Below are 72,089 nucleotides of genomic sequence, written 5' to 3'. Positions count from 1 at the left end.
AGCCCCAGCTGAGAAAGTGGGTCCTATGTGTAGTAATATGTACTATGAATAAGTACTTTTCTGAGAGCAGCAGGATGCTACATGTGCTAAACAAGAATGTTAGCAGATTTCTATAACTATTGAGTTGGTATGGTTATGTTTTTATTTCCTACTTAGACTTAGGCATATTAGAGAGAAATAAGGGCTAAATAATTCTTCTTGGATCTATTATGTTCCCTACAAATCCATAGGGAGATATGTCTAAGGCTAATGCCACACCGAGGGTTTTTTCCACTGAAGGAGAAAACGTCAATGTCCAAACAAACAACATTTGGCCTGATTTGGCAATGGGTTATGACATTAGTTTAATGGGCAAATGTAATAAAAGTTGTGTAAAGGAATTACCCTATGCCCTGTGGGAGGGGTGTGCTCTAATTGGCTTGGTTTTTTCCTAGTCTATTACAACAGAGGGATTCCAAGGTTCAGCATTTTTGGACTTGACTCTATGAAGGTGTGAATTCGGGCTAATACTAGTCCTGTTAAAGGACCACTGGTTGTTTTGAGAAAAACATTTTTTCCACCAAAAAAAAAAAAAACTTTAAAAATGAAAGGCTTTAAAAATGGCTCTAAGCAAAATTATAATTTAAAAAATGGATATCTCTTTAAAATAAATTACCCGTGAAATGCAATTTTTTGTTCTTATTTAAGCAGTTTTGTTTATGGCTTGTATCACATTTCTTTATATGATAAACAGTATTTATTTAGTTATACACAGAACCAAATTATTATTTCTCCATAAAGGGAGTAAAATGTGTATTTTTAAAAGGTTGAAAAGATATTAATCCTCTATTATTACTGAGATTTGAGTTAATCCACACCCTAGAGGTGCTTCTCATAAACTCATGTCCCCTTTGTAGGAAGGATTATCTTGCATGTCTGTACTGAATATCTTGGCACGAAATGGCTCGTTATATACAATGATATAATTAGGTAGTTTCAATAACCAGAGCCACTATAGCCTAAGGGCAGATCATACTATAGCTATCAAATGCAGCTCTCATTTTTTCCATGAGCAAGTGAACTCAATCGACAAAACTCAGCTGACATTTCAAGGCTGGGGTTGTTTTCTATGAAAGTGGACATGATTACTTTGTACAAGTACATTAGAGGGGATATAGGCAGATAGGGGGTGTACTTTTTTCCCATAAAAACGATCAGTGCACCAAGGGCCCCCCCTTTAGATTAGAGGAACGGAGCTTCCATTTGAAGCAGCGTAGGGGGTTTTTCACGGTGAGGGCAGTGAGGTTGGGGAATGCCCTTCCTAGTGATGTTGTGATGGCAAATTCTGTTAATGCCTATAAGAAGGGATGAGTTCTTGAACAACCACAGTATCCAAGGCTATTGTGATACTAATATCTACAGTTAGTATTGATGTTGGTATATATAGTTAATGTATGTGAGTGTATAGATAGGTCAGTATGGGTCTGTATGTGAGTATATAGATAGTGTATAGATAGGTCAGTATGGGTCTGTATGTGAGTGTATAGATAGGTCAGTATGGGTCTGTATGTGAGTGTATAGATAGGTCAGTGTGGGTCTGTATGTGAGTGTATAGATAGGTCAGTATGGGTCTGTATGTGAGTGTATAGATAGGTCAGTGTGGGTCTGTATGTGAGTGTATAGATAGGTCAGTATGGGTCTGTATGTGAGTGTATAGATAGGTCAGTATGGGTCTGTATGTGAGTGTATAGATAGGTCAGTGTGGGTCTGTATGTGAGTGGATAGATAGGTCAGTGTGGGTCTGTATGTGAGTGTATAGATAGGTCAGTGTGGGTCTGTATGTGAGTGTATAGATAGGTCAGTATGGGTCTGTATGTGAGTGTATAGATAGGTCAGTGTGGGTCTGTATGTGAGTGGATAGATAGGTCAGTGTGGGTCTGTATGTGAGTGGATAGATAGGTCAGTGTGGGTCTGTATGTGAGTGTATAGATAGGTCAGTATGGGTCTGTATGTGAGTGTATAGATAGGTCAGTATGGGTCTGTATGTGAGTGTATAGATAGGTCAGTATGGGTCTGTATGTGAGTGTATAGATAGGTCAGTATGGGTCTGTATGTGAGTGGATAGATAGGTTAGTATGGGTCTGTATGTGAGTGGATAGATAGGTTAGTATGGGTCTGTATGTGAGTGGATAGATAGGTCAGTATGGGTCTGTATGTGAGTGGATAGATAGGTCAGTATGGGTCTGTATGTGAGTGTATAGATAGGTCAGTATGGGTCTGTATGTGAGTGGATAGATAGGTCAGTATGGGTCTGTATGTGAGTGGATAGATAGGTTAGTATGGGTCTGTATGTGAGTGGATAGATAGGTCAGTATGGGTCTGTATGTGAGTATATAGATAGTGTATAGATAGGTCAGTATGGGTCTGTATGTGAGTGGATAGATAGGTCAGTATGGGTCTGTATGTGAGTGGATAGATAGGTCAGTGTGGGTCTGTATGTGAGTGGATAGATAGGTCAGTGTGGGTCTGTATGTGAGTGTATAGATAGGTCAGTATGGGTCTGTATGTGAGTGTATAGATAGGTCAGTATGGGTCTGTATGTGAGTGTATAGATAGGTCAGTATGGGTCTGTATGTGAGTGTATAGATAGGTCAGTATGGGTCTGTATGTGAGTGGATAGATAGGTCAGTATGGGTCTGTATGTGAGTGTATAGATAGGTCAGTATGGGTCTGTATGTGAGTGGATAGATAGGTCAGTATGGGTCTGTATGTGAGTGTATAGATAGGTCAGTATGGGTCTGTATGTGAGTGGATAGATAGGTCAGTATGGGTCTGTATGTGAGTGTATACATAGGTCAGTGTGGGTCTGTATGTAAGTGGATAGATAGGTCAGTATGGGTCTGTATGTGAGTGTATAGATAGGTCAGTATGGGTCTGTATGTGAGTGGATAGATAGGTCAGTATGGGTCTGTATGTGAGTGTATAGATAGGTCAGTATGGGTCTGTATGTGAGTGGATAGATAGGTCAGTATGGGTCTGTATGTGAGTGTATACATAGGTCAGTGTGGGTCTGTATGTAAGTGGATAGATAGGTCAGTATGGGTCTGTATGTGAGTGTATAGATAGGTCAGTATGGGTCTGTATGTGAGTGGATAGGTAGGTCAGTATGGGTCTGTATGTGAGTGGATAGATAGGTCAGTATGGGTCTGTATGTGAGTGGATAGATAGGTCAGTATGGGTCTGTATGTGAGTGGATAGATAGGTCAGTATGGGTCTGTATGTGAGTGTATACATAGGTCAGTGTGGGTCTGTATGTAAGTGGATAGATAGGTCAGTATGGGTCTGTATGTGAGTGTATAGATAGGTCAGTATGGGTCTGTATGTGAGTGGATAGATAGGTCAGTATGGGTCTGTATGTGAGTGTATAGATAGGTCAGTATGGGTCTGTATGTGAGTGGATAGATAGGTCAGTATGGGTCTGTATGTGAGTGTATACATAGGTCAGTGTGGGTCTGTATGTAAGTGGATAGATAGGTCAGTATGGGTCTGTATGTGAGTGTATAGATAGGTCAGTATGGGTCTGTATGTGAGTGTATAGATAGGTCAGTATGGGTCTGTATGTGAGTGGATAGGTAGGTCAGTATGGGTCTGTATGTGAGTGGATAGATAGGTCAGTATGGGTCTGTATGTGAGTGGATAGATAGGTCAGTATGGGTCTGTATGTGAGTGGATAGATAGGTCAGTATGGGTCTGTATGTGAGTGGATAGGTAGGTCAGTATGGGTCTGTATGTGAGTGGATAGATAGGTCAGTATGGGTCTGTATGTGAGTGGATAGATAGGTCAGTATGGGTCTGTATGTGAGTGGATAGATAGGTCAGTATGGGTCTGTATGTGAGTGGATAGATAGGTCAGTATGGGTCTGTATGTGAGTGGATAGATAGGTCAGTATGGGTCTGTATGTGAGTGGATAGGTAGGTCAGTATGGGTCTGTATGTGAGTGGATAGATAGGTCAGTATGGGTCTGTATGTGAGTGTATAGATAGGTCAGTATGGGTCTGTATGTGAGTGGATAGATAGGTCAGTATGGGTCTGTATGTGAGTGGATAGATAGCTCAGTATGCAGGGCTGCCATCAGAAATCACGGGGCCCCGTACAACAAAATTATCAGGGCCCCCCAGAGGCCTAATGGTTAAAAACCAGAACACATATTGGTGACCATGGGTACCGTGTAACCAACAAGAGGGAGACGTGACAACAGCAGTGCTAATAATTATGGCACGAGGGGAGACTGGGGGAACTGTTGGCTACGTGGGCGACAACACAAAAAACTCAAACTGCAGATAATAAAAAATGTACACTTATAGTGCTGCGCCACTGCTGCCTTGCTATGTACCCCTATACTGCTGCGCCACTGCTGCCTTGCTATGTACCCCTATACTGCTGCGCCACTGCTGCCTTGCTATGTACCCCTATACTGCTGCGCCACTGCTGCCTTGCTATGTACACAAGCAACATAAGGCTTGGATATATAGAAAATGTGCAAGTGCAAAATTCTGCTTACTTTCTCTTTTTGATTTTGCTGTTCTCTGATTTCTGCTTTGTTTTTCTCTCCTGTTTTCTTACATTTTCCCATGTTTTTTCTTCTTTCAGCATTTCAGCTCTTATACTACTTTTCATCTCTTTTAAACTTTTTGTCCATATTTCACACTGTCATCTCTGCTAGTGGATCACCCACCTTTCCTAACTTCTTTGTTTTTCTCTACATACTCTCCCTTTCTGTTTCTCCCAATCTCTTCACTCTCCCATTCACCATATTTTTCTGCCAAACACTTTTTCTTACCCATTCCTTGTTTTTCCCATACTTTTCTCTATGGGGGAGGGCTGGGCCAATCCAGGCTGCAGAGTTCTGGGCAATCCAGGCTGGGGGTGAACTGGGCCAATCCGGGCTGCTGCTGGCTGGGCCAATCGGGTTGGGGGCGGACTGGGCCAATCGGGTTGGCTGGGCCAATCCGGGCTGGGGCTGTCTGGGCCAATCGGGTTGGGGGCGGACTGGGCCAATCGGGTTGGGGGGGGCTGGGCCAATTCGGGCTGCTGCTGGCTGGGCCAATCGGGTTGGGGGCGGACTGGGCCAATCGGGTTGGGGGGGGCTGGGCCAATTCGGGCTGCTGCTGGCTGGGCCAATTGGGTTGGGGGCGGGCTGGGCCAATTGGGTTGGGGGCGGGCTGGGCCAATCCGGGCTGGGGCGGGCCGGGCAAGCAGTTCTGGGGGCAGGCAGTGCAACGATCTTGGGTAAAGGAAGATCCTAGGTTTAGCTGCTGACAGCAGGGGGCCCGGCTAATAAAGAGTGCAGTAGAGCCGGCCCCCCCCTTAAGAGCCAAAACTCACGGGGCCCGGGACGATTGTCCCCCCTGTACCCCCCTGATGGCGGCCCTGTCAGTATGGGTCTGTATGTGAGTGGATAGATAGGTCAGTATGGGTCTGTATGTGAGTGGATAGATAGGTCAGTATGGGTCTGTATGTGAGTGGATAGATAGGTCAGTATGGGTCTGTATGTGAGTGGATAGATAGGTCAGTATGGGTCTGTATGGGAGTGGATAGGTAGGTCAGTATGGGTCTGTATGGGAGTGGATAGATAGGTCAGTGTGGGTCTGTATGTGAGTGGATAGATAGGTCAGTGGGGGTCTGTATGTGAGTGGATAGATAGGTCAGTATGGGTCTGTATGTGAGTGTATAGATAGGTCAGTATGGGTCTGTATGTGAGTGTATAGATAGGTCAGTATGGGTCTGTATGTGAGTGGATAGATAGGTCAGTATGGGTCTGTATGTGAGTGGATAGATAGGTCAGTATGGGTCTGTATGGGAGTGGATAGGTAGGTCAGTATGGGTCTGTATGGGAGTGGATAGGTAGGTCAGTATGGGTCTGTATGGGAGTGGATAGATAGGTCAGTGTGGGTCTGTATGTGAGTGGATAGATAGGTCAGTATGGGTCTGTATGGGAGTGGATAGATAGGTCAGTATGGGTCTGTATGTGAGTGGATAGATAGGTCAGTATGGGTCTGTATGGGAGTGGATAGGTAGGTCAGTATGGGTCTGTATGGGAGTGGATAGGTAGGTCAGTATGGGTCTGTATGGGAGTGGATAGATAGGTCAGTGTGGGTCTGTATGGGAGTGGATAGATAGGTCAGTATGGGTCTGTATGGGAGTGGATAGGTAGGTCAGTATGGGTCTGTATGGGAGTGGATAGATAGGTCAGTGTGGGTCTGTATGTGAGTGGATAGATAGGTCAGTGGGGGTCTGTATGTGAGTGGATAGATAGGTCAGTATGGGTCTGTATGTGAGTGTATAGATAGGTCAGTATGGGTCTGTGTGTGAGTATATAGATAGGTCAGTATGGGTCTGTATGTGAGTGGATAGATAGGTCAGTATGGGTCTGTATGTGAGTGGATAGATAGGTCAGTATGGGTCTGTATGTGAGTATATAGATAGGTCAGTATGGGTCTGTATGTGAGTGGATAGATAGGTCAGTATGGGTCTGTATGTGAGTGGATAGATAATTGAGTATGGGTCTGTATGTGAGTGGATAGATAGGTCAGTATGGGTCTGTATGTGAGTGGATAGATAGGTCAGTATGGGTCTGTATGTGAGTGGATAGATAGGTCAGTATGGGTCTGTATGTGAGTGGATAGATAGGTCAGTATGGGTCTGTATGTGAGTGGATAGATAGGTCAGTATGGGTCTGTATGGGAGTGGATAGGTAGGTCAGTATGGGTCTGTATGGGAGTGGATAGATAGGTCAGTGTGGGTCTGTATGTGAGTGGATAGATAGGTCAGTGTGGGTCTGTATGTGAGTGGATAGATAGGTCAGTGTGGGTCTGTATGTGAGTGGATAGATAGGTCAGTGTGGGTCTGTATGTGAGTGTATAGATAGGTCAGTATGGGTCTGTATGTGAGTGGATAGATAGGTCAGTATGGGTCTGTATGTGAGTGGATAGATAGGTCAGTATGGGTCTGTATGTGAGTGGATAGATAGGTCAGTGTGGGTCTGTATGTGAGTGTATAGATAGGTCAGTATGGGTCTGTATGTGAGTGGATAGATAGGTCAGTATGGGTCTGTATGTGAGTGGATAGATAGGTCAGTGTGGGTCTGTATGTGAGTGTATAGATAGGTCAGTATGGGTCTGTATGTGAGTGGATAGATAGGTCAGTATGGGTCTGTATGTGAGTGGATAGATAATTGAGTATTGGTCTGTATGTGAGTGTATAGATAGGTCGGAATGGGTCTATGTGTGTGCATATGGGTTCGCTTGGAAGGGTTAAACTTGATGAACTTTGTTTTATTTAACTGAACGTAACTGTGTAACTATGCTGAAATGATCCTGTAAGACCAAAAGGGCATAGTGCTGGTTAGGTATTCAGTATTAGTTTCTTTAAGAATATAACTCTGATTCTCTCTGGACTTCAGTTCCCAGCATATTTTATTATATAATGATATGTTTGGTGGGGTTTGTAGCCTGACAACATTTGGAAAAGCTTTTTGTCGAGCAGCAATATTTACATTCTTTCTAAAGGGAAAGTACATCTGCCATAAAAGTGACTCTTTCCCCTTAAGAATCGTTCTCTGCAGTTACCGCTATGCTGGAGAAGGGTTGAAGTTGGAAGGAGTAATACTGGAGGTATATGCCTTCAAAAGGGGAAATTGGGAAATTACACGTAGGACCCACGCTGAGCCCTTTAAACACTATTGTCACACCCCTGCAAAGTCTCATTCCTGGAAAATACATTTCAAAACTGAAGAAGAGGAAGCAAACGCAGACAAATACAATGTTTCAAATGAACTTATTCTGTTTTCCTTTGAAATATTGTGGGCGGTAATTCAGTTTGTGGAAACAAGGGAATTTCTTCAGGACTTAAAGGGCAGAAGTTTTGTGGTTTCTACAAATGGGGCCCTTGGAATAATCACATTTCCCTTACTCTGCGCAGTTTTAACCCTTTATATAGACTATAGATCCTTCCAGTCGAGTATTTGTGCAATTCTTGCCACTCCATGTTTCTTTCCAGCTCCTTCAAGATTTCAGCCTAGAGTAGTAATTCCACTTATTCTATTTTCAAATTCCTCTGTGGAGGCAACATAAAAAAGTATCTAAAAATAAAGTATTTAGGCATTAGAATCAGTAAATACACCTTTGGGAGTTATGTTTATATACTGTAGGTGAGGCCTGGATGTTGACTATTAAAAGTAAATGAGGCCTTGCTGAATACTTTACAGCAATCGGTCCCTAAAGAAATAAACAATATATAGGGGGGTACAGAGAACATGTCCCTATTTGTTGTTTTCTATCTGAACTAAACTTTTCCAGTCTGAGAACGTCAAACAAAAATAATCTAGACTGGGTGGTACAAACCCAACTTCAGTAAATTCCAATTGTTTGGGAAGCTTTGAGATTCTCCTTGCTTTACCATATTCATGTATCAATGCTTATTATTGGCTCCCTTGAGCAGAAGCCCTCTGGAACTCACAGTGTCAGACTGGCTCACTGGGATACCAGAAAAATTCCCGGTGGGCTCAGATGCAGCATAGGGCAGGCAGAGTATGGCACACACAGGCAGCATAGGGCAGGCAGAGTATGGCACACACAGGCAGGGTAGGGCAGGCAGAGTATGGCACACACAGGCAGGGTAGGGCAGGCAGAGTATGGCACACACAGGCAGCATAGGGCAGGCAGAGTATGGTACACACAGGCAGGGTAGGGCAGGCAGAGTATGGTACTCACAGGCAGCATAGAGCAGGCAGAGTATGGCACATACAGGCAGGGTAAGGCAGGCAGAGTATAGCACACACAGGCAGGCTAAGGCAGGCAGAGTATGGCACACACAGGCAGGGTAAGGCAGGCAGAGAATGGCACACACAGGCAGCATAGGGCAGGCAGAGTATGGTGCACACAGGCAGGGTAGGGCAGGCAGAGTATGGCACACACAAGCAGGGTAAGGCAGGCAGAGTATGGCACACACAAGCAGGGTAAGGCAGGCAGAGAATGGCACACCCAGGCAACAAGGTAGGGCAGGCAGAGCATGGCACACACAGGCAGAATGGGGCAGGCAGAGTATGGCACACACAGACAGGGTAGGGCAGGCAGAGTATGGCACACACCGGCAGGGTAAGGCAGGCAGAGAATGGTACACACAGGCAGGGTAGAGCAGGCAGAGTATGGCACACACAGGCAGGGTAGGGCTGGCAGAGAATGGCACACACAGGCAACAGGGTAGGCAGAGTATGGCACACACAGGCAGGGTAGGGCAGGCAGAGTAAGGCACACACAGGCAGGGTAAGGCTGGCAGAAAATGGCACACACAGGCAACAGGGTAGGCAGAGTATGGCACACACAGGCAGGGTAGGGCAGGCAGAGTATGGCACGCACAGGCAGGATAGGGCTAGCAGAGCATGGCACACGCAGGCAGGGTAGGGCAGGTAGAGTATGGCACACACAGGCAGCATAGGGCAGGCAGAGTATGGCACACACAGGCAGCATAGGGCAGGCAGTACATACAGTGACACAATGCTGGCACTGATCTTACAGTCTGTCTGAAGCCATTCCTTTGTTCTGCCAATTCACATGACCTCTTCCTTCACAGACTGGTCAGGTATTAGCATAGTAAGTTACAGAGATATAGGAGCTGAAGAGGTATTTGAAGAATTACAAGTGAAGGGAATCAGGTGACAAATGCTGTATATACCTGTCAGTGGTACAAATGTGCACTGCATCTGAAAATGACACCAATAAACCACAGAGAACACACACAGCCCTGTCAAACACTGCATAACAACATGGTTATTCAAAGTATTCAGGGTTGTAAAGTTCAAAACCATAACTTCTATAATTAACCTAAGGTGTGAGGTGTGAACAGGTCAACAATGTGGGTGCTTACAGTCTGAGTTGTGAACAATGCAGGGACTTCAAGGTGGGAACAACACAGTTGTGATAAATACAGGGGTTTACAGCCCGAATCTGAGGTGTAAACAATGCAGGGGGCCAGTTAATCTCAGTACTAATACCATTTAAATCTTACACAAAGGTAAGCAGTCACATCAACCTGACTGGTGGGGGGGGGGGGGCAGATGGGTGGGGGGGCTACATGGGTGTGGTCATGAACCACCAGTTGGACAGCACTGGTTTGGCCCATTTTATGGTCATTCCCTTTGTTTGCATTGAAACAAAGAAGTTTAATAGATGGAAGCACAGTGTATATTATGTAGGATATAGTATGTAGAGAATAGGGAATAATAGTTTACAGAGTGGGCCCATGGTTCAAGCTTTTCTTGTGAGCCCTGACATCTCAATCTGATGCTGGTAACTCAGGTTTCTTTTTCTATAGTTAAGTTCAGGGCAGATTCACAGTCTTTAAATGCTCTCATGGTTGTCTTGCTGTATTGTTTGCCTTGGTTTATAGGCTTTTTTACATTTGTCTACAGTGATAACCAACTTCTTGTGCTGCTCCATTGCGAATAAAAGAATGTTGTGGCGCAGACACATTTTGGCCTTCGATTTAAGTGTAAAGACATTGGTTGTTAAGGCAATGTATCTTTAATCCAATTTTAACAGGAAAGGTATAGGGTTTCCACTATGTAACAGTGCCCTATCTTGTTAACAATAGTAACAGCTAAAGCTCAAGTTACTAATTACATAGTTCTTAATAAGAAAACTGAAATCATCCTTGGGGCTTGTGACATGGACAATGGTTGCAGAGAATCAGAAGTCAAGGTTCCCAGTGAAGGTTTCTGATCCCAAATAACAGGGCCCAGCTCCATCATGGAAAACACTACACAGAAGCCCTGTAAGGTTGTGAGTTACACTGCTGGGAAAGAATACTAGGATCACTTTTCTGATAAATGCTCATGTTCTAACATGTGAAAGACATGGGATCAGCACAGCCACAAGTAAGGGGCAGATTTAAGCTGTCAAATTGAATCTTTCAGACCAATTCGGCAGCTTATCTGCCCATGTATAGATGTCCCATGGCAGGCCTACCCTGACTAAAAATTGCCAAGGTGGCAATCAGGCAGGTTTAATTTTTCTGTTGGATCAAGCACTTTGTCGGCTCATTGATGTAGTCCTCATATAGGTGGAAAGATCTGATTTGTCAACCTCGCCAAACGAGTGAATCTTACCATTTCTGGGCAGCTTAAGATACCAGTTCCTTAAAGAGACTGTGTTTCTGGCATCTGCAATGCTGATTAGTCTAGAATTACAGTCAATACTTTGTCCAAGTGCTGCCCATCTGAGGGGGTATCAAGAACTGAATCCAGAATGAAGTAGTGACATCTCTTCCTAGAAATACAAAACCAAAAGGCCAGCATCTGCCATTCATTTTTTGGTTAGAAGAAATTAAGCTGTGATGACCTTGGATGAATATTTAGACAATAATCATTTGTTAAAGATTCATGTTTGTTGTAAATGATTACACTTCATAACTTGCTGGTGCTGTATAAATAATTGTCACATCTAGTAACTGACAGAAAACTATCAGCAAGTAGCATTTTATGGTAGCTGGTTTTGATCTGTTACTATGGGTTACTAGACCTGGTGCAAACTATGCATCTTTTATAACATTACCTAATGTATGTTGCACAGGATTAGCAGCTTCTATTGGTAGCTAGATACTTATTGGCTTCATTGTATTTTGTAGGACAAGAGGTCCATAATGCCCTCAGAAAATAACTACACCTGCTTCTACCTACCTATGTATAAAACATATTGTTATTAGCCCTATTGTTAAGTAAAACAATATTATTAACCAATCATGGATAGGCAAACAGCTCCAGAGTGAGTTATTATAACTATGAAGCTGTTTGCCTATCCACATGTATTGGAAATTTGAGATCACTTATATATCACTCTCTTTTTAAAATAATTGTGATCAACTATAGTTGTGATGTCATGTGACACAATTGACATCATTAAGCACCATTTATCAGGGATAATAAGGGATATATTATAAACTTATAGCTTGTTACTCTTGACCAGGTCCAGACTGAGATACAAAATAGTTCCTGGCATTACAAGTACATAGAGGTCCAAACAGCCCTCCTCCTCCTCACCAGGCCAATAAATAAAGACTATTGCTTCTTACAGCAGCCCCAAGAATCCAAGAATTCTTGGATTGCCAATCTGGGCCTGATCTTGACTCTTATTGTTCTTTTCATGCCTAAGTAGACATAGTAAACGGAAAGTTCTCCCACATCTGTATTTAGGTTTGGATGCCTACATTTCAGAGCTGATAGATGCAATTGGAGACTTTTATTGAGGGTTTACATTCTACCTGATTATATTTTTTAGTATGCAACCATAGTGGACTAAGGGGTTAACCATCACTACGGTGAAGAAGTGTACTTGTGCCTCATGCAAAAACTGTGCAACATGCAACTGAGGCAACATTACTGTATTTCCTGTTCCCTAGTCTATATGAGGTGAGGAAGCAAGTGGGTCTGTCACTTTTGACTCCACTCCATCAAGGGAGTGGATGACGTGTGAGAGCCTGAGTCAGGCCTCAGTACGAAGATAAAGCTCTAAGATAACTTATGTCTTAGTAGGCCTTGTGAGGTACAGCTAGTGGCAGGTAGCTAATGTTGTAGAGAGCTGTAGGATTGTTAGATAGACAGGGTACGCTAGTAAGAGCAGCTTGGTGCTCCTCTAAGGAGACTGTAAAGTGGGGTAGATAACCATTGCCTGGGACTCCAGTTAGTAAGGCTCAGGGATAGAGAGTAAAATCCCTTGGAGCATGGTTATGCTGCAAATATTTGGTGTTCAAAGGAAGTACCTTTCTGTTAAACCAATCTACTATTCCTTGGAACCACTGGTACGCAAGTTGTGGCACTGAATGTGTTGAGAGTTATAGATCAATTTGGAGACCCTTGCAGTTTCTCACAGGAAAAATGCATATATTTAGGGCTCTAGCTGAAATAAAGGGTTGGAGAGAAGCTTTGTGAGAGAAAGCCGCTTTAGCTCTGTCTTTTTAGTGAATTGTAATATGGTCCCTTTAGATACCCTGGTCAGTTGTGTATTGTAGAATGGTGTTTGCATGGTTTTTCCATTTCCTATCTTTCAAAAATACTTATCAGTCATTCCCAAACTGCCCCGTTCTATTTTAATCACACCCAAAAGCTGTCAGTTCTAAGTGTCCCGTAAATGTTTAAGAACACAATGTTCCCTATATCTTATTTATGTTGTTTCTAGCACAGACATGCGGAAAGGTCATGGGTGTCTTTTTACACAGTTAAGAACGTACAGATGAAGAACGTACAGATGAAAACCACATGCCTTAGAAATTCTTTGGGTACAGATGGTTTAATTTGTCCACAGTCTACAAAACAAGGGGTATAGAGACTCTGACATGAGGGAAAGTTCTACAATTATTTATTTGATTCTCAGATCCCCGAAGGCCTGGATTATGGGTATAAAGCACTAGAATTGCCTGACTTCTGCACAAAGTTATCATAACATTTTTACACATTGAATCACTTTGTTTGGGTAAGCAGATGCTCTGGGAACGTGAACAAAACCAATATCTTTCTGTATCAGCCATGTTTGGGTTTGGGAGACGCTCTCTACATATTAGCATGCATGGGAGTTTCTACCTAGTGGAGCAGTTCCTAGATGCAGAGCACATCCTTGGAATGTGGGGTTTAAGAGGGGCCAGATGGCAGCTGGACTTCAAATTTATCTTAAATACCTGCACTAGATAATTACAGAAGTATGTCAGTCAGTGCCAAAGATGATGCCCTGCGTGATGTCATCTTTGGCGCGAAAATTCAAATATTTAATCCCCTGCTCTCAGTGAATCAGAGCCCGTTTTAAGTCTATATTCATAGTTCCTGGGTGCGTTTTTGTGTTGCTTTCTGTTACCGACCTCTGCCTGTTTTTTTACCTCATTTGAACTCTGCCTGGACTGACCATTGCCTGTTATTTGATGGTGTTTGAACTCTGCCTCACTGGCCCCTGCCTAGTTTCCCACTACACTGTTGTTTCCTCCTGCCTTTCCACTTGCTAAGACTCGGCCCCATTGGTTGCCCAGAACACTTGTCCTGTTCCTCTCACATTGAGAGCTGGCAGAATCTGAGTAGCTGAGGGCTCCTCCTGAAGCCAAAGGCGGTTGCTATAGGCAGTGAGCTGAGACCAGAATCTTGACGTTAGGCCTGGGTTTAGGGTGCCAGTCATGACACAGCCTCTACTCTGTGTCCTGCTCTGAGAGACCTTCCTTACATTCTAATCAAAATGAAATATCTTTCAAAACATCTTTCATTTCAAAATGAAATAACCTTTCAATGGAGCTTTCAATGGCAGCGTCAGTCTGGAGCATTGGGTCCCACTGAAGCATTGGGGCCTTCATGGCCCACTTTCCAATGTCTGCCCCACCCCTCTCCACGCTGCATCCCTTTTTAGCTTCTTGAGTTTGCTACTTTGATCAGGGGAGAGGTGGTGGCTTGGACAGGGGATCGGAAGAAATGGGGCAACATGGGGGAGAGGGGGTCGCTTGGGCAGGGGATCAGGGCAAAATGGGGTGACTTGGGGGGAAAATGGAGTGGTTCAGGCAGGGGATTGGGCTTAAAGCTGCAAACTTAAGAAGGTAAAAGGCATCCGGCATGGAGGGGATGGGGGTGGACATTCGGAGGAGTGCCCTGGAGGTCTTAGCCCAGGCAGGGGAACAGGCTTGGGTTGAGGGCCGGGGCCCACCATGTTTTTTCTTGGTGCTCTGCTGAGCCAATCCGACCCTACCTACAAGGAAGGAATTCACATTTTCTGCTATGCCTTTGGTCACTTGCTCACTATATATATACTGTATATATATATATATATATATATATATATAGTTCCACTTCATTCCCCTTAGGAGGACTGTGTGGGTTCCTTATCTTGTTCTAAGGCCCTGCTGGTGTTTTCATGCACAGTACCCAATGATAAAAAGAGTATAAGGGACATACTAAACAAATGGCTATAGGTTTGCAGCAAGAAAATGTAAAACAACTGTCTACCTTTAACTTGGAGTCCAATAACCAGTTATAAGGAACAGATGTCTGCATGGTTGCACAATATAAGCCTGTATACGCAAATAACCTCTTCCTTTGCCACCACAGACTCCTCCTTTGTCTCTTTGGCCACAATCCAACGCTATAACATTATGCAATACATACACTGCAGCTTGAAAAATATGATCTGTCCTATATACACTGTAGGACTATTTATCTACAGTTTATCAGGTATTAAAAGAATATCCTTAACTGTAAAGGGCGGAATTTTAATAAAAAAAACGTAATAAAAAATATGCACAAATAAGAATTAACATTTACATTTACCAAAATGTGTAATATTTTTCATTAGACTGTTATTGCATTATCAATGTTATTTGAGCATTGCGAATGTTTAAGACGTGTATGAAGATGGTGTAATTGTTAGCGCGAAAATAACTTTTTCATGAAGAAGTTCTATTACACATACTGCGCCCTGGCACAAGCGTAAAACATTGCAATCGCTATCCTACTGTTGCATGGAAGGCAAAGGGTTCACAAGGGATATTTTACATTCGTGCAAAGGCAAAATGGTTTTCAATGTGAATTTTTATTCTCATTGCGAAACATTTTTCTGTTATCAACCTATATTACATTCCCCCAATAGGGTTATTGCTTCCAGTAACAACTTTGTAAAGAGCAGGGAGAGGAGACAGGATGGTCTTTGGTGGTTTTTTGCCTAAATAGCAGAGGAGATTTTATTCATCAATGTTATTTTTATAATTCAGCCCTGTTATTACGTATTCATAAAGCATAAACATATTCCATAGCCCTGTACAATAAAATCTTAGTACCCTTGAGCAGTTGAGTAAAGCAACACTGCAATGGAAGGTTTATGTCCCCTTTATTGCAGGACATGTATTCGCATTGCATCATCCTCCCCCACAATTCTCAGGGCCACGTGCTACAGAATGAGAGATAGAATGGGTGTGTTTGCAAGTGCAGGAAAGTGATGAAATGTAGCTACATACACTGCACCCTTTCCTTGCCCATTGCCATACTTAATGGGTACATGTAGATAGCTCTCTGCCCCCTTAGCCCTTGCCCATGCCAGCTCTATCACGCCCCATATGCCAGCATTGTAAGGAAATGGGGTGATTCATCAAGGAAATGATTTTCACACAGAGCTATCATAACATTTTGAAGTTTACTGTAAGTGGATTTTCCCTGCCTTCTCCCAGAGGAAGAACACCTAACAAACTGACAATGTGGGTAATCACTAAGCTGTTAATTAGGGCACGCATGCTTGGGCTTGGAGCATTATTAAAAGCTGATTTTAGAACCTATGTAAAAGGAAAGAGATGCCAAGACTTTCCATACAAATAAAAACAGTTGGTATTTGTTGGAATTGGGGTTATACTCTCTCATGGCCGCATTAAGGTGCCAGTGGGCCTGGAGCCCATGTCTTGGTGGGCTTTGGGCAAATGCCCCTTGATTAAAATGGTCCTGTGTGCTTTGTGCCTCTGTAGCCACTCATGTGGGACTGGCATGGCCCCATACAAGCCATGGGGGTTCAGAAAATGCTTTTTTAATGCATACTTTATTATTAGTTTCCCTACATATTTTGATATATACTGTTATATATATTAATAGCTCCACCATCCCAATAATGAATGTCCTGCTACCACTCATGTATCACCTGTTGGGAAAACATGTATCAGTCTGAATAGGGGGACAGACGTTGTATAACTATAATATTAAAAAAAAAACTATTATTAATAATCCTAGCACCTATTTAAGAAACAGGTTTAATTCCTAGAGAGCATTTTAGACCTATGGTGATAGCGCAACATGTTTTAGCTGTGCTGAAGCAGTGAGATATTTAATATCCAGCCTGGATACGGTTACCATTAGGAATGCTTGGTGTAAAGAACATCCAAGGAATTTTTTTAGAAGGAAAACTATGCTGTTCTATGCTTGGAAGATCAATGCTAACACTGTATGTGGAAACCACTCCTTCCCTACGTGAGCAAAACCTGGTGCATTTTTATATGGACGCATTTGCTGTGTGCGTATAGAATCTTAATCTGTCATTAATAAGTAGAGATGCACTGGATCCACTATTTTTGGGTTCGGTCAAACACCAAATCCTTCGTAATAGATTCAGCTGAATACAAAACTGAATTCTAATCCTTATTTGTTTATGCAAATTCGGCTACTAAAGGGTTAAATAGAAGTTTACAATTTTTTTTTAATTCCATGTTCACATGACCAAAACTCACATGATTTTAAGGATTCAGATTAGATTTGGCTAGGCACTTGGATTCGGCTGGATCGGAATTCTGCTAAAAAAGGCTGAATCTTGGCTGAATCTTGGCCAAATCCTGGATTCAGTGCATCCCTATTAATAAGACAGTTCCATGCAGGCTTTGGATGGTAGGTAAGATAGTTCCATGCAGGCTTTGGATGGTAGGTAAGATAATTCCATGCAGGCTTTGGATGGTAGATAAGATCAGGCCCGGATTTGTGGAGAGGCCACAAAGGCCCGGGCCTAGGGTGGCAGAAATGTAGGGGCGGCATGCCGCCCCGCCGCAATGGAATTTTTAAAGTTTTTTTCAATACGGAGCAGTGGGAACTTCTCCCCACTGCTCCGTATGGGGCTTTAAATGTGTGCGCATGCTCACTCGCAGGCACGCAGGGGGGGCGGGGTAGGGAGGCGAGCAGTTGTTCGCTCATTCGCGCATGCGGGGGGCCTAGGGGCGCGCCGAAAACAAATCCAGCCCTGGGTAAGATAATTCCATGCAGGCTTTGGATGGTAGGTAAGATAGTTCCTTGCAGGCTTTGGATGGTAGGTAAGATAGCTCCATGCAGGCTTTGGATGGTAGGTAAGATAGTTCCTTGCAGGCTTTGGATGGTAGGTAAGATAGTTCCATGCAGGCTTTGGATGGTAGGTAAGATAGTTCCATGCAGGCTTTGGATGGTAGGTAAGATAGTTCCATGCAGGCTTTGGATGGTAGGTAAGATAGTTCCATGCAGGCTTTGGATGGTAGGTAAGATAGTTCCTTGCAGGCTTTGGATGGTAGGTAAGATAGTTCCATGCAGGCTTTGGATGGTAGGTAAGATAGTTCCTTGCAGGATTTGGATGGTAGGTGAGAAAGTTCCATGCAGGCTTTGGATGGTAGGTAAGATAGTTCCATGCAGGCTTTGGATGGTAGGTAAGATAGTTCCATGCAGGCTTTGGATGGTAGGTAAGATAGTTCCATGCAGGCTTTGGATGGTAGGTAAGATAGTTCCATGCAGGCTTTGGATGGTAGGTAAGATAGTTCCATGCAGGCTTTGGATGGTAGGTAAGATAGTTCCATGCAGGCTTTGGATGGTAGGTAAGATAGTTCCATGCAGGCTTTGGATGGTAGGTAAGATAGTTCCATGCAGGCTTTGGATGGTAGGTAAGATAGTTCCATGCAGGCTTTGGATGGTAGGTAAGATAGTTCCTTGCAGGCTTTGGATGGTAGGTAAGATAGTTCCATGCAGGCTTTGGATGGTAGGTAAGATAGTTCCTTGCAGGATTTGGATGGTAGGTGAGAAAGTTCCATGCAGGCTTTGGATGGAAGTAGAGAGAGTTCCATTAAAGCTTTGAATGGTAGGTGAGAGAGTTCCATGCAGGCTTTGGATGTAAGTAGAGAGAGTTCCATTAAGGCTTTGAATGGTAGGTGAGAGAGTTCCATGCAGGCTTTGGATGGAAGTAGAGAGAGTTCCATTAAGGCTTTGGATGGTAGGTGAGAGAGTTCCATTAAGGCTTTGGATGGTAGGTGAGAGAGTTCCATTAAGGCTTTGAATGGTAGGTGAGAGAGTTCCATGCAGGCTTTGGATGGAAGTAGAGAGAGTTCTATTAAGGCCTTGAATGGTAGGTGAGAGAGTTCCATGCAGGCTTTGGATGGAAGTAGAGAGAGTTCCATTAAGGCTTTGGATGGTAGGTGAGAGAGTTCCATTAAGGCTTTGGATGGTAGGTGAGAGAGTTCCATTAAGGCTTTGAATGGTAGGTGAGAGAGTTCCATGCAGGCTTTGGATGGAAGTAGAGAGAGTTCTATTAAGGCTTTGGATGGTAGGTGAGAGAGTTCCATGCAGGCTTTGGATGGAAGTAGAGAGAGTTCTATTAAAGCTTTGGATGGTAGGTGAGAGAGTTCCATGCAGGCTTTGGATGGAAGTAGAGAGAGTTCCATTAAGGCTTTGGATGGTAGGTGAGAGAGTTCCATTAAGGCTTTGGATGGTAGGTGAGAGAGTTCCATTAAGGCTTTGAATGGTAGGTGAGAGAGTTCCATGCAGGCTTTGGATGGAAGTAGAGAGAGTTCTATTAAGGCTTTGGATGGTAGGTGAGAGAGTTCCATGCAGGCTTTGGATGGAAGTAGAGAGAGTTCTATTAAAGCTTTGGATGGTAGGTGAGAGAGTTCCATGCAGGCTTTGGATGGAAGTAGAGAGAGTTCTATTAAGGCTTTGGATGGTAGGTGAGAGAGTTCCATGCAGGCTTTGGATGGAAGTAGAGAGAGTTCTATTAAGGCTTTGGATGGTAGGTGAGAGAGTTCCATGCAGGCTTTGGATGGTAGGTGAGAGAGTTCCATGCAGGCTTTGGATGGTAGGTGAGAGAGTTCCATGCAGGCTTTGGATGGAAGTAGAGAGAGTTCCATGCAGGCTTTGGATGGAAGTAGAGAGAGTTCTATTAAGGCTTTGCATGGAAGTAGAGAGAGTTCTATTAAGGCTTTGGATGGTAGATGAGAGAGTTCCATGCAGGCTTTGGATGGAAGTAGAGAGAGTTCTATTAAGGTTTGGATGGTAGGTGAGAGAGTTCCATGCAGGCTTTGGATGGAAGTAGAGAGAGTTCTATTAAGGCTTTGGATGGTAGGTGAGAGAGTTCCATGCAGGCTTTGGATGGAAGGCAAACTCCTAAAAGAAGCCCTATAAAGGTAACAATACAACTGTCATTTCTTTTGTAGTTTATGTCAGAATCTTACTATTTTCGGAAGGCATTCAGCCATCATGGGGCAAAAGTTTGTTTCTCACACAAGATATCCCCAGTAATTAGCTGAGAAGAGATAAAGGCTAAATGTGTACAAAGGTTACCCTTAGGCACAAAGTAGAAGTCTGAAACAACTACTGACTACACTATTTGAATACAAGCTATTTACAGCAGCAGTGAAGGCAAAGACTGCCAAGTGACTGTCATCTAAAAAGAACATTAGGATTCTTTTATGGGCACCATCAAACACTGAGCTGGTTTGTTCAGGAAATTACTCTGAGCTGGTCCCCCATACTCTCTTATATTTGTTTAGATATGAGCTTAGCACAGAGGCATGTTTATTGCAGCACAGTTGCAAGGTATCCCTCTATACAGGCTATAAGCCAGCCTGGGGGCATTCTTAGGTATCCATGGGCCCAGGGCAAAGGTATCATTGGTGGCGCCCCACAGATTTCTTTTACATTTTGTCTTATGGTGACAAAGCAGTTCTATTGGGTTTCTTTAATATTTAAATAATATTTAAGCGGACTTAACCCCATATGTAATAAAAGGCACCAAGCTTGCCCATGAGCAGTAACCCATAGCAACTAATAAGATGTTTGCTTTTAAACAGGTGACCAGAAAATACTACCTGCAGTTTGGTTGCTAAGGGTTACTGCTCCTGTGCAAACTTTTATTGCATAACCCCATCCCTTATTTTTATAAACCCCAGGCCCAAACCATTCTGCATAATGCATATTTTCTGTAATTCATTTGTTTATTGGCTTCTTAATTAAAGAATACACATACACATTGCTGTTTATGGTTCGTGCCTCTGCAAAGTTAGATTGCACTTCATTAAAGGGCCATGTCTGGGCAATTCCCTGGGTGGTGCAAATTTGTTAGTGAATCTAAAGCTAATCTGAGGCTCCTTAACTAGCTTTCCTCTTTGGTGACCAACACACCATCCTGGGTGCTATTTAGGAATATCCATAATAGACAAAAACTATAGAAATACAACGTTTACCCAACTCTCCCAGGCTAGCTGCCTACCATTATGTAAAAGAATCATGCAGTGAGATTTGTATCTTCTCAATATGTTCAACTCCCTCTTCCAGAAGCATTAAACAGAATTTGTTAAGCTCTAAAAAGCTCTTTATCTGCCCTGTTAAGGTTTTATTTATATGGTTTCATGTATTACAAACCTAGGGGCTGATTTACTTACCCACGAACGGGTCGAATGGAGTCCGATTGCGTTTTTTTCGTAATGATCGGTACTTTGCGATTTTTTCGTATGTTTTGCGATTTTTTCGGATTCTTTACGAATTTTTCGGATCCAATACGATTTTTGCGTAAAAACGCGAGTTTTCCTATCCATTACGAAAGTTGCGTAAAAAGTTGCGCATTTTGCGTAGCGTTAAAACTTACGCGAAAATAAGAATAAGTTTTAACGCTACGAAAAATGCGCAACTTTTCGCGTAAGTTTTAACGCTACGCAAAATGCGCAACTTTTCGCGTAAGTTTTAACGCTACGCAAAATGCGCAACTTTTTACGCAACTTTCGTAATGGATACGAAAAACTCGCGTTTTTACGCAAAAATCGTATTGGATCCGAAAAATTCGTACAGAATCCGAAAAAATCGCAAAACATACGAAAAAGTCGCAAAATATTCGTTTTCAAGTCGGAACTTTTCCAATTCGGGTCGGATTCGTGGGTTAGTAAATCAGCCCCCTAGTGTATTTGTCTTATATACTAGCTATACCAGTTTTTGGAATAGAGAAGGGAGTTTGACCGCTGCCATCAGGGGCGGAGAGATGGTACTGTTGTGCCGGGCCCTGTGAAATCTTCTTCTCTTTTGCGTAGCGAAAGTTATGCAGCACATAAATTACAACAAATCAAGCATATCAAGCAATAGACAATGCAGAGAAGCTTTGCAGGGACAAACTCCATTGACCACCAATTAATTAAATGACTTAAGGTAAATTCCACTGACCCCAATGAATTGACTGACTTATTAGCCTTAATTATTCATTTTAATAATTTATATGAAATGCTTATTATAGTGTAACATCAGCTGTTTATATTGGGATCTATGTACTGAATTATATCAGCGTCTTCTACATGAACTTTGCAGCAGGGGAATGACTGGTTATTGTCCCCACAGCAACATCATTTGGCCCCTTATGCTTAGGTCATTTATGTAATGCTTGCAAAAGCTTACATTACTTTTAAAGAAACTTACGTACTAATGAACTACTACTGACTAGTCATTGGGCCCCACAGCAACTTCCATATCAAGCGATGACAGCACAGAGCAGGGGCAGGTAGGTGGGACGGGGTTAAACTCCACTGACCCCCAATAAACTGAATGACTTATTAGCACATAAGTCAATGGAACACTTTATATGAACTGCAATAGTGTAATATCAGCTGTTTAGATTGAACACACCAGGGGTGTGACCAACATTTTGATACTGCACACTTGTGTGAAATAACTGTGCGGGCCCCAAAGTTTCTGATGGCGGCCTTGTCTACCCTGCAGTGGTGTCAACAAGGCATGGGGTCTGTTTGCATTTGCCTATAATGCCATTGCCCCTCAGATCTGAGTTTTGCATCATACCTATTGGCAAACAACAAATGAAAAGAAAATGCAAAAGTATAGCAAATTAAAATTCACATTCCTTCCCTGTTTTTTTGTAAGTGGAAGACCCACAAGTAGATTGGTGTGTGTGTGTGGGGGGGGGGGGGGAGAGGTGTGATGGAACAACACAATTATATAACTTCTAGAATGTTTATATGTTTTCACTTATGCCTGGATGTGAAGAAACATGACATTGTTTCCAAGATCACAATCTAGTGACCTTTGGGTTAGTCTCCAGTAACTAGCATGCTATCTCCATGATACAGTATATCCATATCATGACCCTTTCTCTACATTCACCACTACTGAGTTTCTATCTGTATTTTTTTTTTATCAAGAAGTTCTTTATTGCACTGCTTCTGTATTATACCTGGGACCCATATCAAAGTTCATGTATTTTTAAAAACATGAGATTTTTAGTTACTTAGGATCATAAAACTGACAAGCCAACTTTTTCACATCAAGGTAAACTCCATATGGGGGAGGCCATTGAAGGCCCCCGAGCAAAATCTGCTTTTAGTGCTGAATTGTCAAGTGGAGGTAGAATACCTATTGATACTACTTCCAAATCTGATGATTCAGCTCTGAACGTCAGTGGAGGGTAGGAACAATCTTTCCTGCAACCTATGGTCGTAATTGTAAGGTGTATGGCCACCTTAAGCCTGTGGGACCAATGCTGTGTTCTTGGCAAACTCTCTCATTTAAAAGCTAATCAGGGCCGGGCCAAGGTATTTTGGCACCCTAGGCAAGGGCTTCAATTAGCGCCCCCCCCGCATTACAATTTCCCACCTTCCCTTTTATATGGTTTAATTTTTTTTTAATCTTTTTTTCAGCATTTTAGATAATACAATTGCCCCCCATCTGTACCTTTGCCAGCAGAAGCTAATCCCTCAAACTGCCCCCCTCTGTACCTGTGAAAGCAGCAGCCAATCCCTCATATTGCCCCCCATCTGTACCCGTGCCAGCAGCAGCCAATCCCTCATATTGCCCCCCATCTGTACCTGTGCCAGCAGCAGCCAATCCCTTATATTGCCCCCCATCTGTACCTGTGCCAGCAGCAGCCAATCCCTCATATTGCCCCCCATCTGTACCTGTGCCAGCAGCAGCCAAGCCAACCCTTCATATTGCCACCCCATCTGTACCTGTGCCAGCAGCAGTCAATCCCTCATATTGCCCCCCATCTGTACCTGTGCCAACAGCAGCCAAGCCAACCCTTCATATTGCCCCCCCATCTGTACCCGTGCCAGCAGCAGTCAATCCCTCATATTGCCCCCCATCTGTACCTGTGCCAGCAGCAGCCAAGCCACCCTTCATATTGCCCCCCCATCTGTACCTGTGCCAGCAGCAGCCAAGCCAACCCCTCATATTGCCCCCGTCTGTACCTGTGCCAGCAGCAGCCAAGCCACCCCTCATATTGCCCCCCACATCTGTACCTGTGCCAGCAGCAGCCAATCCCTCATATTGCCCCCCATCTGTACTGTGCCAGCAGCCCAGCCAACCCCTCCTATTGCCCCCCATCTGTACTGTGCCAGCAGCATCCAATCCCTCATATTGCCCAACTGCCCCCAATCTGTATATATGCTAGCAGGCAGCCAATCCAAATTGTGTCCACAATCTGTATATTTTGCCCCCAAATCATATGTACCTGTGCCAGCAGCAGCAATCAACAATTTCCCCCTTCCTGTACCAGCAGTCTGCAGCGTCAGAGAACTCTCAGGCAGGTCCTGCTCGGGCCTCAGGTTTTTCCCGCACAGCGCGACACCCCAGAGCTTCTGTCCCTCGGCGCATCTGTCCCCTTGTTTAAATGACGCGCATGCGTAAGGACGCGCCACTGCTTCTGCGCATGCGCACAGCGCCAACGTCCTCAGAGGTGAGCGCCGGTAAGGAGAGGCGGGGGGGAGTGCTTCTGGGTCCCGACTACAAGTTATACACCGCGCCAGAGGGGGGGTTGGGGGCGGCGGTTTATTAAAGGAAAAGGTAACTATTAAAATACTACTACTAACAAAAAAAACAAAACAATTCTTTCCCCTTTAACGTGCGCCCCCCAGTGATTGCGCCCTAGGCAGGCGCCTACTCTGCCTACCCCTAGTTCCGGCCCTGAAGCTAATGGCGGCAGTGACACCTCAGGGGTCTTAGCTGCCTGAGGCGGCCAAGCTGATGCTGCTCCCCCCGCATTAAACTTTTTTACATCAGAGAGGGGGATTGGGGGCACATCACTAGTGCAGAGAGTGCAATAGCGCTCTCTGCACTAGAATAGCTGACATTACGATTTAAAAATCCAAATTTTGGCTCTTTAAGTTACCAGGAGTGGCTTTTTGCTGCCCCTGGTAATTTGCCGGGCCCCTGAATGGCAGACTAAGACTAAGGGGCTGATTTACTAACCCACGAATCCGACCCGAATTGGAAAAGTTCCGACTTGAAAACGAACATTTTGCGACTTTTTCGTATGTTTTGCGATTTTTTCGGATTCTTTACGAATTTTTCGTTACCAATACGATTTTTGCGTAAAAACGCGAGTTTTCGTATCCATTACGAAAGTTGCGTAAAAAGTTGCGCATTTTTCGTAGCGTTAAAACTTACGCGAAAAGTTGCGCATTTTTCGTAGCGTTAAAACTTAAAAGGTGCAAAGTTTCGCGTAAGTTTTAACGCTACGAAAAATGCGCAACTTTTTACGCAACTTTCGTAATGGATACGAAAAACTCGCGTTTTTACGCAAAAATCGTATTGGTAACGAAAAATTCGTAAAGAATCCGAAAAAATCGCAAAACATACGAAAAAATCGCAAAATACCGATCATTACGAAAAAAACGCAATCGGACTCATTTCGACCCGTTCGTGGGTAAGTAAATCAGCCCCTAAGACTTAAGACTAAGCCCTATGACTGAAACCAATGCCCGAGTCAGAAGACCCTTATCTCAAGAAATCCTACCACAGTTAGGACCACCATATGGAGTTTACCTTCATGTGGTATGGTGGCTTGTCAATTTTCTGATCATAACTTTGTAACTAAGAAACCCCTGTTTTTAAAAATACAGGCACTTGCATAGGTTCTAAATTACTTGGGAACAGGGGCGCAGGGAATGTGCGTTGATCAAACCCTTTTTTTTTAATCTTTCTAGCTAATTTGGGCAGATCAGTTGCACTTGTGTTTGTTTATTTTTACTTAGTCTTGACGTGCTCCCATAACCCCCACTTTGAGTATTTCCATGTCAAACTTTGTGCCTGGCTCATGAATGGAACATTTAGAATATTTTTGTAAGAAAAAACAGTTTGTTGGATTGTCCATGAGGAACCAAACTCTGTTAGAGGTCATATTGACTTAATGCATTTGTTAGGCACAGACACTGGAGTGTGCTAAATTAAACTCAAAGGACCTCTAATTCCAGCACACCTTGGAAACGATCTACTGCAGGCGCTAGGTTAAAATTCCCTCTTATTGTTGAACAGACAAAGCAAACAGGTTATTCAGGTTCAGGGAGGTTCATACAGGTTCAGTCCATGCTATGCTTTACTGAATATTCATACTTTTTATTTTACTTGCTTATGCACAGTGTCCTACATAGCTATCACGGATGAGCAGTTTCAGAGGTTTTCTTCTGCAAACAAAAAGATTAAAATAAAAAAAAGTTGGTGGGATTATTCTAGCATGTAGCAATGCAAACTTGCATACATGTTATGTTTCCAGAGGACACTCCCATAAGGCTAATGCCAGATGTGGCATATTTCATTCATTCGGGTTCAGGCACAGGTAGGAGGCATATGGCACTATTTTTTTGGCTTGCCGAAAATATACACCAACGCCACATCTGGCATTAGCCTTATGGGAGTGTCCTCTGGAAACATAACATGTATGCAAGTTTGCATTTCTACATGCTAGAATAAGCATAAGCCTTAGGCTGCAGAAACAACTTGTATGTTTCAGTGTTGAAATGAACTGTCTTTGGTTGTAGATTTCCCCAGTGTAGTAGGGCTAAGTTCACCAAATGAGGAGAGCTGTGCATGATTTCACCACTAACATGCTCGGCCAATTTGGGGTGATACAATGGTTGGCCCTTAGCCTACGGAGGCCAGTATTTGTCTGTAACCTTTTATTGGCTAGGGAGAGTCTCTAAAAATGTTGAACCTCGAAGGGACACCTGAACCAAAAAAGCAGCCACTGAACTATAGACACCTCTGACGGATCATGGTCCCACAGACTATTTCTTTCAGCTTGGAATTCTGGGGGTAAATGAGAACAACTTGTTATTTATAAGTAGGGTGCATCATTTACTCCTTCATCAGTAGTAAATATGAATATTAACATGTTGTGACTCTGAAACTATTGTTTTTAAATAAACATAATCTGAAGACCTTTCTTCAGATGAGGCAAGTAACAGGACAACTCTTACCAATGCTGTATTATGTTTATTTGAAAGTGAATTCTATTTGGATACAGGCAATATTTAACATTTGTATATAAGTAATGTGATCCATCTTGTGTTCCCTGTTACTGAGTCCTTTTAAATGAAGAATTCAAAGCAGATGCTCTTTTATAAGCCAAAGTCTAAGCAATGATTCCAGCAGAAGAAATATATCATTATCTTACATCGTGATTATTATTTAAAAAAAAAAACAAAAAAAAAAACTGGGAACTATGCATTAGAAGCTTCATTGGACATGAATGGCTTGCATCCAGCGGCAGGAGAATCCTTCATGGAAGATGCTTATAAGATGATGAAACCAGTATACAATGCACAATAGGGCTCATTTTCACTGTTCTCTGATCCTATGTCCTTTTGCCAGACTGGGTCATTGGTTGGGCCGGTATTTCCATTTTAGATGACTGGTGTTGGTGCAGAAATACTCATAAAATAATTTAAATTACATGTACACCTTTCGTAAAGCTCTCCAATTTGAACTGCCATGCTCTCTAAAGAATGCACCCCAAATATAATTACAGATGCAAAAAGAATCTACAATAAGTATCATCCCAACAAGCTCTGTCAGGCATTAATCTGTTATTTAACATAGGGAGGTTATTTTGAGGTTTTGGATTGTTGCTTAATTAAACATAATAAGAATGGATACAGGGCTGTTTAGATGTTAGGTATTAAAAAAATATTAAACACTACCAGTTTCAATCTCAAGAACAAAGAACAGGGAGCCAAGGAACTCTTATGTGCTCTCCAAAGTAGGCAACTAAAACATAATACAGATGCAAGAGAATTCTCCAAGGAGATTCATAACTACCAGAACTGTGTCTCTCACTGCTATCTAACATTAAAACTAGAGGGACACGTGTAAAGAGAGCAGGCAGGATTCTAACATAAAAGGGGAAAGTTGTGCTCAACCACTAAATTTTAAACCATTAGGCGGGTGTGCAATGAGGTTGTGAACACAAAATACATATAGACAACAACAAGAGATCCTCTGCACTCACCCATTATCAATATATATAGGACATTAAGACATTCTGTGCATTAAGCTACTAAGAAATGCCCTCCCCTTTAAACAAAACAGGGATTGTTTGTCCATATATTGCAATATACTTCAAGCTGGCCAACTACTGTACATCAAAGTCGTAGTTTGACGTAGTTGGCCAGCTTGAAGTATATTGCAATGTATGGACAAACAATCCCTGTTTTGTTTAAAGGGGAGGGCATTTCTTAGTAGCTTAAGGCACAGAATGTCTTAATGTCCTATATATATTGATAAAGGGTGAGTGCAGAGGATCTCTTGTTGTTGTCTATAAGGATTCTAACATGTCAGTATCTTCTTGCGACTGGGCTGCCATGGCAGGAGGACTTGGAAACCCTTTTCTGTGGCTGCTCGACTACAGCTTCCATTTTGCTTTAACCTTTATACATACATTATATATATATATATATATATATATATATATATATATATATATATATATAATGTGCTGGGATTGTAAAGCAGTAACATTTGGATAGATCACCACTGCTAGGGAAAGTTTATGTCTCTCTAATTACAAGCTGAAATGGTGAGAGCAGATCAGTATGCCCATTCCATTGTGATATTCCACCTAAAAGTCGACAGATTACAACTTTCATCATGGTTGATGATATGTTAGGATATACTAAGACTTATTAGTTCATTAATAGTTAAGAAACCCATGGTTGAGAAATACTGCTATTAAATATTTACTTCTCCTTTAATCTTCTTTATTGCAAGATCCAAGAGCTTTACAAGGAAGTGAAATTTCACAAAGATACTTCCTTATATCACATGTTCCTTTGTATTGTTTTATACATTTGCAATAACAATGAGAAAAATATAAAGAGTATTTTGAATAATTACATTGGGAATTGTATTTTTAATCATCCATTTTTTTTACAGTTAAGTATGGGGGTCACCCAGGGCCCAATTAATGCTGAAAATAAAATGAACTAGCTCAGGCCCAGACTGGCAATCTGTGGGTTCTGGCAAATGCCAGAGGGGCTGCTGTAAGGGCAGAGACACACAGAGCTACTTGTCAGCTACAATGCTGATCATTTACTGACAGGCCCGGATTTGTGGAGAGGCCACAAAGGCCCGGGCCTAGGGCGGCAGAAGTTTAGGGGCGGCATGCCGCCCCGCCGCAAGAACATTTTTAAATTTTGCTCCCATACGGAGCAGTCGGCACCTCTCCCCACTGCTCCGTATGGGAGTTAAAAAGAGCGTTCGCGCATGCGCAATGAGGAGCTGGCGGTTTGCGCATGCGCACTGGGGTGCGCGTTTGCGCATGCGCATGGGGGACTCCCACAGGGGCGGCCTCGGGGCGCACCGGATAGAAATCCGGCCCTGTTTACTGATAATTGTCTCTTCATGTGTTTTAGCACAGGCAGTTCTCAGTATTGTCTATGGCAGGGTATTTTCTGGAATTTAGCAGCTGTGAAAAAGTAGCTGCTACTAGTAGCTCTGTGTGTCTTCACCCTAAGATGCCATAGACAGGCACTATTTATGGGTCTATGAGGGCTGTTTGAGTTTCTGAGTACTTGAAATGCCAGGGCCTGTTCTGAATCCCAGTGTAAATCTGAGCTAGCTAACTAATGTTTCTAATGTTTTTAATGTTTAAAAATGGGATTGGATTTAGCAGCAAGTATCTGGCAGCAGACTGGGTGATTTTTGTTAAGTACTTTTCTAATTTACCATATAAATAGCGTGGCCCGCCTCTCCTTAAAGCTGCTACCCTAGACATGGGCCTATGGGTACATAAATGGTAAATACAGACCTGCTCAGGGGGAGGCACACATGAAAGAATTAGCTGACCGAATTTTCTAACCTGGCCAATCGACTAAACAACCAACCGCCAGGTTAGAAAATTTTGGGAAGAAAATTCAGAGCCCACACATGGTCCCAAAATCTTTTTTTTTTCGGTACATGTATGGTCAGCTTTAGTCCATATTTATCCTGAATATGTGAATTATAAGAGAATTCAAATAAAAAATTCCTACCTATGTCCCTAACTCAAAATATAATTGCAAATATTCCCTTCTCCCTGTCCAGCTGCCAGAAAGGCTTTTTCTATTTCCTGTATGAAGAGGAACAAATGGTTTCTCATTTAGAAAACATATCAGACTATTATGTTTTTCATTTAATCCATCTGGTTTTAGAGTCCTCAGTTTCCAAACCCAGAATGCTTCACATTGTGAGTCATTTTTATATTTTCACTGCCTTTCGTCTGAACTTATTTTCAGCCTTTGCCATCTCCTTTGCAAAGCATTATGGGTGATTTTACCATTCCTAAAGTTGCTTTTGTTCTCATTAATCCTGATTCTTAAGTCGACCATACAAGCACCAATATTATCGTACGATTTACTCCTTGACCTATTTCCTGACACTGGCCTGTAAATGGCTTAATATGTTGCCCTAGACCTGGAGGCTGAGAGTCTAAACAAGAAAACAAATCTTGCCAAGCTTACTTGAAAAGGGCTTATTTGGAACTATGAATGGATGCCTGCACTGTTCTCATAGACTCATCAGATTACACGACTCAAGGGAGCATTACGTGCTAAAGTGGCAAGGGATTACTTTACAGCATGTTTTTATGAAACTTCATTGTGGATTTAAAAGAATCTTTGTGTGATCTGATAGGCCAGGTGAAACTGCGCCCTTGAGGTGACATAAATGCCCAGACAGTCGGGCAGTATGGTGAATTTGACAATGTATATTTTTTTTTTATTATAATCCTGCCATCATTGTAATCAAATATCCAAAAAGGCAGCTATAGTATTAATCAGGTTATGGTGCTAGATCCTTATTGGAGCATTCTATTGGAGCCAGATCTAGAGAAATGTATTACTGAACAGTTAATTTAAAGGGGATCATTTTTGACCCTAGGGGGCCGATTTACTAATCCACGAATGGATCGAAAGCGCCCGAATGCGTTTTTTTCGTAATGATCGGTATTTTGCGATTTTTTCCGTCGCTGTCGCGACTTTTTCGGAAATTGTCGCGACTTTTTCGTAGCCGTTACAACTTGCGCGAATTGTCGTGACTTTTTAGCCGTCGCGAAAAAATCGGAAAGGTTTGCCCACTGTTTACTAGCGCTCAATACGAAAAAGTCGCAACAATTTGCGCAAGTCGTAACGGCTACGAAAAAGTCGTGACAATTCGCGCAAGTCATAAGGGATACGAAAAAGTCGCAACAATTCGTGCAAGTCGTAACGGCTACAAAAAAGTCGCAACAATTCGGGATTCGGATTCGTGGATTAGTAAATCAGCCCCTTTTGCAAATTTAGTAACAGATTAAAAGATGAGCATAACTATAGATCTACATCTCCACCCACGGGTCTTGCACCCCTGTCCTATTTAGCAGTCAAATGGATCCTGGAGCAATTGCAGGCACCATGCCCCTGTCCACTGTTTCATCCGGCATGCAGTGTAAATGAAGGGAGAGGACTAGAACATGGGGGAAGCACAGGCTGTGCATGGGGAGGGGGTCATGGGTTCTTACCCTCTCTCTGCAGGCCTTCCCATGCATGGTCTGCTGTTCCATATATTTTTATGGCACTGCTTATCCCAACCAGAGGTTTCTCAGACATCCTGTTGTTGCTGCTTAGGTGTTCAAAATTAGAAACAATTGTTAAATAGCTCTGGTGATGCCTAAATAAACAGACAGACTGATATGTATAGGATAGACAAAAGCTTTTATAGAAGAATATATTGTGTCAGTTGGGCCACCGATCATCCAGAGCTTGAGGAGTTTTATTAAGCAATATTGCTTTAAGAATATAGCCTGGTAGTTGCTGGACTACAGCTCTCTGATTACTCTTGCTAGCGGAATATCTAGGAATGTACATGTACGTGTCCAGCTACATTTGGTAGGAAGGACAAAGGCAAGTTGTTTCCCCCTATAAACAGGACAGTCATACCGGACTTACATTACCATAGTTTGCAATTATATCACCATAAACACATAAATATATGAATGAAGTCTAGTACATGTGCCAGGGTAGGTAAATAATATCCATGGCTTAGAAAACATGGTGTAACCAGTATGTAATATTTTTTTTTGTTAACTATTACTCAATCTGTGGCATTTCCATACACTTTAAATCACTGAAATGTGCTTTTAAAATCCGGTCCCATGCAATATGTCAAGAAACTGACTTAATTTTTTTGCAGCTCAGACAGCTGCTTAGCAGAACTCTGTGTAGTTCTTCTTTAAGTGCCGTGACAGAGCCTGAGCATTCAAGGAATGCACAAAATTACAGTAAATTCTGAAGCCCGACGCCGCTGCTGCTTCTAGGATCACAATGTACTGTGCAGATCACCAAGCAACAGAGTTTACTGGGTTACAGACATGTCTGCAAGAATGGCAGGGTCAATACGCAGATCACCATATATTTGTATGATTTATTCTTTATTTTTTATACTTTAAAGGACTGTGAAGCCTGAAGCCACATTGGGGGCTTGCTTGCCAGTTTTTTAGGCACCCCCCAATGAGCAAGTTTTAACCTTTAGCCCCAGGCTAGTTTACCTCTACTTTGAAAAATAAACTGCTTTGCTGTGTTTAGCTGGGGAGCTCAGCACCTCTCTTTCTGATATTCTCTGGGCAGGCTTGGGCACTGCCACTTACTAATGAGAGATGGCATTGCCCAGCTCCCTATAGTTAGCGACTACAATATCATGGCTAGAAAGTTGCTTAGGTGTCATGTGTGTCTCCAGCCATTTGTGTAAAGGGTTGATGTTAGGTGGCTCTAATGCCTTAGGTTTAGAGCACACATAAGGTATGGTTTGATCATGTCCCTGCAGCCAAGCATTTATAGTTTTTTATAATCAAACTGGGTTTCATTTATTATTAGGAGCCTTCTTTACAAAGGGCTAGGTGTACTAAGAGCTGCAAAATTGCCTTTTTTAGAACCCCATGCACTAAAGCGTTGTAAGTAGCCCTCTATGCCTTCTACTGTGCTATGCACCCTGTGCACAAGGAACACAGCATATCTCTGTCAAATGCAAGGGAGACCTGTAGATAGTGCCTGCCATAAACAGGTGGAACATATAGGGCATCCTATTGGCTTGCATGCTCTGGAACTGGTCAGATTAAGGGTTCTGAGTGATCTGCAAGCAGTGCTGCATATATAAAGGGGCACCAGTCTTTTGCGGAACAAGGAGCAAATGCAGTAAGATTTTGCAACTTGCCCCAATTTTGTAAATTTGCCCAAAAAAGTTACATACAGTAAATGAGCTGACCTCACTCTCAAGTTGCCAGTTGCATCAGTTTATGTGTTGTTTTAAAACTGAACAATTAAACCTATAAGTGTCATAACATGGAACACAGGCCCTACTTGTACTTGGATAACTTTAATAGACACTTGCAACAATGAATGCTCTGCTTATGCCAGTTGTTATACTGTAAGTTCTCTCATCCAATCTCATCCACTTTTCTCTTAGTGACTGGCCAGGCACATTTGAAAAATACACGCAGAACTATTCCCTTTTTATTACAGAGCTTTGGGTACATTATGCTGTTTGCCTTCTTTTTCTGCAAGCAGAAGCAATTTCCTTGTTTTTCTCTGCAGTCCCGCCTTCACTTTGTGTTTTACAGACCCAAGAAGCAGGCAGCATCAATATAAATAACTTCCATATGTGACAATAAAGCTATTTCTATTCTAGAATCTGGGCCCTTTTACCGTGAATTTCTTTCATTGGAAGTTATTTTGTTTGTTATTTTGCGGCAGAAGCTTACATGGTTGGTCACATCTGAAAATACTTTCCAGTATTAGACTTTCTGTAAATGAGGCTATCATGCTCTGTGCCCTCTAAAATGGCTGACCTGATGGGCCTTTTGGTCATTACAGTTCTGCTAAGCTGTAGCCAGGTAGTTCAGCTTTAAATAAAATGCAGACCATGACACGCTAAGAAAATTTGCCATTGGTCTTTCTTTTTTTATTCTTTGCGGTTTCTGAAGTATTGACATGGTTTGCTGTGCAGCTGTCAGGCTTGTTACCTTAGCAACCAATAAACAGTTTGGAGATCATATTAGAAAATAAATAGAGGCGCTTAATAGGAATATAACCAGTAGATAATACCGGTAATAATACAGGACAAATAAAATTGAAGCAACACAGTTGATTTGTGTTTTGTAGTTGCTGGGTTTAATTACCCCCTTGCTTCCTCCTGAGATGAGAGGAGGAAGGGGAGCAATATGGCTATGCTGAGTGGGTGGATGGAATGTCCCTAAAACATTTACAGGTGGTCTTGTTGATGCTGTAGAATATTTTTTTATTTCCATGCAGTCCTTTCTTTTTTTCTGTGTTTGTAAGATGAGGGTACCTAGACCAAATGCCCTTTTTTATGTCATACCTAAAACCAGACCTGTTCCATTTTTATTCCATTATTATGAGATATAATTAACAGTGATGTCATTGTTTATAGTATATATCATTACAAATGTTACACTGTTTCAGACTATCAGTGTTTGGAAAGAAAATATTTTAAAACTGAGATTATATGAACTCTCTCTTATGCATACATAGTTCTACAAAAAGAAGGGGCTATTGGCTTTTATTAATGTACTGGTGCATGTGTTAAGATATGTCACCTATAAGGGGAAGAACCCATGGAGCGAGTTAGTTGCCCGAAATAGATCTCTGCTATCGTGGGCAACTAACTGCTCCAAAAAGGCTTTCCATCGGCAACAGTCGCGGTAGGGTCGGACAGGGGGTTGCAGGGCCCACCGAGGCTTCTGCCTCGGGGGCCCCTGCACTCCCCAATGGCCCCCGCCGCAGCTTTTCAACCCCCCGCCGGCCCTCTCCCCTGAGAGCGGCTAATTTAAACTTACAGTCAGGGGAGGCGGGAGGGAGACCAGCGGCACAATGGGTTTTTTCCCGGTGTCCCAGTCCGACCCTGGTCGCTGGTGAAAAGCCCTTCACATTGCTTTGGTAATCCAAAGTCACGCAAAATTTCCTCCTCCTCCCATCATGGGCAACTAACTCACTCTGTGGGTTTCTACTCTAAGGGCAGTGGCTCACAGGGAAATTTGTCGCCCGCGAGAAATCTTCGCTATTGCGGGAGACTCCCCGACAATATAAATCACTGGTGGGATGGCATATGCATCACTTCGGTTGCCTGAAGTTGCCTCACAAGGAAACTTTGGAAAACCAAAGCAACTTGTAAGCCATCCCATCAGCGATTTACATTCTTGCCGGTAGGATGGCATGTTGGTATTAGTCTCCCGCAATGGCGAAGATTTATCTCGGGCAACTAATCTCCCTGTGTGCCACTGCCCTAAAGGCAAAGACACATCAAGCTACCTAGTAGTAGCTACTTGTTAAGGGCTCTGGGACACGGGGAGATTAGTCGCCTGCGACAAAATCTCCCGTGTCTCGGGCGACTAATCTCCCCAGATTGCCATTTCGGCAAATCGCCTGCGCAGCGTGTGCCATCCCACCGGCGACTTACATTTTCGCTGGTGGGATGGCAATCCGGGGAGATTAGTCGCCCGAGACAGGGGAGATTTGTCGCGTGCGACTAATCTCCCTGTGTGCCAGAGCCCTAAGGCTACTAAATGCCAGAAAATACCCTGCCATAGACTATACTGAGAACTGCCTGCGCTAAAACACACGTAGACAGTAATTAGTAAATCATCAGAATTGTCTGTTTTTGTAGCAGTGACAAGTTGCTGCTACTAGTAACTCTGTGTGTCTTCACCCTTAGAACATACGTTGTCACATGACATAACTAGCCACCTTACTCCTAGGTACAGATTAGAATCTTGGACTCATTTGCCTGGGCTAGTTCTAAAAACAAACGGCCTAATATAAAAAAATATATATATATCTTCCCGTGTAAAGTGCCGCGAATAACCGAGAATCTACCTTTCACTCCTAACAGTAAGTGCTTATTTAAAACTATTTTCCACAGAGCGTGCAACTTTTGACGAGTATTGAAGGGTTAATGTCAGGAGGGGGATGGGCATAGTCTCACCTCCTCAGTCTCATTGCGTAAGCAGGTGGGCGTGGTGTGACCGTATCCGAATTCCTATTGGCTGGGAGGCGCTGCCAGTCCCTCACTACGTGTTGGCCCTTGTGGTTTCCCGTCATTCTAAGACGGGACGGGCTAGAGTCAGTGGCAAGGGTACAATCCGGAGGGGCTCCTAGGAAATATCGAGCACGGAGTATTACAGTAATCTCGTTACGGAGGAGATACCGGCCTGGGGCAAGGGGGCCAGCATGATGGAGATCGAGATGCCCCTGCCACTGCAGTCACAACAGGTGGGCAAGAGGTCCCGGGGGGCGGTGGTCTGTATATGACGTGTGTATGACGTGAGCAGTCATTAGAAACGAGGAAATGGCAGAATCATACGCGGGGATGGTTGTATGGTGTAGGGCGGAAAGGATATCTGCTGTGGAAAAGTAATAAAGTCCTATTATACTTTCGCCTGAGTCGCTTCCGCAACTGCTTGCATTCCATCCACAGACCAAGGCTGCACATCCCTCATTGATGTGAACCCCAGAATTCTTTTCAGAGGGGGCTCCACTTGTCTTATTCCGGCAAAAATCCAAAAAGTAGGAAAAAAGCTTCAGCAGATTTACTGCAAACCATTTATTGTGGGTTATTCCGGCCCTGCTCACACTGTACCTGGGAGCGTCTGAAGTTCAAGCTGTAAAGTACTTTACTGTGGGCTTAATGGTGCTGTGAGCAGCGCCCCCTATCTGTCAGTGCAGCTGCCCCTCCTCCCACCGGATGACTGCTCATGTGATCACTGCATCACTTGATCTCTCCAGAAGGACAGTCCTATTCCCCAATATGGGGACTGGTTGGATGTACCTGACAGAGCTGATAACCTGCTTCTATGGCACAAGGGAAAATGGATGGTAAAATAGTGCAGAAATGAGTTGATATTCATAAGATAGAGGGGTTAATAGGCAAGCAAGAGGTTACTGAGCAAAGGTTTGGGTTGGAAATAAAGAGGCATACAAATAAGTTGCAGAGGTGGGGTCAGATAATAAGGGGAAGGAACAAACCGTGAGAAAAAGCTGAAAAATGGAGTGTTATTTCAGTACAGAGAGATTAGTGATAGGACCTTGTCCATTAGGGATCGTGATTAATGGCCGGATAGTGTGTTAGATCTTGGTGGCCATGACAGTAAAAGCCATGTACTAATGTAGAGTGCTTATTGCATGTTTAAGTACTGAATGAACATGATAGGCTAAGCTATTTCTTGCATGTGGCTGCTGCAGAACAGCTTTGTTTCACCTGTTATTAATAGCTTTAAGTGGCCTACTCATTACTAACATGGCCTTAACATCGTATTGTACAGCGCTGCGGAATATGTTGGCGCTTTATAAATAAATGTTAATAACATCGGACTGGCTGACCTAGCACTCTTTCATCATGCCTGCCCATTACTGCTGTATACCACAAAGGTTAAAAGGAGATACAGGTATCGGACCCCTTATCCGGAAACCCGTTATCCAGAAAGCTCCGAATTACGGAATGCCCATCTCCCATAGACTCCATTTTAATCAAATAATTCAGAATTTTAAAACTCATTTCCTTTTTCTATGTAGAAATAAAACAGAACCTTGTAATTGATTCCAACTAAGATATAATTAATCCTTATTGGATGCAAAACAATCCTATTTGGTTTAATGTTTTATTGATTTTTTAGTAGACTTAAGGTATTGAGTTTCAAATTACGGAAAGACCCCTTATCCGGAATACCCTTGGTCCCGAGCATTCTGGATAATGGGTCCTATGCCTGTACTAGAAACTGCAGTTCATCAGTATATGCATGGTGTCTGTGCCTTTTATACAGTGTTTATGGTTTTTGCCCCATTGCACACTTTAATGGGTTTAGTGCTGTGTGCCAGGCTGCTGAGAATAGCAAATGTGGAATTTTGCTTTTTGAGAAACAATTAGTGCCATTTAAATTCCTATTTCAGATCCTAGACCGAAATAGTCAAGCCTGAATAGATATTCTATGATTAGCAGAACTTGGGGCCTTTTTTTGTGTTTTTGCAGTAATTGCACATCCAGCACAGACCAAATTAGTTGACTGTCTCTAGTGGTATCCTGTCAGACCCCTGTTTCCATTGGCCCTTGGAATATAGTCACCCTCCTCACTGCTTTCTGCTTGGCTTCCTTCTGTTCTCTCTCCCAGTTCCACTCCCTGTGTTATACAATTAGTCTGCCCAGAGTTTGCTTGCTCTCTCTGACAACTGAATGTGCACAATCACCCAGGGGATCCCTAGGGGGTTTCAATATGTACAGGAGATAGGCCAAAACTCCTCTTTATGGTCTGTTTTGAAACTTAAAAATATACAGAACTAGGATCTGTTTTAAATTTTTTTTTATAAACCATAAGTTTAATGTGAGAAATCATCATTTATTTGCCAACAATTTGTGCATGTAGTAGATTTATTTTTTATATGAACACCATCTTATCAGTGTAATTGTTTCACCTTGTTAAACTGAACCCTTTATCATTAAGTTAATATAGGAGTGCCCTTTGAGTTGCGTCATTAATAAAATTTACAGTTTACCGAACGTGGGCTCAGTGTAAATACTAGAATAATAATTGACTTTATTAATATGTGACCATTTTTGCAGCACAGCATAAAAACTTGCCTACAGCAGAGCCTTACAGCCTTAACCTTTAATGTGAATATTTAAAATAAGGCCAGGATGAGTCAGTTTCACAGGTCTGTGATTACTGCAGAATTCCAGGTAGAGTTGAAAAGAAATCCTAATTATTGCAGTTAGAGTTGCCTCTGTTTCCAGAGAAAGGGAAAAAAATGCCTTTTTTTTTTTTTTTTAGCTTTTACTAACTACTTCAGTATTAAGCATCTTCTTCTTATTATTCATTTACTGGTAGGCTGATAAATGCTGGGCAGGTAAGAACAGTGTTTGAAGTAATTCAAAACACTGATTGGCTATGTTAAAGCTCAAATGGTCAATGTTATTGTATGGTTTGCACACACTTTAACATTAAGGACATACAGACACTTTTTCAGAGGTGAATAAGTTGCTGCAGTGCATGCTGGAAGTTCTCCGCCATGTTCTGTCAGTCATAAGGAAGTCACACTTACTTTCATGTGCCTTTAAGCATAACGACCCCACAAGGCAGATAATCTCAATAGATGTTCATGAGAGTTTAGTTTGGCAGTGCATGTTGCATTGGGAGAAGAACTGAAGACTCTACACTTCATGGTGTGCTAATCATTTGGCCTATAAATAGTTGGGCAAAGGGCACCGCATGGTTGGCTACTGCATTGTGTGGGCTCCCAGTAACATAAATAGAAAATGGGTGACAGTGCTGGTCATGGTGCATTTCAACCCATATATCCTTTAGGGAGTATTATCACCATTTTAATACTGGACAAATCTTTCCTCCACTGAGCCCTTAGTACACAAGCATAAAATCACATATGGTACCACCCATCTTTATTTTACAATACCCCCCCAAAAAAAGTTTCCATTTAATTTCTTTTACGTATTCTGTAAAGTATGGTGGCATAGCTAATTATGTGCAAAAAACATTGTGTGGGAATTTGTGATTGCAGGAGCTGCCATATTGTCTTGCTTTTAAGACAAAAAAAGAAACACTGTGCCTGCCTTGACTATATGGCAGCCCACAACTATGCAAAGAACAAATGCTTGTGAACATTATTAAGCTGTGTTCTACTGATTCTTATGGCACTAAATGGTAAACAGTTCCTAAGAAATGTATACGTTGCCTATTGGTTGGAATGTGGCATTGGCCCTTTGGGTTAAGGGACTGCGGTTTAAAGGTGGCCATACACAGGCCGGATGTAGCTGCCGATATCGGTCCCTTGGACCGATTCGGAAGCTTGTCGACCCGTGTAGGGGAAACAACGACTGGCCTGCCTGACTGAAACGTTACCTGAAATCGGGCAGATATCGATCGGGCAGGTTAAAAAATTCAGTCGGATCGGGGACCGTATCAGCTTGTTGATGCGGTCCCCGAACCGACTGCGCCTATTCCAGTCGCTATTATTCGAATTATAAAACCAAATTTGTTATAAAACTGAATTAGCCTAAATTCCCCCGATATCACCCACCCCTAGGTGGGGATATCGGTAGAAGATCTGCTTGCTTGGCGACCGGATCTTTACGTGTATGGCCAGCTTAAGTGTTTTACTAACAAACACATTACCAAGTGACAGTAATAACCACATGGAAAGTCCCATTTCATAAGGCTCTAACAAGAAGTACTTGATTTACTGGCCCAACAAGAGTGTTTCATGTCTACTCTAGCCACCTACCTTGTTATTTCCCTCAGCCCACATTTATTGGCATTATTAGTTGGAAATAGAGACAGCACCGTGGCTAATTGAGCTAGCCATCCATACTGTACATTGTGTCGTTGGGAAGCGAGCGCTGGATGTCGGCAGTCCCCTTGAAGGATCTCTCTTCCTGTGCGTGTGAACTCTCCTGCTCTCAGTGCACAGCGGGGAGCTTGTTGGATGGGCTGAGTAGCTTGCGCAACCGGCACTCTCCTTCCCTTTCACTCCCCCTGCCAAGGGCAGCCTTCTATTTCTCATCTGCTCAGTAGAGCCACAGTGCTGCCAGCATAATGCAATATTCCCGTATGAGTGTGCCTATGCACAGAGAGCTGGAGTCGAACCGGGTCAGTGTCTCCTGACCCTTATGCAGGAGATAGTAAAACAGGACCATAAGGAATGAATTATAAAACTACTTAAATTTATTTTCCTATCATTTATGTATATCAAGGCATGGTTTGATCCCCAGGCTAGAAACATGGAATAAAAGTAATTGACCAGGGTTAAAGGGACAGTTAACTTTTATTTTGTTTGTTTTCCGACTCTTTCTAGCTTTCAGTTAATCTGGGTGGCCAAAAACTTGCAATATAGCACTGAGGCTATAATTTTATTGTTGCATTTGATTACATATGTATCTTTTCAGGCTCAATCCTATTTATAATCCAAAATATCATTCTAACCCCTGTCTTGTTGTTGGATAAATTGGAATCTAGACACCAAAATGAAGAGCAGTTGCACTAAATTGGGGGATCGTATTGATACTATTTAATAAAGGTTGCATGCAAACATGCTCCTTGCACTTGCACATAGTTGTAATGAGTGCCTTTGCACCTGTCCTGTGTTCTCCTTCTTGCATTGTGTGTAAGTGGGCTTATTGGGGCTTTCCCTGCCTCTGATGTGCCGGTAATTACAGACTTTTCATAGCTTATGGAATTTTGTAGAAAAAAAACTCCACTCTGGGGGGGGGGGTGAAAATGGCACTTGGCAACCTGAAAACTGCACTTTGCACATTGGACTGCATTCCTTTTCTCCAAAACACAGGGGAATCTTGTGTCTACCTGGGGCCCTTAAAGGGGTTGTTCACCTTCAATGCCCATTCTTATAAAACCACCAACAATGTTCTCGGCGTGCCAGAAAATTCATTTTCCATAAACAAAGTAAAAAGGCTACTGTAAAAGCTTCTTTTTATACCTGGTAAATCAGTCCTTCTTCTGTCTCTCTACTGAAAGGATGGGAGTGGCCTATTTTGAACCTGGCACACTGAGAACTTCCTATATTACATTATCACGTCCAGACTTTGCCCTCACTTTTTGCGTCTAACCAATTGCATAAATTGAAAGGTAATTGGTTAATTTCTCCCTTGCAACGGCATATGCAAACAGACTCTGCATAACACAAATGTAACATACTGTTATATTAGATCTCCAGCATTCTGTCACAGGCTTAGGAAGCAATGTCAGACTGACAGGAGACACAGCCAATAGGAGTTAAGTCTGCATGACATCACATAAGGAAGTAAAAAAACAACTGTAGTGTTTATAGGGGTCACTAACCCCCCCCCCCATCCCCAAGCACTGGGCCTGTGCAGGAGTTAAGGATTATGTGTTATTTTCAGAAGATGGAGAATTTTCTTCCTCTCTATCCATGTTAGAAATGTGTTGTGTGTGTGTGTGTGTGTGTGTGTGTGTGTGTGAATATATACGTGTATACACAAAGCCAGAGCAGGAAGCACAATACATTTTCCCCACCTAACATCCAGACAATTTTAGAATCCCATCAGTTGCTTTAAAAGGAAACTGAACCTGCTTTCTCCATTAGCTTTACCTTCCATGTATTACACAGAATGTAGAAAATGACACCATTGTCTGTTGTGTAAAAGAAAACACCCTTTTGTTCATACATATTTTCATTTTACCATGAATGTGTAGGCGTTACCATTGGTGTATGCAAACTTGGGCCAACCAGTTAGCCTGAGGAAGTTGCTGTACTGTTCATTCGCATCAAGTGGTCCGATATGTGAAGTGTCAGGCAGTACATACCCTTACATTGCTGTGTTATGTTAGAATGTGGATGCGCCCTGCTTTGTATTTTCAGACTCATTTACAAAGGAGCACGTTTAATGTTGCCTCGTTCAAATGACTTTTGTGAAACCCAATATGAGTTGTGTGGGGATGTACAGTAACTTGCCCGTTAACTATTGAGGTGCTTTGGTATGTCTGGTCATACAGCCTGCTAGCAGTATTGTGTGGGTTAGTATTATAAAAGTCCTCCTCCAATAAAGTGTCAATAAAGTATCGCAATAAAGAAGCTTTTCCTGTATAAAGACATTGATGATTAATGCTGGTTGATAAATAATTAACAGTCCAGATAGGCAACTTTATTCTGCTCATGAAATGTGTAATACGTGGGCAGCCTGCTATGTCGGTTACTCTTGTCAGTTTTATTTCTACATATAACTACAATTGAAAGCAGCACTAGTGTCCCCTTCTGCACTGCCAGTTCTGTCTCTAGAAACGTGTAAAAAAAAAAAAAGTCAGCTTTGTATGCTCCTTCATAGGTTTGTTAGTAGGCAGTCTTGTGCTACATTGTTTTAAAAGTCAAAACCACCAGAGCAGAGAATAGCAAGGTACAAACAGATACTGCTTTTAAGAGGTAAGACACACAGAGATACTAGTAGCAGCTACTTGTCACGCCTACTAAAATAGACAATGCTGATCATTTACTGATAATTGTCTCTACGTGTGTTTTAGCAGAGGCAATGGTATGGTATGGCAGGGTATTTCTGGTATTTAGTAGAAGTGAAAATATAGCTGCTACTAAGTAGCTCTGTGTGTCTTCCCCAAGCACACAGTTATTTTTCCAAATAGTTTTAAAACCATTGAGCATTTAGAATAATGGTACAATGGAAAGTTGCTTATAATTCTTCATTTCATTAGGCAAATTGTGATTTTTTGGGGGTTTAAATTCTCTTTAAACAAAACCTGCGTAGGTCCATGAATATAATGTCTATGAAAACAATGGATAATACTAACATATGGACTTTAACGTTCTGATCATTGGTTCAGCCATACCCATCTTGTCTGTTAAACTCTTGCTATGTGCTAAAGTGCTTGTAATCTGTATCTTTTCATTTGTATTTACCAGCCTATCTTGTTACAGGAGGAATAAACTAGATTGAAAGAGCCAGTGTTAGTATTGGGTTTCCAACCAACCCTCCTATTATATTCCTCCACTTGCTTTTGTATTTGGCCCATGATGTAATCTCTCCCAAGTCACATCAATGCATATGGTTTACACCTTTCTTCATTGAAAACTATATCCTATAAACTGTTGGGTTAACAATAATAACGCATTTTGACTGCCGCAGTGCCCAGGAGAAAAACAAAGTGCTTGGTATGGATGTGTCACCACTACCAATGTATTCCTAACATGCCATGGCACACAAACCACTGCTCTACAACCCTCATCTGTGAGGATTTCCCATACTTGTTGCCTGAGCACAGTGGTGGTCAAAATGCCCTGTATGCTGGTCATGTGCTGCGAAATTGCTAGACCAGGTATTTACCTGCTGTGGCCGCCAACTCACAAGGTCAGTTACGGATTGTTAGGCTCCCAGGCTAGTGATTACATCATAATGGAGACCGATTGAAAGAAAACTGTTAACATGCTGATTTTCTAGATAAATTGCTAAATTGATAGATAATCTGGCTGATTTTCAGAGAGGTCAGGAAGGATATTAGGAGGCCATTAAGCTGCCAATTAGGTCTAGAGGAGCATAGTTTTGAGCTTTTAATGACTCATGCACTACTTTACTTGTGTCCACTTCAGAAAACTGAGCACAAGCAGCTGCTGAACATGCTTGTGTGGTGGAATCCACAGTAGAAGAGAGTGGAGGTCATCAAGTGGTTGGTTACTGGCCAATAATAAATGAGCCCTACTAGTGTATAAATGTGCATTGTTTTTCTGGGTAGGTTGCTGCCTAGATGTCGTATTGTGAGTTTGGTAATGAGCTTCTTGCAACCAAAATGTAGTCCAAATTCTCTCTCTGTGGTATTGACAGAAGGTTTCAGCACTGCTGTATTTGGTAATGGCCAATTGATGGTGCCCAGAGCTCGACACAATGGGGGGACGATGGCCAAAGGTGACAGCTTGTTGGTTCATGTAGAGACACATTAGGGCTACACGGTTTCAGCACACTTTTAGGATATTGATTATAGATCAATTCTTTTCCAGGGGTGCAAATTAAAAGGGAGAGATAACACTGGTACATGCCTGTTGGACGACATAATGCAGTAGCATCAGGGCTGTAATCTTAAAGCAGTTATCAATACTTTAGGAGCTGTGGCTCCTCTTCAGTTTCTCATCTGTTGATGCACAGTGCCCTGGCAGATATGCATTGGCAGATGACATTTTCAAACCTGCCTGCTTGATGAACAGACTGATATCCAGTAGTGATGGGCGAAATGCATTTCACCATTGGCGGATTGTTTCGCAAAACGGATGAAAACATTCGCCGGGGAAAAATTTGCAGAGCGTCCAAAAATTGTCGCCTGCGACAAAAGTATAGCCGCGGGCGACAATAGAATAGCCGCGGTGACAATTTTTTTTTTACGTGCAACATTTCCGCCGTTTTGCAAATTTTTCGGCGAAGCGAAATGGGACAGATTCGCCTACATTTACCTAAAATAGGCTGTGAAGATATTTCTAAGCGAAAATTGGATATTTAAAACATAGGAAAAATCATGGTTGTTCCCTAATATTTAGATATAGACCAGTGTTTTTCACAGGTTCAAGCATCCCTTGTCTCCTTACTAAGATACAGATTTATGAACACATTGTCATCCTGCCATGGTTCCTAAGTCTAAAATATTAATTTGGTTCCTCAGGCTGGGCTTCCAGGAAAATGTAGAACAAGAAACAATTTACTTCCAAATCTTTTTTTTTTTTTTTTAAGCCCCATTTCCTCCACTCACTGCCTCAGGCCCCCTAACTGGTTTCATCCCCATGGTTTAGAACTAGTGCTACCATCAAAGCATGTCTGTGTCTATACTTAAACCTTTTAGATGTTCAGTTAGATTCCTGCATACTTCTAGGCAAACCCTATAGCAGTATTGTTTTTATCCATTTTATATCTTTTACTTTTCTAGATGTGGATTCCTGAATTAAGCCCCATTAGTAGAGAATTAGTACGTTTTTTTACATCCAGGGTTGTCAGTTAATTATATACCTTGTCAACTGTATGCTTATTAATGCCAAAGTCCTGGAAACATTAGCTTTTAGGGGGTTGATGGCATTTGGAGAGCAACAACTTTGACAATTCCCGACCAAGGCATTTCCAAAGAATTCAACATTGCTCCATCATTACTAGCATATAGCTGGAGATTAGGTCTGCTCCCATGGGTGTGAATGTTCATGTGAACCTGGCAGTGTCACAACTTCCCATGAGAAGGTAATGTTCACCTGCCTCTTGAAAGATTACCACATCAGCTTAATCCAAGCCCAGTTGAAGATGTAACCTACCACTATCAGTCGTGTTGGATTTCATAGCTGCTTCATGGGGTTGAACAATTATCCAAAAAGTATCAGGACATTAAACCCCATGTATTTGACTTCTTCTAGGATATGGATCTGATTGATATTCTTTGGAAGCAAGACATTGACCTCGGTGTTAGCCGTGAGGTTTTCGACTATAACCAAAGACAGAAGGAAAATGAATTGGAGAAACAGAAGAAGCTTGAAAAGGAGCGGCAAGAGCAGCTGCAGAAGGAACGGGAAAAAGCACTCTACGCCCAACTGCAATTAGATGAGGAGACAGGGGAATTCATCCCAATCCAACAGGCTGCACCTATTGAGACTGCAGCAGTCACGCAGGAGCTTGCCAGTTCCATTGAGGTAATTAGCCCAGATCTTGTTTATGAAAGAAACATGTGACATAGGGAATTCACATACAATAATGTGGCATCTTTCTTTTTTTTTTTTTGTTCCTATAGGTCAAACCCAGTTTGGTACATGATTTATCCTTTGATGAATGCTTGAAGATTTTGGGTGAAACATTCCAGTTAGGACCAGCTAATGAGGTAAATCACAGTGGTTTAAACCTTGGACTCTCAGTTATTAAAGTAAAACACCTTTCCATGTGAGACCCAGAGCCAGAACAGGAATAAAAGCCTTTAAAGGACCTGTCACCCACACATAAAAAGCTGTATAATAAAAGTCCTTTAAAAATTAAACATGAAACCCAAATTCTTTCTTTTAATTAAATCTGTTATAAAATAAGGCATAGAGGCGGGGCAGACAATATATGATTGTTAGCTCCGATTTTTAATTACAGTTACTTTAACTTTCCATTCAGCGCTTCCTAGATATCACCTTAAATGGCGAATGCAAAAGTTTTTGGGGTGATACAAAGCTTGCCTTAATAACAGTGTTCACAAAATGGCGCTGGCCTGCTTGCTGTGACTGTAAATTCTAAGACTGAAGGGGAAAAAAATTAAATAATTTATATAGTATAAGTAAACAGAAATGACAGCAGAGGAGCTATCTAGCTTACTAGCCATACCCTTTAATTTGAAAAACAGCACCTAGGCTACTCCTAGCCAAAAACTCCACATTTAGAGCCCAAGGCCATCCAGTTTCTTTTGTTAAACCTGCATTTTCAGTTAATGTATGTATATCTGTTTTAGGAATCCTCTTTGGCATACCAGACACTAGAACCCAGTGATCCTATTGAAACAAACCAGACCTTCCTCCAGTCTGAACCAAATCCGGTACCAGCTGGCACGCTGAGCAGCATACCTGCGGAAGGAGAGATTATGCATGAAATGAATCAGGCTTGGGAGGAGTTATTGTCTATTCCTGAGTTACAGGTAACATCACTATATATGCTATGTATATAACTACTTTGTAGTATACTTATTGCATGTAATGAATGGTTGGCCTGATTAAATGAGAGAATGAATTTGTATTGCATTCTTCTGTGCCTCCATGAAGAGAGATAAACGATTGGGTTGGTGGTTTAAAAACATCTTATAATCAACTTTTAATTTTATGTGTTATATAATGAGTCTATAATAGTCTGATCTTTTGGCTCCCATAACCTGATTATTTTATAGGCATATGGAGCCCTGTTGGAAGAAGACCACATCAGCTTGGTCCTTGTGTAAAGTTTCTAACCAGCCTCTTGGGCTTGTTACTATTTTTTAATGAAAACCCCTACTGCAGTGTACTCTGTGTTGGGTACAATGAAGGGGTGTAAAGTGCTCTTCCTATTGGCTAGAATGTGGGGGACCTAGGCAGCTACAAATATTAGATAACCAAATAAGCAATTAAAGACAATTGACCCTTTTCACCCAGCCTGTGTATCTAAATAAGTATACCCGAATTTTCTTGACTAAAACACTGTTTCTTTTCTTCTAACAGTGCCTTAACAATGAGATTGAAAACATGGTGGACCTAAGCATGTATACAAACCAAGAATCCATCACAATGACAGAGACTCCAGACACTTACAGCTTCCTTAGTCCCCTGTCCACTATTGAAAAACCACATGAAAGCAGCACTGTTTTCTCCAGTGATCTTGTGGATACGTTCACTAGTAGTCTACCATCAGTAAACACAAATACAGCCTTTAATGTTGAGTCATTCTGCGATGATATATTTACACTTGACCCAAAAGTGACCAATGTTGTGCCTTTAACAGACAATTCAGGCCAGTTGCTGAATGAGCTTTTGAATGATAACGTTGATATTACAGACTTGTCATTATGTAAAGCTTTTAATGGGAACAACCAACCAGAATTCAATGATTCTGATTCTGGTGTTTCTGTCAATGCCAGTCCATGTGCAACATCACCTTCCCAGTCCATGAGTGGTTCCGTCTATGGTGAGCCTCATCATAGCTACAGTGATTCAGACATGGAAGATATGGACAGCACTCCAGAGACTGCACAGCAAAAACCTCCAGACAATTTTACTGCAGCATTTACTGAGGACACATACTTCACTCTTTCGCCTTTTGTCTCGCATGACACAGATCCCTTTGATATAGAAGCTCACACCCCTTCGGCAAAAGAGATACCTGCTAGCCCAGGCTATAGCAAGGCTCCGTTTGCCAAGGACAAGTATTTAAGCCGCCAAGAAGCTCGTTTCACCAGAGACGAGCAAAGAGCAAAGGTTCTCAACATACCATTCTCTGTCGATAAAATAGTTAACCTTCCAGTGGACAACTTTAATGAGTTGATGTCCAAGTATCAGTTTAACGAGGCCCAGCTTGCCCTCATAAGAGATATAAGGAGGCGGGGCAAAAATAAAGTAGCTGCTCAGAATTGTCGGAAGAGGAAGATGGACAACATAGTGGAATTGGAGACTGATCTGGACAAGCTTAAGTATGAAAAAGAGAAATTACTTGCTGAACGAGGAGAGTACAACAACAGCCTTAGTCAACTGAAGAAGAAGCTTGGCGCCCTGTACATGGAGGTCTTTAATAAGCTGCAAGACGAGAATGGGCAACCATACTCCCCTCATGAATACTCCCTCCAGCAGACAAAGGAGGGAAATATTTTCCTTGTTCCAAAAACCAAGAAAGTTAGCATAAAGAAGGAATAGCAAATATATTATAACATTTTTATTGTTTATTCTGGGATGGAATCCCAGTGTTTGGCCTAAGGTGGATGACTGGGATGCGTTAAAGAAGTAGCTCACCAGAACTAGTCTTTGTACTGTAGCACTTAAACCGGGGCAGGGGTTAAAAAAAATACAAATTAGTCTTATGCAGTTAATAGTTAACTAATTAGTCCAGCTGAAACCTAATTAAACATTTGGAGTGTTTCAGTCTGCACCCTAACAAGGAGTGCTTAGGTAAAACTGGTATGTTTAACAGAGTTATATAGCATATTCAGATGTGTGCTTTCGACAACATTTCCAATATACCGGACTTAAACTGATTAGTATTTTCTGCAAAATCCGGCCTCGTTGTGGCTTGCGAGACAGATGGGCATTACCGGATGCGACTTCTGCAGGATCAGTCATTTTTATTTTCGTTATTAAATATTGTTTCCGTATATCTTGCACTTATTTTTTTTTTTTTGGTTTCAGTAGTCAGAAATCTGAAAATATTTGGTATACAGAAATATATCAGGCAACAGACATCTCATGTAAAATCTGCAGTCTTTTATAGAACATCCTATATTTCCTTATTGCGACACTGTCTTTCTAAATAACTGTAAATAGTGCAATACATCATATTTATGTATATATATAATTCCTATTTTATTTGCTAAGAAACGTACCAAAAATAAATTTAGTACACTAAATATCATTTGTGGCAAATCATGTTTGTAACTGCTGATTCTTTTATAGAGAGCTTTATTTCTTTTTACTTTTTTTTTAATTTTGAATTTTTGGTTTTTTTTCCCTTTTAAATTCTGTTTTCATTTAGCAAGACAGATGACAGTTAATAAAGCATAAAATACCATCTTTCATGCTGATTCTGTGATTGATTTTGTATTTCAAAGAAACACAGTTGGTTGCTAATTCTGTTTTATAATGTAACATTTTTCTATACTATAAAGGTGTAAAGACATAATAGGTAGGGCTTATTTACATTTTGGCATGTTTTCCAATTAATTGTGCAGACTAAAAGGTGGCCATACATGGGTTTATACTGTTACTGATTCAGTCCTTTCAGACCGAGTTGGCAGCTTATTGGTCCATGTATGGGGCCCTCTGACAGACCTTTCTGACCGATATCTGGCTAAAAATCTGGTTTAAAGGTGCCCATACACAGGCTGCATGGTACGGTATTCTCTGTTCAGGATATTAGGATACCGTACAATTAATTATACACTCGTTTGGCCATTTTTCTGTTGAGACCTAAATGATCAAAACAGCAGATAATAAAGAAGAGTTGTGGTTCCTCTTGTCTTCATTTTGGCCCACTGATAGGACAGAATATCCTCAATGCACCAAGATCACAGGATTAACTCTTCAAATGGCCCCTCTGACTTGACATATTTTCCCTGGATGGTCAGGTAGTCAAAATCAACTATTCTGCCCAACCAAATATGTGCAGGGCTGCCTTAAACTGAGTTTGCAGCTACTTAAAATGAATGGTTTCTTTTTATTATTTATTTTATGGAGGCAAGGGTAATCATAAAGGCATTATGGCTTGTTTTATGTCTAGTTAGTGCTTGGGTGATTCTCACCGGGAGCAAGCAGTATCGGACAGGACCACACCACGTGACTTATACGGGTGAGCCATAGTTATGAAGTTAGGTGGAAAAAAGACACGTCCATCAAGTTCAACCTTATATGCCAATATATAACCTGCCTAACTGCTAATTGATCCAGTGGAAAGCAAAAAAAAAAAATCCTTCCTGACTCCAAGAGGGCAATCAGACCAGTCCCTGGATCAACTTGTACTAAGAGCTATCTCCCATACCCCTGTATTCCCTCACTTGTACTGAGAGCTATCTCCCATACCCCTGTATTCCCTCACTTGTACTGAGAGCTATCTCCCCTACCCCTGCATTCCCTCACTTGTACTGAGAGCTATCTCCCATACCCCTGTATTCCCTCACTTGTACTGAGAGCTATCTCCCATAACCCTGTATTCCCTCACTTGTACTGAGAGCTATCTCCCATAACCCTGTATTCCCTCACTTGTACTGAGAGCTATCTCCCCTACCCCTGTATTCCCTCACTTGTACTGAGAGTTATCTCCCCTACCCCTGTATTCCCTCACTTGTACTGAGAGCTATCTCCCATACCCCTGTATTCCCTCACTTGTACTGAGAGCTATCTCCCATACCCCTGTATTCCCTCACTTGTACTGAGAGCTATCTCCCCTACCCCTGCATTCCCTCACTTGTACTGAGAGCTATCTCCCATACCCCTGTATTCCCTCACTTGTACTGAGAGCTATCTCCCATAACCCTGTATTCCCTCACTTGTACTGAGAGCTATCTCCCATAACCCTGTATTCCCTCACTTGTACTGAGAGCTATCTCCCATACCCCTGTATTCCCTCACTTGTACTGAGAGCTATCTCCCCTACCCCTGTATTCCCTCACTTGTACTGAGAGTTATCTCCCCTACCCCTGTATTCCCTCACTTGTACTGAGAGCTATCTCCCCTACCCCTGTATTCCCTCACTTGTACTGAGAGCTATCTCCCATACCCCTGTATTCCCTCACTTGTACTGAGAGCTATCTCCCATACCCCTGTATTCCCTCACTTGTACTGAGAGCTATCTCCCATAACCCTGTATTCCCTCACTTGTACTGAGAGCTATCTCCCCTACCCCTGTATTCCCTCACTTGTACTGAGAGCTATCTCCCATACCCCTGTATTCCCTCACTTAGGGCTGGGCGATATACCGTTTAATACCGAATACCGGTGTTTTTTTTTAAAACTATATTCATTTTTCAGATACCGCAATACCGGGGTGTCAGGGTACTCACCCGTGCGGCCCAGTCTCACGCGCCTCTTTGCGCGCGCGTCCCGTTGTCCGCGGGTCAAAGCGTGCACGTCCGTGACGCGCTGACGGCACCGGTTCTGCGCATGCGTGGGGGGTATTTAAAGCTATCAAACGCCTCCTCCTGTGCTATGTTGTCTGCGGCCTTGCCTGGGAAACTAAGGCTGCCTGATATACCTTACGACTTTCTGTTGCTGATCCTTCGCTTGCCTGACTCTGATTTTCAATACTGCAGTAATTATTCTCTAATTTATTAGGAAATGGGGTTAACACCTAATCATGCATGGAAAAAAAAAATACCGTCAAATACCGTGACACCGATATAATTTTGAAAAATACCGTGATATAAATTTTTGGTCATACCGCCCAGCTCTACCCTCACTTGTACTGAGAGCTATCCCCCCCTACCCCTGTATTCCCTCACTTGTACTGAGAGCTATCTCCCCTACCCCTGTATTCCCTCACTTGTACTGAGAGCTATCTCCCCTACCCCTGTATTCCCTCACTTGTACTGAGAGCTATCTCCCCTACCCCTGTATTCCCTCACTTGTACTGAGAGCTATCCCCCCTACCCCTGTATTCCCTCACTTGTACTGAGAGCTATCTCCCCTACCCCTGTATTCCCTCACTTGTACTGAGAGCTATCTCCCCTACCCCTGTATTCCCTCACTTGTACTGAGAGCTATCTCCCCTACCCCTGTATTCCCTCACTTGTACTGAGCGCTATCTCCCCTACCCCTGTATTCCCTCACTTGTACTGAGAGCTATCTCCCCTACCCTGTATTCCCTCACTTGTACTGAGAGCTATCTCCCCTACCCCTGTATTCCCTCACTTGTACTGAGAGCTATCTCCCATACCCCTGTATTCCCTCACTTGTACTGAGAGCTATCTCCCCTACCCCTGTATTCCCTCACTTGTACTGAGAGCTATCTCCCCTACCCCTGTATTCCCTCACTTGTACTGAGAGCTATCTCCCCTACCCCTGTATTCCCTCACTTGCTAAGAAGCTTCACTTCACAGCTCTCACTGTAAAAAATGCTCTCTGAATATTTAGACGGAACCTCCTTTCTTCTAATCGGAATAGGTGCCCTTGTATCCACTGGAAGGACCTACTGGTAAATAAAGCATTAGGTTATTATATGATCCCCTTATATATTTCTACATAAATAAATAAATAAATATATCTCCCCTTAAGCGCCTTGTCTCCAGTGTAAACAGACCCAACTTGCCCAGTTTTTCTTCATAGCTGAGACTTTCCATACCCTTTACCAGCTTAGTTGCCCTTCTCAGGACCCTCTCTAACTCAGTAATGTCCCATTTGAGCACTGGAGACCAGAACTGGACAGCATATTCTAGATGGGGCCTTACCTGCGCTCTGTAAAGGGGAAGAATAACCTCCCGTGAATCTATACCCCTTTTAATACAGCTGAAAACCTTGTTTTCCCTTGCAGCTGCTGCCTGGCATTGCTTGCTACAGCCAAGTTTATTATCTACAAGGACTCCAAGGTCCTTCTCCATTATGGATTTGCCTAGTGCAGTCCCATTAAGGGTATAAGTGGCTTGCATGTTTTTACATCCCAGGTGCATGACCTTACATTTATCCACATTAAATCTCATCTGCCACTAAGCTGCTCAGATTGCCAGTTTGGCAAGATCCCAACACAGAACCCTGAACCCACTAAGAAAACTTACTCCAAGTAGAGAATGTACCATTCTACATGAAACAATTAAAAAAGGGGAAAAGGCTAGGCCTTTTATTAGAGAAGTTTTGGGGTGAATAAGGAATTAAAATATTTTTGTGTTCCTTTCAGATCACTGGGATGAGAACATCAGAAATGTTCATATAACATTGTTTGAACAGTTGGAAAACTGTAGTAGTTCTGGTGGTCAATAATGTGGGAGGGTAGTTTCTTAGGGGGGGGACTAACATATCTTTTTAATAGCCTCTCGTTCTTTGAAAGGATACTGTCATGATTTTTATGGAGTACCGTATATACTCGAGTATAAGCCGATCCGAATATAAGCCGAGGTACCTAATTTTACCTAAGAAAACTGGAAAAATGTATTGACTCAAGTATAAGCCCCTCAATGGTGCAGCATGAAAAGCATCCATATACCGGTATACAAAATCTTTAATCCCATAACTAAATATGGCATTTCTGTATTCTTTAAATACAGTAAATTGCTGTTCTGGATGTCACTTCAATGAATAGAAGGAGTAGAAGGATTTAATTGGCCTGCACAGAGCGCTGACTTTAAGCTAAACTTGATGAATTGGTACACCAATGCGAGTCAGGCCTGATCACCCAATAGCAGTGCCTCTTACGAATGAATGGAAAAAGCAGCAGAAGGGTAAAAGCAGCAGAGGGCAAAAGGCTGTTTTAGCAACAGAGAAAGAGCCAACTTCACATTAATAACCCCGACTCTTTAAAAAACATTTTGGACAGGCAGATATCCACATACTGTGTCATATACTATAGTATGTTAATTACAATAATAATTGAAAGTCTATTTAAAGCCTTATTAGCTTTGTGTACATGTAAAATAAATACTTGCAAATCCAACAAAAACACGTTTTACATACAGTATTTCCACACAGCAATTTTTAATAAGCAGCACACAAATGTTATCATAACTAAGCATTTCAACAGTGTGGAGTAATGAAAAAGGCTCCAGTTAGAGGGAGGTGCCACGGTGCTGCTCTTTGTGTCACTTACTGTGCTCTGCTAGGCTGTTCTGCTGCCGTTGTCCTGCGAACGGCGCTACAGGCGTCCATGGGGGGGGGGTCCAGGGAGGGGGGGCTCGGGTTGTGCTCCTCATGGCCGCGCCGCTCAGTGTGTCCCTATGTGCAGCCGCGCGATGCACATAATGTAGTGCGCACGCCGCGTCCACATTCTGCTTAAGGCCGGCCACGGGGGGGAAGTCCAGGAAGGGGGGGGGCTCGGGGGTGCTCCTCCTGTGCTCCACTGTGTCCCTATGTCCCTGTGCATAATGTCGCGCGCACGCCGCTACATGCTGCTGAAGGCCGGCCGTATTGCATGTACCATATATACCCGAGTATAAGCCGATATTTACTTTTTAAGCACATTTTTAGGGATGAAAAGCTCGGCTTATACTCGAGTATATATGGTACTTTTCATTACTAAATTACACTGTTTACATAGCAAATAATTCACTCTACCGTTTAAAATGTTATTTTTAAACCAACAAATGTATTTTTTAGCTGTAATATTGGTGTGTAGGCGCCATCTCAGTGCATTGTGCCTGAGTCTGAGCTTTCAGAAGGAGCCAGCGCTACACATTAGAACTGCTTTCAGGTAACCTATTGTTTCTCCTACTCCCATGTAACTGGAGGAGTCCCAAGCCAGTCTTGGATTTCTTACTATTGAGTGCTATTCTGATATCTACTGGGAGCTGCTATCTTGCTCCCTTCCCATTGTTGTGCTGATTGGCTGCTGGGAGGGGGGTGATATCACTCCAACTTGCAGCGCAGCAGTAAAGTGTGACTGAAGTTTATTAGAGCACAGGTCACATGGCTGTAGCACCCTGGGAAATGAAGAATATGGCTAGCCCCATGTGTAATTTCAAAATTAAATATAAGAAACCTTCGTTTTTTTAAAAATGGATTTCAATGCAAACTGGTGCGTTTTGAAAACACGTGACAGTATTCCTAGACAGATAAATTTCACGCTTTCTAACAGCAGCAGAAGTGAAAGCTGGATATCTTATCAGTCTTCTTTAGCTTATGCCACTATCCTTGTTGTTACTGAATATTTTTCATTGTATTTATTCCTCCCACACGAGGCAGCAGAAAGCCGCCACTGTGCAAATGCCATAAATAGGCCTCCAAACAACCACCAGCTTTCAAATCACATGGAACAAAGGCATTTGGCTATTGGAGTGCCTAGCTCACTGTACATCAGCATGTCAGGGTCACAACACACATTATATGCTTTATATAGTACATTAGTCATACTCATCCCGTAGAAAGAGAAAATAGATGCCTTTGCATTGACACTTTCCCAGTGGGTCTAGAAGGGGTCAGATAAAAAGTTTTAGGAGTAAATGCAGTCCCTGGCCGGAACATTCTTACACCCAGTTTCAAAAGTAACAAACTTAAGAGTTCTGATCCAAAGTAAGCAGTCAGAAAGAGGTTCAAGGGAAGCCCAAAAGATACAGTGAGAGTAGGTTTTCTGGTAGAGCCCAGGCTGGATGTGTTCAATTTAGACCTATGTACTTTGGGGGGGAGGAAGAATGGATATTGCTGGGGATGGGATCCTATAAGGAGAGGTAAATGCTGGGGTTACTAGATTATTAGGATCTTAGGAAGAAGTGGCATATCTCTTAAAGGCACAAAGGCTTCCTGGTCACTTGATTAAGGACGGGTGCTAAATATTAGTCAGTTTTTCAAGTAAACATTTTACATTGCCTTCAACCACAATTTCCACTGCCACAATCCTTCCCAGATAGTTTTTCTCTCTCCCATTTCTACCATATCATCCATTTGATCTATCATAATATACATTTCCTTGGTTTAAAGGAAAACTTACTTGATACCCCTGGCTGGTGCTCCTGTTAGAGAAAACTGCACTGGGGCGGGGTATATGCGAGTGAGCTGTCCTCTTCCTTCTGTCATTCTTCACAATCCCAGGGCCGACGCATGCAGTTGAGCAACAAAGTTGCTGTTTTACTCTACTGTGCGAAGATCAAAGTAGGAATGCTTGCCCGCATACACCCTGGCCGGTGCAGTTGTCTCTTAACAGGAACACTGGCCGGGGGTTTCAGTTAAGAGATTAAAGTCTCTGGGGGTTGCCCAACATTTTCTACTTTAATAATGGAAAGATAGGCAAGAATTATTTTAATGACAATTTGATCCCGACTTGATGTAAAAGGGATGTAATTTATTACAGGTATGGGACCTATTATCCAGAATGCTAGGAACCTGGGGTTTTCTAGATAAGGGATCTTTCCATAATTTGGATCTCTAAAACATAAGTCTGATAAAAATCATTCAAATATTGAATAAACCCAATAGGGCTGTTCTGCCCCCAATAAGGGGTAATTATATCTTAGTTGGGATCAAGTACAGGTACTGTTTTATTATTACAGAGAAAAGGGAATCATTTAACCATTAAATAAACCCAATAGGGCTGTTCTGCCCCCAATAAGGGGTAATTATATCTTAGTTGGGATCAAGTACAGGTACTGTTTTATTATTACAGAGAAAAGGGAATCATTTAACCATTAAATAAACCCAATAGGATTGTTCTGCCCCCAATAAGGGGTAATTATATCTTAGTTGGGATCAAGTACAGGTACTGTTTTATTATTACAGAGAAAAGGGAATCATTTAACCATTAAATAAACCCAATAGGGCTGTTCTGCCCCCAATAAGGGGTAATTATATCTTAGTTGGGATCAAGTACAGGTACTGTTTTATTATTACAGAGAAAAAGGAAATCATTTTTAAAAAATAGAATTATCTGCTTATAATGGAGTCTATTGGAGATGGCCTTTCCGTAATTTGGAACTTTCTGGATAATGGGTTTCCAGATAAGGGATCCAATACCTGTATTATTATTTATATAGCACCATTAGTTTACGCAGCACAGAATAAAGGGGTTCAAAAGACAGAACGGTAAACGTGTTCACAAAAAATCGGTTACAGTTACATTGGATGAGGATTGGAGACACTAGGGGGAGGACCCTGCTCGCAAGAGCTTACATTCTAAAAGGGAGGGCAGCTGAGACATAAGGTCAGGGTAACTAGCCTGGCATTAGAGCTCATGTAGGTGTGTAAAGTAACAGTGAGTGCAGAGTGAGAGGTGAAATTTATGGGAAGATTAGGGGGTGCTCAGTGGGTAATCTCATTTCTGAGGGTTATATGAAAAGGTGAATTTTAAGAGACTGTTTGAAGGCTTGGAGAGTCTGGTAGTGCCTAATGGGACGGGGAAGAGTGTTCCAGAGGATGGGTGCAACTCGTAAGAAGTCCTGGATGCGAGAGTGAGAGGAGGTGATGAGTGAGGAGGAGAGAAGGTCATGTGTAGAGGGAAGGTTACGTCTGGGGGTGTACTTGGGGACTAGGGTGGTTAAATAGAGTGGTGCGGCACCAGTAAGTGCTTTGTAGGTGAGTACGAGAATCTTGAACTGAATCCTGTACGTGACAGGTAGCCAGTGCAAGGATTGGCAGAGAGGGGCGGCATTTGTGGAGCGGGAGGAGAGGTGTATGAGTCTGGCAGCACTGTTCATGATGGATTGGGGTCAGTTTAGACAGGGGATGCCTACAGAGCAGTGAGTTGCAGTAGTCTAAGCGGGATATGACAAGGGCGTGGATGAGAATTTTTCCAGCCTCATGAGTGAGGAAAGGTTGAATGCGTGCAATGTTTTTGAGGTCAAACCAGCAGGATTTAGAGTGTTTGAATGTGGGGAATGAAAGACAGAGCAGAGTCTAGACATTGAGCTTGTAGATCTGGAGTTATATTAATATTTTCCACGCAGACAGCGATGTCAGGCAGGGAAACAGAGTTGGAAGGTGGGAAGATGACCAGCTCGGTTTTTTCCATGTTGATTTTTAGGTGACGAGAGGACTTGAATGCAGAAATTGCAGGTAGACAGTCGGAGACGCGAGCTAGGAGTGAGGACAGGTCTAGGGAAGAGAGGTAGATTTGGGTATCGTCTGCATATAAATGATAGTGAAATATAAAAGAGCTGATTAGTTGACCCAGACCAGTGGTGTAGATTGAAAATAAAAGGGGTCCAAGAACAGAGCCTTGAGGTACCCCAACTGAGAGAGGCTGAGGAGTGGAGGTGGAGGCTGAATGGGAGACACTGAAGGATCGGTTGGAAAGATAGGAGAAGATCAAAGATAGAGCCTTATCTTGAATCCCCAGTGAGGATAGAATATGGAGCAAGAGAGAATGGTCGACAGTGTCAAAAGCTGCAAAAAGGTCAAGTAGGATTAAGAGAGAGTAGTGGCCCTTTGCTTTGGCAGGGACTAAGTCATTCGCTACTTTAGTGAGGGCAGTTTCTGTAGAGTGGTGGGGGCGGAAGCCAGACTAAAGTGAGTCAAATCGGGAGTTAGATAGATATATTAAAGTAAAACATCTTAGCAGCTCATACTTAAACTAGCAGATATATATAGAGAAAAACCTCTGTTTTATAGGATGTATACGTTCTTTTCAGAAATGTCCTTGTTTTACTAAAAACTGACAGTGGGAAAATACAAATCTCGAGAAGGGTGACAAACCATGATCAGATGGCCGTGACATTCCTCTTGCAGAGAGTTTAGCAAGCCATTAGGAAGAAACTAGAATGCAACCTGAAGTTAAACCTTCATTTGCCTTGAATCCCAGATCTACAGTGTCAGAATTTGTTGTGGCATGGCTGTCTTCATTGAACGTCGTGGTCAGTAGGCGTTACAGTAGTCGACTAGTATGTCGTAAATAGCTAGTGACTGTTCTGTGATTCTTCATACATTAGACCCAACACGCACCCTCTCCATTAAAGACAGGGAAAGTGATAAAAGCAATATCAGCGAATCAGCAGAATTCCCATTAAACATTCACCCAGTTATTGGGCTTATTAACATTTCAGATGAGTCTACTGCAGTCCCTTTTCTGCAGGTGATCTTCTAGTTATAATTCCAGGTATACTGGAGAACCAACACCATTATCGGCCCAGATAAATTTTGTGCATTGTGCCACCACCTTCTCCAATGCCGTAGGTACCCCCTGCATTGATTCAAGCTGGGAGAATGCACCACATAGAAAATCTCAAAAGCTCTAATATCACAAGAAAACTTTCCTTACACATTTTACATGCACAGGAACACATCAGTAAGAACAAACTGGTTTCTTATTTTTGGTGTTGTTCCTCCTATAAGTTTACTCCATCTTTTGAAAACAGCGGGGAAGAGGCCCTTTGGCCGCGGATCCTTTTCATCATAAAGCATTAAAGTGAGTTACGGTGCCAGAGGATAGCTCAGCATTATTAGGGATTCGTGGAATGGATTTCACAGATCACAGCCAAAATAGTTGCTCTTTTAATCTATTCTGTGGTCATTGTTTTAGGATTCAAACCTGCCTATCGGATTAAATACACTAAGGGCCAGATTTAAGATTGCTGGAATCTACAGGTTTGATCAATCAAATGAAGCCCCATTTGAGTTTAACTCACTAGTTTCCCCAAATAGGTTTTAACTGAAAGAATTTAGCACCTAAAAGCGTACAAGGTTTTTCTTATTTACAAAAGCCCGTTTTAGGAAATTGCCAGCCTTTTTTTCTACTTGAAAAACAGTGTGAATTAGCAAACTCTTGAGGGGTTTCCTTTGTGATTGAGCACCTACTAAACTGGCCCTAAGTCCAAAGTTAAACCTCACACCTACTCACTGGCCCTTCAAATTAAAGCATTCTGTCTGAACAGGCATGAATATTGGCCTGTATGTGAAGGGGGAATAAGGGAAAACAAATGCTATAGTAACAAGTGTTAAGTGCAGAGACACCTTTCCCTCAGATTTAGTTTCCGTACTTCATCCACTTGTCTTACATAAGGCCTATGACATGGGTCATTTCACCAGTGTTGCTCTTCAGTAGAAAACAGTGATCGTCAACATATCCATATATGCCTAATTTTAGGCCATGTGTGCCAGTCAGAAAGTAATCTTTAGCATAAGCCAATTAGGATTTGGTATTTGCCCAAATCCCTTGGGATAGATTCTGGGGTTTGGCCGAACACGAAAAACTGGGTTTGGTGCATCCCTAGTAATCTCCAGTGTGCCAATATGGGAATAGCAGTGCAAGACAAAAGGCAGGTTGCTATTATTATTTATTTATAAAGCAATCAATAACCAATACAAGAGGTAAAGAGAGCCCTGCCCAAAAGAGCTTACAATCTACAAGGAGAAAGGGTTGAGACACAAGGGGGGGAATTCACAAAAGTGGTGATATTCCGACAAAATAAAAGTGGAGATAGATTTGTCGGATTTTCCACCTAATTCACAAACCTCTATCTCCACTTTTGTGAATTTGTCTTTTAAACAGACAGTTTTCAGATTTTGTCATTTTCCCGACATTTTTTTTATGAATTTGCCTTTAGCTTAGTAAATCTGTCGGTGCCATCAAACCCAGTCCCACAGCTACAGGAGCCTCGGGCGAAGCAGCAGGATTTTGCATTTCATATGCCATTTCACTTTGGGGCATTTCCTGAGGGGTAATTTTAATTTGCCCAGGGAAATTATACATCATTTTTTCAGGACAATGTGGGCTTTCTAATGTTTTCTATAGTTCTGTGTAATTCCACTTCTGTAACAAGATTTAAGGGTCTAAATACCTTCTTGCCCGGTGAAATAAGGTCCAACAGGACTAGGGCCCACTGGGTTTTTATCCAGTGCCCTGTTGGGCCAGTCCAACCCTGTACCCCAATATCCCAGATTGGGTGCCAGTGTGTGTGTATGTGCCACCAAGATGGCAGCTGGGAACAGGTGGGGGGCAATGCTGTCAGGCAGTTCTGTAGTTCTGGACATGCTATGGGGGCACAGATAAGCTGGGGCAAATGTCAGTGACGTGATTAAAGAGGGGGCACTGCTGCTAAAACTAAAAATTTGCCTGGGAGGCTTTACTTTTCCTTTTAATAAAAATGTTTACAATATATTCACACAAAATGTTATTATTGCCTCACTGATTAAGCTAAAACTGGCATAATCATGCAAATGTGAGGTAAAAACTTTTTATATAAAAGATATAAATTAAACTTTTTTAAATCAGTGTTTTACTTGTTTATAAAATGTTAATGAGGCTTTCTGCCCCTATTGTTCTAGGGTTAGACAGAGACTTGCCCCCTAACAATAGGCTGCTAATCCCCATTAATATGTTACTGACCCCCCAATGGGGCCCCTACCTTAGGTGTGAAATGGAGACTGGGGGAAACAAAACAAAACAGCAGAGCTTAGAATTGGTCTGACAGTTACACTGAGCTTTACTCCATTTTGAAAAATATCGGAAAAAATGTCGTTAAAACGACAAATTCACAAAAGTGTCTGTAAACTGTCTCTTTCACCAAAAACAGAAAAGTGGTGGTTGAGTCGGAATTTAGGTGGATTTCTGTTTGTGAATCTGGAGAAAGTGTTTTCCACCACTTTTACTCCAAAAAAGGGCTAACTCCATTTTTGTGAATTCCCCCCAAGGAGTGGGAATGACCAGAGTTGTGGCACAGGGTATTGCTAAACTAGATTAGGGTAAGCTTCTCTAAATTAATGCGTTTTTAGAGATCTCTTGAAGGCAGAGAGATTGGGAGAAAGTCTGATAGTTTGTGGGAGCGAATTCCAGAGAAGGGGGGCAGCCCTTGCAAAGTCTTGAATGCGAGTGTGTGAGGAGGGAATGAGAGAGGAGTTGAGGAGCAGGTCAGTAGAGGAGCGTAACAAGCGGGTTGGATGGTACCTAGAGATGAGTTCAGAGATGTAGGGTGGGGCAGAGTTATGAACTGCTTTGAATGTGAGAGTCATTGGTTTGAATTTTATCCTGGATGGTAGGGGAAGCCAGTGCAGGGATTGGCAGAGCGGCACGGCAGAGGAGGAGCGGTTGGAGAGGTGTATGAGACGGGCAGCAGTATTCATTATGGACTGGAGAGGGGACAGTCTTTGGAGGGGAAGGCCAATTAATAGGGAGTTACAGTAGTCCAGGCGAGATATTATAAGAGTGAATCAGAATTTTGGCAGCATCTTGGGTGATAAATGATCGTATTTTGGAAATATTTCTTAGGTGAAAGTGACATGATTTGATAAGTGATTGGATATGAGGAGTGAAGAATCAAGGAGGGCAAAATCAAGGATAACCCCAAGGCACTGGCCTGGGAAGATGGGGTGATGGAAGAATTGTTAACCGTTATAGATACCTCGGGAACAATGTGGGCATTGCATGGGAGAAAAAGAACCAGTTCAGTCTGAGAGAGGTTTAATTTAAGTTAACGTTGGGACATCCAAGTGGAGATAGCGGACAGACAGGAAGAGACACGAGTTAGACGCTCTGGGTTGAGATCAGGAGAGGAAAGATAGATCTGAGCATCATCAGCATAGAGGTGGTACTGAAAGCAGAAAGAATTGATTAATTTGCCAAGCGAGGAGGTATAGAAAGAAAATAGTAAGGGGCCCAGGACAGAGCCTTGAGGAACCCCAACAGAAAGAGGCAAGGGAGAAGATGATTCACTGAAGGATTGATCTGAGAGATAAGATGAAAACCAGGATAAGGCAGTGTCAAAGACCAAGAGAGCGGAGAATCTGGAGGAGAAGAGGGTGATCCAGTGTCAAAAGCAGCAGAGAGATTGAGAAGTATTAGTAGCGTTTGTTAGTCAGGTTAGAGCAGTTTCGGTGGAGTGTTGTTGTCTAAAACCAGATTGTAGGGGATCCAGGAGGTTATTGGCAGAGAGGAATAGTGTCAGTCAGTTGTAAACTAGGCGCTCAAGCAGTTTGGAGATGAATGGGAGCAGAGATAGGTCGGAGGTTAGTAGGATTGGAGGGATCAAGGGAGGGTTTTTTCAGAATAGGGGTTACAATTGCATGTTTCAGTTGGGAGGGAAAGATTCCAGTAGAGAGCGAGAGATTGAATAAATGAGTTAAAGATTTGATGAGACAGGGGTTGGCATTGCATAAAAGTTTAGTAGGAATGGGATCAAGCAGGCAGGTAGTAAGGTGAGAGGAAACCAAAAGTTTTGAGACTTCCTTCAGTGACTTCAGTCACTGGGGAGAAGGAGCCAAGAAGAGACTGGGTAGCATGTAGGGAGGGAGGGGAATGGTTATGGGGATTAAGTTGTGCTATGGCTATAATTGTATATACATTCCCAACTAAGTGTTTCTACACCCTTTAACAATTGGCCTATTGCAAAGTTTGTCTGTATCAGGGTGCCTTGCCCTTGAACTGGCCCCAAATTATTATACGCCACTACTGGAGATCACATCGAATAGACTAGATTCCCAAACTATTTTTGCCTAAATCTTTAATGAAACTCCATGCAAGCAGAATACACTTCCAAGAAAGTTTATTAAATTGAGTGACTTAGTACTCAACACACCTTGTACACAATATCGTAAGCATAATCGTGTATTTACAGAAACTCGACACATGGGGTCTAGGTGCAGTGGCAAAGCTGTGGTCTGGGATGAATCCAGATATAAATCAGAACGTACTATTAAATGATAAATTATGCTGGTCATATGATCTGGTATGATCGATGGTGATACTGGACTTGAGTTTCATTAAACGAACATCTACGATTATAGCATCATGGTTATCAATTCAATACATAATGTGTAGCCCTTTCGGTAGTAGGAGCCATGTGCCACTCCCATGCCCACTCTTCAGTCACGTCGCCAACTTGGTGTCGAGTCAGTTTCTGGGGAAGGAAAAATAAAGATCCTGAAGTTTGTTCAAGTGTCAGTTTAAGCAGCTCTTTGTTTGGAAGCCTTGTGGCCAAGTGCCACCAACAACCTTGTTACAAGAAAACTTTTGCTAGCAACCAAAACAGCCGTAGATACCAGAGAAGCCAGGCTCACTAAAACACGGATATGGCTTTCCTACATAGGAATGAGTGCACACAATATGATGGGACCACAGATGTGCAATAATAATAGCACTAGGGTTGTCATTTCAAATTGCTGCTGTGTTCTCTTGTAATAGTCACCTTTATGTACTCCTGAGAAACAGTCTATGTGTGCACTTTAAAATGCGATGGGTATTAGACTTTGGATAATTTTGGATTATAGAACAAGTTTCTTTCCAGTGGAAACGGACAATTCTTAAGTGCAGAATTCTCAGTTCTTTACACTGCACAAGAATGCAGGACGAAATTAATACATACCTTAAGACAAAACGCCAGGAGGAATAGGTATCAAGTGCCAGTTCTTGCTGCAGACTTCCTTCCACGGGAAAGCTACAGGATTAAATGTGGATATTTTATTTAGATACATAATTTAGAGCCAAGTTGTCCATGGCATACAGCGCAGCTATTTATCAAAACAAAGCAAACAATGCTAGGCCCTTTACTTCCCACCCACGGCTATACCCCATGATGCCTTGGGCAAAGTATACACATTTTCAACAGTGGGGAGTAACACCAGGGATACACATCAAATACCAGGGTAACAATCCACCACTACCATACTGAGCCAAGCACGTGCCAATTTCTCTTAATACTTTAGCCAGTTTTAAAAAAAGTAAAATTTACAAGTAAAAATTCCGAGTCAGTTTTAAACATTTGTAGTAAAAAGACAAAACTGGTCACTGGATGGGAGGAGAAGATAATCGTTCAGGGTGAAGACACACAGAGCTACTAGTAGCAGCTACTTCTTCATGGCTACTAAACTCCAGAAAATACCGTCATAAGACTACACTGAGAATCCCGCTGCTAAAACACATGTAGACACAATCAGTAAGCGTTCAGTATTGTCTATTTTAGTAGCCACAAGTAGCTGTTACTAGTAGCTCTGCGTCTTCACCCTAAACCTACTGTGCAAGGCAACAAAGGAACAGATTCACGGATTAATATATTTATAATCTTGCAGCCTGCACAACAAAGACATGACAATGTGCTTCACATATTGTTGACCACTGATGGATAAATTATTTGTTAAAACAATCTTTTTGCAGGGTGGCGACAGTCTGCCTGTGTATGGCCAGCTTTACCCCCTTCCCCCCACAGAGAAGGCAGTATGTTACATTCCTCTGCCCCAAATGTAGATTAACAAACTGAATACATTAGTAATACCTTACCCAGTTTGAAGATTTTCAATTCAGATCAAGCACGGTCTTATAGACTCTTCCTGTCATCATTATCACCCCTGAAAAATCAGATGAAATTCATATCATCCTGCAGCTGAAACTGGGGAAGGCAGCTGGTTAGGAAATAAAAGCTCTCCTTACCTATACTGAGGGCCCTTGCTTTTAGGTCTCTGTGCTAGACCTATTGGCTTTTGGTCACACCTTTAGTAGCTATCATTCTAGTAGACTCCAAAAGATGTTGCACTCTTGCTAGACTGTCTTCGTTATTTCAGCTGTAACTAGCCTTGAGAAGCTGCTCACTATCAGCAAAGTAAATGCTGCTTTCACTTCTCAGGAACCCGAAGCTGTTGCTGCTTTGTTACTCCTTTATAAAGGCTGACTGGGTCCATACAGTAAAGGCTGCAGAAGTCCTGTGCTAGAGAAGTCTCATTTAATCCACTTATCTATAAAAGGTTACATCTCAGTTTCTTTATCATTAACATTGAGGTGTACACAAACATCTGGTTTGTCCATAAACCCTACAACCAGGATGTTTATAAAGTCTTTATAAGTACATGCAAAATTGGCTTGCCAGTGATTTGATACGCCACATACGGACCTATGTTACCTTGCATTTCAGGCTTTGAAACATTTCTCGGGCAACCTTTACCTCTATAAAAGATGCCCTTGGTTTAGAGGACAGCCACTTATTTAAGTTTTCTACAAACTATATTAATTGGAATGTTGAAAGCAATTATTTGTTTCAATGGCTTTCTGGATCAGGGCTTACTTTTGACTAGGTTACATCAACCAGCAATCATGGTGTGAATGTCCAAATTCCAGAGAGCAATTCCCTTTTATAGAAATAAGTGCCTTGAGCCTGTGGTCATAAACCTGTAACACTTCACAGTTATGTAAAGGGGAAGTACAGCCACCATTGCTAGATTTCAACCCCCTTAGGTGTGCGGTTCTTTACACAATTGAGCATAGCTGTCCCGACAAAGTGCCAGGGACACTTGCAGTTAGCAATAAACGCCCAACTTAAACACATTTACAGATTAGTTCCTGTACTTTGTTATACAGTTTTCAGTATTGTCTCCCAGATCCCAGCTGCTTGTTGGCCACAAAACTTCAAAATCCAAGTGACAAGAAAAACTGAACCAATCATGTTGAAAAGCCCCAGGGATAAAATAACTAATTTTAATAATTCTATTAGGAAGTTTCCATGGTCTGTTGAACGCTGACAAATCTGACACCTTGTGGGAAGCTGCTGCAAAAATGAAAAGTGGCACAGAACATGGAGAATAATGTCATTGAAGAAGCCATTTATACACTCTTTCAAACTCTTAAGCCATCAGCACAACAGATGTAATAAAGCTGCAGAGCTTAAAGAGGTAGTTCACCTTAAAACTAAACTTTGTATGACGCAGAGTCATATTATGAGACTTATTTGTTCTGCAGCTCTCCTGTTTGAAAGTTCAGCGGCTATCTTGTTGCAAGGGTCCAATTTACCCTAGCAACCAGGTAGTGGTGGTTTGAACAAGACACTGAAGATGAATAGGAAAGGCCTGAATATATTAAAATCAAAGGCTCACAAAGCAAGTCTTTTTAACTGTCATTTTAAAACTGAAGTGGCAGATAATTCCAAAGTTGCAAAAAAAAAAAAACCCCACAAAGCCTAACTGGAGCACTGTTTAGAACAGGTCATTTTATAACTAAACGTTAACTTAAGTTGAATAACCCCCTTTAAAGTCTGCTATTAGAAACTAACAATCAATTGCTTAAAACAAGTCTGTATAAAGATCTCAATTATGCCAATCAAATACAACGACTTGTGTGGCCAATCAGGACCTCCAAACCATTACTGGATATCAACATTCATGAAAAAGGGCCACTAAGCCCAATAAAACAGAAAACATGAATGTGAGGTTGCCAATTCCTTACAGAATTTAAGGCAACAAAACTCCAAAATCTAAAGCATTACTACAGCTATTCCAGGGAGCGCAGGAACGTACACTATTTGGGTGCAGCATTTGCTACAGGCCTACTACTGTATGACATCCGATATACAGGCAGCGTTTAATGGACATCAGACATCTGGTTGACCTGAGCAATTCAGATTAAAAAAAATGGTATACTAGAACACCATTAAATTTTCCTTTATGGGTAACTGCTACATTTGTAGCTGAGCACAAGGGACAAATGCTCCAAATTCAGAAGATGAACAGCACTGTTTTTGCTGGAAATGCCCAAGGGCACATTTTCATGCAATAGCTGCACCAGGTACGTTTAACAGTGTGAATTCAAAATATATTGTCTACTACCCCAACCCAAGAGGCATATAACCCACCAGTATTAAACACATCCCGCCAACCCTTACCAATTACATTTCTAAACTCAATCAAATCAAGCAAAATCTATTCTTGCTTTCCATCAGTTTATTTGATGTTGACAATGATATCCAATGCTTACAAATATTTCTGTAAGCTCCGTTACCTTCAGAACAAAAACATCCTTGCCAAAAGCACTTCAACAAGAGTGCGATTTTACAGAATCTTTACATTATAGTAAAGTCTGACATATTACTTCCACATCTCCGCTAGCACAAAATGAAATATTTTCTCATTATGCCAGGCATGACAACAGTTAAAAGAAGCCAATTTCAGCCATTTAAAAAGGAAAGGACCTATTTGGCATGCCAAGTAATGCTTTGAAGTGTGACATTTCACATTTCCAATTAAAATGGCAAAAGGACATTTACAAAGACAAAGAAATGAGCTCTTACAGGAATCAAGCAAGCTCACAGATTCAATCTAGTTTATTAGGTCAACATATGAGTAAGGGGATCTAATGACAAGTACAACATTCATATGGAGCTCACCAAAGTCCCACATTAGCCTGCTTACAGCTTTTAACCAAAGAGGCACAAGATTCTAAATACAAAACAATCAAGCAAACAAGAGTTTTGCTCCTACGCGTCATGGACAGTGCTAGAGTTGAAACTAACTGAAACAAAGGAAATAAGCCACCTTAATGTGCATGTTAGTACACATTTCACTTTGTGATGAGCCCTAATAGATTTTGGTGAAAGATTGCCTTTTTCTTGATAGCCAATATAATCTCACTGGCAACTAAATTTACTAGCATCAGATTTTGAGGCAGCAAACATGGTGTACCATGGCCATTACCAGCAATATATTCATTGGAAACAAGCTGAATCTAAACCTACAAAAGTGTTCTTAATGAGAGAAATAACTCCCATTATCTTGTTTAGGCATGAAATCCCCTTTAATCAATTACTGTTCAGCAGTAGCCACTGATTGTGAGGTTAAACTAGCGAATCTTTGCAACAGCTTATATTACAAAAAAGGCCTGTTTGAAAACTGGCATTGAATTTCTTTGAATTGCACTTTAAATTCTCTCAGTAGTAGGGGATACTTAAGAAAGTCTGACACTAACTCCATTAGGAATAAAAGAAAGCATGTTTATTTTGTTGGGCAATGCTTTATGCCCTGACAAGTGAGAAAACACTGTACTACACAAGTTTAAAAGTTAAAAAGTCCTTAATTCTTTATTCCTGGTACCACTAACACAATTTACAGGGCAGTTATACCTGATGTAATGGGGAATATGGGTGACGAACTAGAAAAAAAAAAACCTCAGGAATGTACATCTAAATCAACACTACATTGCATTAATCATCAGCTGCACTTTTAGCAAACTGAGGCTATGACAGTCCTGAACAAGAAATGCCTCCTGTTTAAGCTGCAGTAACTTTTCTGCCTATGGATCATCGCTGCTCCTGTGGTAGATTTTACTGTTCCTCTAATGCATGGACGACTGTCTCAAAGTAACCTGCAGCTTTCCTGACAACTCCTCGCTCTCTTGCTAAGAACTGTAGCCTGTTGAATGATATAGGACAAGAGAAGGATTACTCATCTGAACCATTAACTGACTCAACAGCACAAACAAGACATCAATACATACAATACCTTTTCTGTTGGGAGCCTTAAAACCTTCTGCCCCCATAACTTCCACCACCTCCTCCGCCGCCGCCACCTCCACCAGATCCATATCCGCCTGCAAAAAAACGCAATTATGTTACAGTGAATTCAAAATAAATACGAATCTTTATAATAGCTATGTACATTGTACATACCACCATAGGGACCGCTGCCACTTCCTCCTGAGCTCCTTCCACTGAAGCTGCCACCTTTCATGGGACCATAGTTTGATTGTTGCTGTCCTCCATAGTTTCCAAAGTCATTATAGTTTCCTAAATTGCAATGTTACAAAATCATTTACAGTTCCAAAAAGTTGAATAGTCCGCACTAATAGTACAAAGCTATAAGTCACTGTTTCTTCCAAATTTTAAAGGTGGTTTTAAAGCCACCTGGTCTAAGAGACCAAGTTGTATGGTTTCCAGTTAGCCAATTTCAATATGGGCAACATGGCTTTATAAATAAGAGGTCACCGTTAAGAAAAAAAAAAATGTAGTTATACTAAATACAGTTAAAGTGGACGTGCAGCTTAATAATCAGCAGCTCACTCTTAAGGCATGCTACTCTGTTCAAACATTTGGTCAAGGATATATAAACATATTTGTATAATGTTTAGTGAGTTCCTGCACCTAATGTGCACCACATACGTAGCCCTTTATTCTTGGAGAACATCTCCAACTGCAAATAAGCATTAAACCCAAGACAAACTATCAGGATGCCTGATGTTGCCAATCTAAAGGAGGCCCATAGAGGCAGATTTAGGATGCCGATTTGGGTACCTTTTTTGTTATTGGAGGATTTAAGTAATGTTTTTGGTGGAAAAAAAAGCCTGCACGGGGAGACAATTTTCAGTATACCACTGCCTACTTCATAAAATTTCCATTTAAAAGGGGTGGTTCACCTTTACTTTATTAACTTTTAAAATGTTATGGCCAATTCTAAACAACTTTTCAACTGGTTCTCATTTTTTTTTTTTACAGCTTCCTAATTATGTGCCTTCTAACCCTTTCCAACTTTCAAATGGGGGTCACTGACCCCAGCAGCCAAAAACCCAACTGCTCTGTGAGGCTAGTTTTATTGTTAAGTTTTTTCCCCTCACTTATTTTTCTATTCGGGCCCTCTCCTATATCAGTCTCAGAAACTACTTTGTTTGCTAAAGAAAATTTGAACTATAGCAACCAGATAACTGCTGATATTCCAAACTGGAGAGCTGCTGAACAAAGTGAAATAGTTAACCCACAAAAAAAAAATTTAAACCAATTGCAAATTGTCTCAGATTACACTCTACGCTATTCTAAAATTTAACTCAAAGATGAATAACGCCTTTAAGCATAAGTAAAACTACAATCTTATAATTGGAGCTAACTACTAGAACATACCACCGCCAAAGTTTCCGCCTTCATTGTAGCCATCATATCCTCCTCCTCCTCCTCCACTGCCGCCACCACCATATCCACCACCTTGGTTTCCATAGCCTGGGCTGCCTCCATAACCTCTGCCACCATAGCCAGGACCACCTCCATAATTACCACCTGGAAAAAAAAAGTGTTCACAAGTCTGTTTTAAACTTGAGTCCAATGAGCAGTACAGCAGTCTACACATATCTAGACAGTGTCTTACCTTCTCCACCAAATCCATTGTAGCCGCCATCACCACCACTGCCATAACCACCACCTCGTCCTCCACCACCACCACCACCATAGCCACCTGGAGGAGAAAAAGTATAGAAAATATATATATAATTTTTTTTTTTTTTTTTTTTTTAACAGGCCAGCACATACGAGATACAGGAGTATTTACTTGTTAAAACACAGTATAGGCAATAGACGTACCTCTGTTGCCAAATCCACCACCTCGGCCAAAGTTTCCACCACCACCTCCACCACCGCCATAGTTTCCGCCTCGGCCCATGAAATTACTTCCTCCTCCACCACGACCTAGAAAGTTTTAGTTACATTTAGAAACATAAAGCCAAAAAGATCACAAATGAGTTAATGTAAAACGGATCAACTTACCTCTTTGGGCGCTGGCTGTCTGCATTTCTTGTTTGGAAAGAGCCTTTTTCACTTCACAATTGTGCCCATTGATTGTGTGGTATTTCTGAACTAAAAGAGGAAAAATGCATTTTTACCACAAAAGCATATAAATACACAAAATATAAAAAATAAACAGAAAAGCAGCCTACAAATACCTTTAATTTTAAGTGCACCCAATACAACCTTCCCTTTAATAACTTTAAAGGAAAACTGCCATCTGCGCTAAACACTTCTATTTAACAGACCATGAAGACATGCAATGAATTTGCCCTGCTTACAAGAAAATGTAATCTGGTTCACCTTCTTGCAATCACCTGTTTCAGAGCACTCTAAGTCTTTTCAGATATCTAGAACTCTGCTAAGCTAAATTTGCTTAAAATATATCAATTAGGCATCCTAAAAACTTTAGAACGTAGCATACAACAGTAGCCCTAAGTCACAGCTGAATTCTCAAAGAACAGCAATAATTACCACAAAAAGCTTTT

The 72,089-nt window shown here is 42.0% G+C and overlaps 2 protein-coding genes across 3 annotated transcripts in view; one reads left to right on the top strand and one right to left on the bottom strand.

Moving 5' to 3' along the window:
* The first annotated feature begins 36,184 nt into the window (after positions 1 to 36,184).
* Positions 36,185 to 49,825, top strand: nfe2l2 (nuclear factor, erythroid 2 like 2). The gene is given in 5 exon segments (NM_001007489.2): positions 36,185 to 36,313; positions 45,968 to 46,240; positions 46,339 to 46,425; positions 47,032 to 47,214; positions 47,768 to 49,825. Coding segments are annotated over 5 exon segments (1,770 nt in total). The 5' UTR covers positions 36,185 to 36,271; the 3' UTR covers positions 48,953 to 49,825.
* Positions 49,826 to 68,372: 18,547 nt separating this feature from the next.
* hnrnpa3 (heterogeneous nuclear ribonucleoprotein A3) overlaps positions 68,373 to 72,089 on the bottom strand; it is an 8,055-nt gene continuing 4,338 nt past the window's right edge. The window contains 7 exon segments of one of the 2 annotated variants that reach the window (NM_001126556.1): positions 69,034 to 69,469; positions 69,560 to 69,647; positions 69,727 to 69,843; positions 70,948 to 71,100; positions 71,189 to 71,275; positions 71,401 to 71,505; positions 71,584 to 71,673. In NM_001126556.1, the coding sequence (NP_001120028.1) occupies positions 69,577 to 69,647; positions 69,727 to 69,843; positions 70,948 to 71,100; positions 71,189 to 71,275; positions 71,401 to 71,505; positions 71,584 to 71,673 (623 nt within the window). In that variant the 3' untranslated portion in view covers positions 69,034 to 69,469; positions 69,560 to 69,576. 2 annotated transcript variants of the gene reach the window in all.

The sequence above is a fragment of the Xenopus tropicalis genome, chromosome 9 (genome assembly GCF_000004195.4).
Source record: "Xenopus tropicalis strain Nigerian chromosome 9, UCB_Xtro_10.0, whole genome shotgun sequence".
NCBI classification, from domain to species: domain Eukaryota; kingdom Metazoa; phylum Chordata; class Amphibia; order Anura; family Pipidae; genus Xenopus; species Xenopus tropicalis.
Note: the sequence above shows the minus strand (reverse complement) of the source record. Positions and strands in the feature narration are given on the sequence as shown.